The sequence below is a fragment of the Silene latifolia genome, chromosome 6 (genome assembly GCF_048544455.1).
Source record: "Silene latifolia isolate original U9 population chromosome 6, ASM4854445v1, whole genome shotgun sequence".
NCBI classification, from domain to species: domain Eukaryota; kingdom Viridiplantae; phylum Streptophyta; class Magnoliopsida; order Caryophyllales; family Caryophyllaceae; genus Silene; species Silene latifolia.
In genome coordinates, this window is record NC_133531.1 from 94,331,100 (window position 1) to 94,403,188 (window position 72,089).

Sequence of the window (72,089 nt, forward strand, 5' to 3'; positions counted from 1 at the left end):
AAGGAGTAAAGGAGAACCCTCCAGATAGTGGCAGAGATATGCGCCATGGCAAAATTATTTGTAAAAATGAAGTCTTGGATAAGTTTGGGAAAAGGGAAACGGAGGCCATATCTAAACGGGTACAGATAAAAACATACCCATCCGGGACGAAGGGCGTCAGCTTTCTGACCTGGTTCAGGGATGGCAATATCCACCCCATCACCAAGACCAAGCAAGCCCTTGATCATGGGAATGTCAGCAGGAGTCAAGACGGAGTCACGGTCATGTGGATAAGTGAAGAGTCCCCGAGAAGGGAAGATCGGGTAAGGATTACGGTCAGTGGGGGTGGAAGTTGATGAGGAGTGTCGGGTTTTGCCCATTGTGAAGAAATAGAAAATGGAAATTAAGAAGAAAAGAGGAAGGAAATACCTGGTGGAAGGGATGATGGAGGATGAAACAGCGGAGTCGGCGAGGTGAGAGAAGAGGGAGGTTAAGGGTTTTAGGAGAGAAAGGGGGAGTTTTTATGAAAAGTAATTAATGGAAGTGGGGGTGGGGGTGGAGGTTGAGGTTATAAAGGAAGAGAGAGGGAGTAGGGTGCGAGAAAAGAGGGGGAGGACGGCTAAAATGATGGGTTGCATGAAAAGGAGTGAAAATGACGGCTTAGGGTTTTAGCAGACGATTACGTAGAATTCCTTGCTCGACACCTCGAAGCGTACTTCGCAAGAAATTTGGGGCAAACTGTTTGGGCTAAAAATCACATAATAGGGAAAGGCCCACTTAAACAAATAATGGGTCATAAGGAAAGGATAAGGAGAAGGGGAGCCCATAGCTGGAGTAAAGCGCGGAAGAAGGGGAGTGAGCTGGCTTACGCGGGAAGAGACCGAAAAGCCCATTGGAGGAGATGCTTGGATTTAGGAAAGAGTGTTCAGGGAGAAGTTAGGGAGAAGTCAGGGAGATCAGGGAGAATTAAGGGAGACGGCCAAACATGGAAAGAGTTATTATGGAAATTATATTCCCTTTCCATAACCAAAGTAGGGTACGTCTAGGGTTCTTGCCCTATAAATAGCCAAGGAAGCAATCAAAGAAGGGCATTCATTCACATACGCACACATACACTCATCCGGGATCTCATCAAGCACGATACCTCGTGTTAGCAAGATTAGCATTACGAAACAGTTGTAATCATCCTCCTACTCAAAACTAGTGCAATATTTGGCAGGGTACCGTCCCTCCCGCGGTTGTTCCCACATTAGGTTTTCCGCGTCACCAAATCTCACGTGTTAATTGCTATTTCGTACTTTATTTCCTTATTTAAATACCGTCATACAAACAAACAATCACGTATCCAACGAGTAAGACCGCATTGACCTGAATCAATCAATTCGGTAAAAAATACCTAAACAACATGTTCAAACCTCAAACAAACGGCATTAAAAACCGTCAAACATTCAAACAGGATAGTGAAATTCACTACCCTTCATAAATTTCAAATCATCGGAAGGCGAAATCGAAACCGCTATCCGCAAACACACATTGAATGGCAGAATGCACATCTGCCCTTTTCTACAGATTTCCAACAAACGGCAATAAAAAAATGTTACCTCCCTTCGAAGATCAAAATCACCGCCAACCACGGGAGCCAGGCTCACTAGCCTATCCCTTTCCGGCGCCACAAACATTCAATATAAACACCGAGATTCCCCAGTAGGATATCGGAGGCCTCCTCACGGAGCCCGCTAAACTCAAACGACCTCCCGAAAGAGAACCATCCAACGCGGCTATTTCCAACAGTCAAGCATATTCGACATGGCTGGCGAGCCTCACAACGCACATTCGACATCGAGCCTCACAATGCATATTCGACAAGGCTGGCGAGCCTCGCAACGCATACCCCACGTGGCTTGCGAGCCTCAAAACGCACCATACCCAACATGGCTGGCGAGCCTCAAAATGCACCACATTCAATATGGCTGGCGAGCCTCAAAACGCACCACATTCAAAGAGGCTGGCGAGCCCCATCATATCCGCAAAGTGGCTGGCGAGCCTCACAACACACATTCAAAGCGGCTGGCGAGCCCCATCATATCCGGAAAGCGGCTGGTGAGGCCCATCATATCCGCAACACGGCTAGCGAGCCTTTGCCCGCAAACAAGAAACGACTCAAGGACATATCCCGAAGATGTCTTAGGTATGACTCCTTCTTATTGCTGGCAAGCTTTCATACGTAGTCTAACGGACTTTAAACGACCCGCACGGACAGTCGACAGACTCTAAACTATTACCGATGACAGGTCCTTGACTCGTATCCCCGAGTCGCCTTGGCGTCGCCCTTCACGACGGCAGGTCATCAGCCCGAACTTTTTCGAGCCACCTTGACGTCGATTCGGTCTCCAGGTTGTAATCTTCGATTGACCTGGGGGCTATACTTTGACTTTCGCCCTGTCCAAGCCTCAGTCAAAGTGAAGGCTTTGTAGATACCCAATATCTGTCGAGTCTCCAACAAACACCCGGTGATTATTAAACTACAACATGCTTAGGAATCGCAGCGATTGATCGACAGTTTTGTATAACTATACGTCGGAAAACTTAAAACGATTTTGAAAACAAAACATTCCAAAACTTTTCAAAAGTACCTGGAGTGTTTAATGCATGACGACGGGGTCGCAATGACACTAACTAGAGTCAAAATCGACACCGGGCCAAAAACCGACTCAAAATTCAAATCCCGACTCCAACAACGAGTCAAACACAAAAAACAAAACTTTTCAAAACTTCCATGTTAAGTATTCCCGGAATGCTTCATGGTCAAGTACAAATCATGTCATCCAAAACATAGGATAGAACAAATCATGATTACAATTACGTGATAGTGACAAGACAGCTCGAAGACCCGCGAAATGGCTCGCGTCTCTTCGAGTAGCCCATGCGTTCACGTCGCTCAAAACGCACAGAACCACCCATTTCTCTATAAATACCTCTCAAATGCCACCATTTGACGGTACGCGAGTGTCCGCCCCCTCATCTCTCCCTTAAAATTCTAGACTGACTTCTCAAGTCACAAACCAACACGTGTTTTCGACCTACCGATCGAAACACAAGCCTTACATATTGTTTGGTACCGTCAACGTGCATTAAATCACTTGACCGACCATCTCAACCAACTACACCAACACTAAACTTAAAACACTCTTTTTACATTGCTAAAACGGTTTTCAAACCGAGTTTATCGACCAAACAAGTTGATACACTTTCGTCGATTTCTCGTCTCAAGCCTAGCATGTAAGTATGAGGGTGTAAACATACTCTTCTATCATGTTTTTCACCTGTTTTATGACTATAACATGCTAAAACATGCATAACATGATTTAAACATAGGCTAAATGAGCCAAAGCCGGATTTTGGTCGGAGACAGGGGCTGCTTGTATAACAGGAAGGCTCGCGCCTAAACCCCCTCTCATGCCTTAATCCAGGCGTGTTTGGTCTCATCTTCCTCTTTAATTCATTTCTTATTTGTAATTGGATTTTACCATTTCAAATATTTCAAATCATATTTCTTGATAAACTTTTAACCATAAAACATTTTCCACCCTTGGTTCCTAATACCATGACGGTTTAATCCGTGTTTCGGTGATAATATTTGGTTAAATGCATTTTAAAAGGTATTTTAAAACCTTTTTATTTAATTTCATTTCTTTACATTTTCAAAACAAATATATTAGTCATAAATACAAAGTCATCCTTGGTTCCACATACCATGTCGGTTTTAAATCCGAGTACGATGATAAATATTGACTAATCACCAACAAATGAACTTAAAATAATTAGTTCATAATCATTTTCAAAACTATTCATGTCAAGCTTGCAAAATCGAACCCGACATAGAATATTGTCAATACAATAACAATTATTCAAGTCTCGTTCTTGATATCAACACAAAAGCGGTCTAAACGACCTTTTCAAACCAAGTCGGGTTTAAACACCCTTATTTTCAACCATTTTATAAACCTTTTCATAGCCAGAAGACGTCCCTTCAACCGTCTGCAGACTCGCGCCTAAACAGGCCAATCATTTCCAACTTTCAAACCAGGACAGGCCTGTTTGCATCGCCTGATGGCTCGCGCCTATATAGGCTGCCTGATGCAGACCCTGTTTCCTTCCAGCACTTGTCTAAGACGATCCCGACTTCGGTTAACCCGAATACAGGACGGATCAGATGACAAATCTGCTCTTTTACATTATATTTGCGAAATGCCTTACTAAGACAAATGAATCACGTTATGCAGCATAAACCTAACTCGGTAAATGGATGTTTAATTTGCGTCTTGCATGCAAATCAACATTAAATCCAAATTGACATCAAATACTTGATACTTGGATTAAACAACCGACATAAAAAGCTCACATGTTAGGTTCAAACTTGTGGATGCGCATTCATGCATTTACCCGTTTTATTAATTTTTGCATTTAACCAATCAAGATCGATCAGTAGAGGCCGCTACCGCGGGCGGGATTGGGTGTCCGATTAAAGGGCTTCCCAATACGTACCTTCACCTCTTACTCAGAAACTTTGGATAGTGAACGACCTTATCCAGGGCGTACGAGAGTCATTCTAGAGATACGATGCTAAAGAGGGACGATTCCTTATCTTTAGTACCTATGTCAAACACCGGTTTTTGCCTTGGTTGACCTAGGTATAAAGTGGATTCAAACGGGTTCCAAGCATCCCACAAATGCTTGGTGGCGACTCCGAACATCTCTTTCATCGTTTCGAGACCCTTGCCGAGACGAAACCGGCCGATCTAAAATGATCCGGTCAAAAGCACTTTTTTTACGCCGCCGAGCGTGGCTTTCAAAGAGACCGCTGCATGCCCACAGATCGTCTGGTTGTGCATGTGGCTAAGTCTACAACAAGACAATCATAAATACAAATCTAAATTCTTCCTTTTATTTCTATAAATACTCCATGTTTATGCCATTTTCTACACACAAGAATCATTCTCTCGTCTATTTCTCTCTAAATATTTCTCTTCTATTAAGCTGATATTTGGCAACGTTCTGCAAGTAGTTCTCATTCTTAGTCTATGTCGTACACCTTAGACTCGGAGGTCGTGTATCCCTGGGGGTTAGTTGCCAAGAGGCCGTGTGTATCGAGCGGGCAAAATTCAACTTTAGGGCAGTGATGGTCATCACACCACGACAATCTCTCCTACGTTCCGTAAAATTTATTGTTCATTGTTTTCGTAATAGTCATATCGCCTACAGTCTAAAGTTGAATATTAAATTTTCTTGCTCGTTAAATTTTTATTTAAGGCAATATGGCTATGTCTGTTTCTGCTGATTCGTCACCAAAGTGAAATCTAAATTGCTTACAATTAAAGTATTACGTTTGCCTTTTACTATTGATGGTTATATGTATTCAGTGGCGAGAATTAATGAAGGAGCATTTTGTGTACATCTAGATTTTAAATCTTAAGTGTGTAATATTATTAAAAATTCTAAGGGATAATTAGGTTTGTGACCCGTGAAATTCACGGGTTTATATGTTTTAGTTTTGATATTTTTATCGTATTGTTAATATTTGTTCGAGTAATTAGTTGTTGATCTATTTAAAAATATACAGTCTTGAAATACATAGAAATTAGTTAGTTAACACCTTATTTCTTTGACAACTTTGGTTTATTTTTTTAAATCGAATCCTGCAAGTGACAATGTGGTAGCTACTAATTTTGAGAAACTTGACAACAGAGCAATGACAAAGACGACTCATTATATACGTGTGTTTTACTCCGCAATATAATAAAGTGAGTTTTTAAAATATTAAAAGTTGAAACCATCCGTATATAATAAATTCCATATGAAAAAATCTTCAATGACGCCTTATAAGGTTGTAAACTCAATACCTCAGTATAGTCATCTCCAAATTATTTACAGACCTCTCAATCAACCCTACCATAGAAATATCTTTGAAGTCTTATCACCACGTGCATGCTTCAAATATTATTTACATCCTAAAAACATTTATTATATCGATAGAAAAATATTAGATACGATTCAACGGTAATGTCGGTATCTACTCCATGTATTACGAATTAAATTTTCTTTTCAATTGCTCAATAATCTAAAAAACTATTTTCCTTAAATTCGAATTCCAAAAGGTTCATAAAATTTTTTAAGTTCCTTATTACTATTTCAAGAATTTGATCCATCTCTTGTTATACTTATGTCCACGATCCTATATAAAAATAAAAATAGTATTAAAGACTATAAAATAATCTGTTCTGGTTTTGAAAAAAAAAACACATAAACGTAAAAAGATACGGATTAGAATTTAGAAACCATACTATTCAATATTTATCTAAAGGTTCACTTTCGCTTCCTTTTAGTACGCTTCTTCTTAGTACATGCCTTGATAATAGTTCATATGAAATGAAAAAGAAAAATATATGTTAGAGATGATTATACTCATGAATACAAAAATACAAATTCAAATAGGTTGATCGGGAAAGCATAATAGTAAAATTGCACAACAATATACGTTTAATAACAAATTTCAAGAAATATTATAAGATCTCCATTTTGAGATCAACGATCATCTTATAATGGTTAAAAAATCATAAACCGTTTAAAAAAGTAAAGTAAACTTTATAAAAAAATAATCAAAAGGTGGGAGTTAGAGAAAACTTAAATTGGAAGAGGAAATGACATAATTAAAATAATTAATTATTGTCATGATGGTTCAAAAAGTAAATTGTGAAATTTTAAAGATTTTTCATTCAATTATTTGTACTTATTTATTTACCATTAACTATGAGAGTAGTTTTTTTTTTAGGAAATTATGAGAGTAAGCTTTATGTATTATTCCTGTTTTGACAAAAAAAACACATAAACGTAAAAACATATGAAGGAGAATTTAGAAATCATACTATTAAATATTTACCCGAAGGTTCACTTTCGCTTCCTTTTATTACATGCCTTGATAATAGTTCATATAAAATGAAAAGGAAAAATATACTCACTCTTATTCATAATAACTCTCCCCTTTTAAAAGGGCACGCAAATTAAGGGGAGGATTATTTTATTGTAAAGTATTGGGGTGGTGTAAGGTAATTGGAGAGAGGGAAGGTATTATTGTGGGGTAAGATGATTAAAATGAGTATTGTTGTGGGTAAGGTGATTAAAATAAGATAAAGTATGAGTATTGTGGGGTATTGTTTTGGGGTGAGGTGATTAAAATAAGTATAAAACTTTACTAAATAAGGAAAGGGGGAGAGTTATATGAATAGATGAAAAAGAAAAGGGGAGAGTTATTATGAATAGGAGGGAGTATGTTAGAGATGATTATACTCGTGAATACAAAAATACAAATTCAAATAGGTTGATCTGGAAAGTATAATAGTAAAATTACAACACAATATACGTTTAATAACAAATTAAAAGAAATATTATAAGACTTCTATTTTGAGATCAACAATCATCCATTACTTATCAGTTTCTACGTTACATTTTTTTACCTTTAATTTTACCTCAGTTTCGTGCCTTTTGTATTTCTTCCCTCTTCAAATTACCCACGTGATGGTTTGCCTTATCTGCATTCAAATACGTTTCATGGCGCTTTAAAGTTATATAAAAAATACATTGACCAAAAGATAAAACATCAACCTGGCAAAAACTTGACAAACGAATCAAAACATTGTCACATGTAAGTCACTTAAATTAAACCAACTGGAAAACATGAATTCAAATATAAAGCAAACGATTCATAAAACCAACAACATAACAAATTAAAATACACTTTATTGGACACAGCAACAACAACAACAACAACAACAACAACAACAACAACAACAACAACAACAACAACAACAACAACAACAACAACAACAACAACAACAACAACAACAACAACAACAACAATACTCAAAAATAATATTCGACAATAATACTCAATATACTCAATATAATCAATATAATCAAATAAATAAATTAAACCATAAAATACAAACCACAATTTAGAAACTCATGACAAATGGGCATATTTTAAATAAATAAAGTGAATAGAAACTATTATAGGTATTGTAGGTTTTGTAGTCATTACACAACCATAAATTCCCATATTTTAATTTAATTTTTAATTTATTTTGTGGTATTATTAAACTAGATAATTGATTGCCGAGGACCTCAAGAGATGAATTAAATAGGACAAAATGTTAATGAAAGTTATGGATGTTGAGTAATTTAAGAGGTTTTAATAAAAGTATTAACATATTATATTATAAAAATAAATTAAATAGGAAAAACTTTTAATTAATTTGGTGTGTGTTAAGTATTATGAAGAGTTTTAATCAATTTATTACCATGTTTAATTTAAAAAAAAAAGGAAAATGTTAATAATGGTGGGTGTTCAATAATATGAAGAGGTTTAATTAATTTATTAACATGTTTTATTACAGAATTTTTAAAAACAATGAATTAAATAAAAAAATGTTAATAATGGTGGTGTTTAGTAATATGAAGAGGTTTAATTAATTCCTTAACATGTTTTATTACAAAAATTTCAATTAAAAATTTAATTTTAATTATAAATTATGAAATTTATTAACATGTTTTATTACAAAAATTTCAATTAAAATGTCAATATTAATTATAAATTATGAAATTTGATGTAAATTGTAAGGGTTATATAAATTTTGAAAGACAATGTATTTAATATGCAAAATTAATTTAAGAATAATGATAATATCCTTTCATATTATAGATATAAGTGAATTAAATTAATTTATAGATAAATGATTTAAATTAATGTCGTGTAATAATAAATTGATAATCCATGTCACATTAATTCGCCATGTCATATTAAAAATATGCAACATCACAATTAAATATGTCATGTCACATTAAATTTTAATCTAGGTGGCTTTTTGGATCCTATGTGACTTTGTCTAGGTGGCGTTTATTTATCATTTTAGGGTAGCCTTTTAATTATATTTTAGGGTCGTGCTTTTTCACATACAGATTTTACTCTTTCACATACGCCTTTTACAATATAACCCTTATCATTTTTTCATTCCTTCATTCAATCAATTGATTCTTTTCTACCTTCCCTCATCTCCCTTCACCACCAAGTCACCAACTCCGACCAGTCCAATCGCCGACAAACTTCACTCCGGTCGACCTCGGTCTCCCTCCCTTAATTTATTACTCCGTATTTTTTTTACAAAAGAAAAGATTAATTATGAATTAAAAAAAAATCTCTACAAACCATTTGCAGCCATCCCGTCCCCAAGCTCCCACCACCAAACCTGACCACCACCAACTGACCACTACCACCTGACCACTACCGACACTAACCAACCACTCGCACACCTCCTCCGGCCGTCCCACAAGCATTCGCACCACCCAACCCAACCGTCCATTTTCTTCACCAACACACACCGTCACGCACCACGCCACCATCGCCACACACCACCCCCCTAACCACCGCGCACACCAGAACCATCGACGATCACCTAGAACCACCGCCAACCACCAACCCATCAACCCTAAGTGATAATAATTGATTACCAAGTAAATGTATTAATTTTCCTAATTGATAAACCTAATAATTTCAATAAATCATATAAATAGTTGTTCAATAGTTGTTAAAGAACAAAATTACTTCACTAATTGAAAAATTATAATCCATTGTTCAACTTTTTAAAGTAATTAGATTTAATTTAAGGTGAAGAAATAAAGTAAGGGTTAACTTAATTGAGTCTAGGAAAAAAGGGTATATGATGGAAATTTTATGAAAAAAATGTAAGTGAAAGAGTAAATGTTCGTATGTGAAAGAGCAACACCGATATTTTATAGATTATGAGAAGCTATCTTGACATGCATAAATTGATATATAATGCACACGTTAGCTAATTACGCTAGTTTCTATGTGTGTTTCTTTTGTGCTGACAAATTTTGGAATTTTTTGGATAATGGGGGTTAGTTAGCAAAGTAATTAGGATAGGATTCGTTTCAAATTATTTTGGTCCAATGGGTCTATATCATCACTTTTATTTTATTTTTCCAGTTGTTATGTGAAGCCGCTAAGGTCCTAGCGGCTTATATCCCTAGCATTTTTGTAGTACCAACTGCAAAAAAAATTGGTGGGCAAGAAAGCCGCTGAGATTCTCAGCGTTTTTGCTTGATTTTGTACTCCAAGTTGCATGAGTTGCATGCTTAAAGCACATGTGGAAGATGACAAAATGTGGAGTCGCTAGGGACCTTAGCGGCTTCACATGTTTGGTATTTTTCTAAAACTTGCAGTAGGTACTACAAAAATAATGTAAGATAGTATTTTTACAAATACCCCTAAATATAAGGTAATTTCTGACAAAAAAAAACCATTAATGGGTTATTTAGGCTCCTAATTACTCCATATAATCTAACCTCTAGATTGACATTATCACTATTGGTCAAAAATCGTTAGGATATGACCCTTTCTCTCTCTACGTTCTAGAGAGCTGTGATCCTCTCTTTATGAGAGCTTTTCCCCGTTTCCTTTTTCTTCTTTTTAATCTTCCCAGAAATCTGCTTCTTCTTTTAATCTAATTGGGGATTAGGATTAATCATCAATATTCCCTCTGCAAAAAATCAGCTCATCTACCCATTTTAAACTAGGTTTTCTTTTAATCATTGTTGTTTGGTTTTTCCAATTGGGGCTTCAAAACCCTAGATTTTCTTTCTGCAAAAAGGGGTTTGCTTTTTGCAGGAGATCTTTCAAATTCCCCTTAATCATTAATTTGCAGCGTCATTTATTGGGGTTTTGTTGGTTTTGGGTGGCTCAAGATTTAATTCTTACACTTATTGTCAGCTACTTTCAGCTGATTGGCAAAACTTCTTGGCTTCCAGTTTCCCTACGTATTCTAACCCGATCAAGTTCCCCTATTTAAGCTGCCTCTATGGCAGTGGGGATGAAACCACAATCATCCCATTTCTTAAATCTAATTAATCCAAAAACAGGAGTACGCAGGAAAGAGTTTAATCACCACAGTAAACACTCTTTCAAGTTTTCTTCAAAGATCAATCAAGAAGATATTATGGAGTTTGAGGATCAATTTGGGGGATATGCTGCAGGCAATGGAGGGTGTGGTAATGATGTGCATCAGAACATCTATAATCATCAAAACTACCATCAACCACACCCAAATGCGGATTTTCATCCCATGGATCCCCTGCATGTCAATATGTGGCGCTACCCGAGGTCTGGTGGGGTTATTAATGTAGACCCAGCAGAGTTGGGACAATCAAGAGAGTTCTGGGGTAACTGTGTCTTAGGTTTTCTGGTGGATTACCGTGTATTTGAGGCCGAGCTGGTCAATGACGTAATAAGGAAGAAGTGGACTACAAGGGGGGCGGTTACTGCCTTTCGTATGGGTGAAATTTATGTCTTCCACTGTGAGAAAGTTGAAGATATGGAAATGCTGCTCCAGAGGACTACTGCGACTATTGATGGAGCTGTTATGGTGTTCTCTCGCTGGTATCCTGATACAGTACCTCGCACAGTGCGCTTTCCATTTGCTGAAGTTTGGGTGAGAATGTGTGGACTCCCCTTTGAGTACCTGAATAGGCATGTGGCATATGTGGCGGGTAAGTTATTGAGCCATCAGTATTATATTGAACCCTTTGCTGTAATTCCAGAAAATGATTATTTGAGACTGAAAGTGTGTATCAGGCTAAATGAACCCCTTATGCCGGGTTTTTTCTTGGCCATGGATATGGGACACCTCCTCTGGGTCCAATTTAAATATGAGGAGGTGTTTAAATATTGTATCAAATGTGGAAAGATTGGGCATAAGGGTGCTCAATGCAGGGAGTCTTTAATGACTATTTTGTCTAGTGTGAACGGTATGTTAGATAGGACGGTGGATAAAGGTTTTCAAGTTTTTCAAGCAAGATGCAACCACACAATGTTCAACTTAGACTTGAGGGCTAGTCCATCCACTACAAAATATCTGTCATCTAAAGTGCGGTTGGGTAGGGAGAGGACCTTAAATAGGAGGAGAAGGAGATGGGAATCACCTGAGAGGGTGGTTGATTTTGATTTGGGCCTAACCCCAGGGGGCCGTGTACTCCCTGGGATGACATTTGCGGCTACAGCCCAAACTTTTGTTGGACCGGTTGTATTTCAGGTGGGTACTGGTATGGGTACTCAGAATGGCAGGGGGAGTCAAAACGTAAACCAGAATGAGGATGTGATGATGAATGAAGCACAGGGTAATGAAGCTGGTGGAAATGGTTTTGAGGGGGCTCAGGAAGGGATGGAAGGACCTCAAAATGAGGTGGCTGCAGCTGAACAAGATATAGAGATTAGCCCTGTTCATAATCCGGCAGATGGGGAGAGAGTAGTGGCGTAGGGTGGGTGGTTAGATGAGGATGCTGTCAGTAATGATGTGTTTCATAGTGCTGGCGAGGAATTTGGGAATCAGGAAGTAAATCAGGAAGATATTAATCTGTTACAACAGGGGGTTCTGGCTCAAGTTCAGGCTGAGGATCCGTATCTTGTTTATGCTAATCAGGGTAGTTTGAGTGGGGTCTTGGATAGGGATCAAAGGATACAGGCTTGTATCATTAGCAGGGTAGAGGGGGACTTAGAATGGGCTCGGATGGAGGATGACTATAGGGGTTATAATCAAACCTTTGATCCCCCTGTAGGTGGATTCCCAATCAGCTATCATTATCCTGATGGTACTATTAGGCAGGTTGGGCAAAGTTCAAGGCAGGCTGATGACCATGAGGATGAATTTATTGAGGTAAGGGACCAGGGATTGATGGAAACAAATGGGGTACATGATAACACTGAGGATGAAGGTTCAGGCTCTTTTGATTCTGATCAGCCAATTAACCAGGGGGCAGCAAATCCTAGTGCAGAGATTTATGCATATGAAGACATTTCTCCTATCAGGTATGAGGATGAGGTAATTGTGATCTCCTCTGATGATACTATGGGGGTGAATACTGAGTTGCAGCTTGCAGTGGGTGGAAGCTCTGGTCACTCTGAGGCTGGTGAAAGGAGTTCTAATGGGGATTTGCTGAGACCAAATTTTTCTGCCCCTCTCATCTCAAGTGCTATTAATAGAAAAAGGGAAAGAGATTGAGGAGGGATCTTCTAACATCCCACCATTGAATAAGATCTTTAAAGATGCTGCTGAGAAAGGTGATTGCTCCCAAACAGGGATGGTTAGGGGAAAAAGAATGAATGCTGAGACCTTTGATATCCCTACGGTTGGTGCAAAGTCAAGATTAATTGCTGAAATCTCTACTGGGAACATCTCTGATGGATTTATGGGGCTGGAGATGCTTATCACTTTTCAGAATTGGGAGAAACACACAAGGAGGAGATCAGAAATGCTAAAAAACGTAAGTGCTGCACTGATGCTGGGGATTACATAATTCCTGAAGCTGCAAAGGAATCCTTGGAAAATGCTAGGGCATATCTACAACAAATGGCTAAGGAAGGATGCTGGGGGGCAGGCTTTCAGAAGGAGAAAAGGCAGAGGCAGAGCTGGGGTTTCAGGATCAATGTTGAGGATGTCATCATGATAGACTCCAGTGAATCATCCATTCCTTCTGTGAATGGAAAGGAAACTGAACCGGATATTAATGGCTTTGCGGAGGTTGGGCCTTCACAACCTCCTTTGTCGCCATGATTGGTCTGGTATGGAATTGTAGGGGCATCAATAATACGCTCTCCCCTATAATTCCAAAAGCAAGAGCGTTATTAGGTAGTAAGTTTTATGATTTTATGTTTTTAATAGAGACTAAGTGTAGTGCAAGTCAAATTTTCCCTATGTTTAGGTCATCGGGTTTTGTGAATCATTTTGGGGTGGATGCAAAGGGGGCCTCGGGTGGCCTTTGGGTAGGATGGATGAAGGAATGTAAGATGAAAGTTGTACGGGCTTGTAGTAATTTTATCATTTTGCTTGTCGAAAAATATAGTAGTGTTTTATGGTACATTGTGCTTTTTTATGGAGCACCGAGTTTAAGTATGCGCTCCTCTGTTCTACTGGATCTGGAGGCATGGTGTGGAACATGTAGATACCCTTTTCTTATCATAGGGGATTTCAATCAAGTGGAATATGGATGTGATAAGCTTAGTTCTAGTCAAAGACCTATTGGAGGAGCTCATGAGTTTAATATGTGGAAAATAAAGAACGAACTAGTAGACATCCCGTTCAAAGGGCCACGTTTTACGTGGTGTAATAACCGTAAGGGGGATAAAAGGGTTTATGAGAGGATTGATAAAGCCTTGGGTTCGAAGGAATGGTTCTATTTTTTCCCAAATACCGGGATTAAGCATTACCCAATACAAATATCGGATCACGCCCCAATTGAAATTGACCTAAACCTCATTAGGTGTGAAAGCAAAAAGCCTTACAAGATTGATGCTTGGGCACTAGAACATGAGGAATGTTTAGAACGAGTTCGTAGTGCATGGGCTATATCTGAAACTGGATCACCAGCCTATCGAATTACAAGGAAATTGTCACGTGTTAGAACTAGTGTGAAAAAGTGGACACTTGACAAAAAAGCTGAATGGAACGTAAAATAGGAGGAGTTTGATCAAGGATTAGAGGAAGGAATGAACATAGCATGCATGGGAGGAAGTGATGAGACTTATAGTAGGGCAAATGATGAGGTTAGAAATTATGCCAAGGCTGTGGCGAGTTTTTGGAAACAACGTGCAAAGATTAGATGGATGGTTGATGGTGATACCTGCACCAAGTATTTTTTCAATTGGGTAAAAGGGAGGGCAGAAAGAAACTTCATACACGAGATTAAAGGTGATGACGGACAATGGAGTTATGACGTAAATAAAATCAGCAGTGAATTTCAAAAGAATTTTATGGAGCTATATATGGCGGACAGGAATGATCTGGCAACAAGGAATGGACATGATTTTGATCATGTGTTACATAACCTTACAGTAGGGGTTCAACAGGATGACACGGACCGTCTTGCGAAGCAGTTCACGGCTAAAGAGGTACGTAGTGCGGTGTTTCAAATGGGCCCTCTAAAAGTACCGGGCCCAGACGGTATCCCAGCAATTTTTTATCATAAATGTTGGTCTATGGTTAAAGGAGACTTTACAAGAGCAGTCTTATCCATCTTGAATTCGGGGCGGGTTTTAAGGGAGGCTAATCGAACTTTTATCACTCTAATTCCTAAGATGGATAATCCTGAAGGGGTATCGGACTACCGTCCTATAAGCTTATGCAATGTGATAATGCGAGTTGTTTCTAAATGCATTGCTAATCGATTGGCTAAGGTTATGGGAGGATTGGTGAGTGAGACCCAAAACGCCTTCCTTCCTGGACGGAGTATTAGTGATAATATTCTCCTGCGCATGAAGCGATCCACTATATTTCTAAGCATAAAAAAGAGAGATTTGGGCGGTGTGCGTTCAAAGCGGATATGAGTAAGGATTATGATCGGATTAGGTGGGATTTTCTGGAGGCGGTGCTTGTTAAAGTTGGCTTCCCACAAAGATTGATTAATCTCATTATGAGTTGCGTCACTACTGTTAGTTATGAGATTCTTCTTAATGGGTCCCCGTTACCTCAGTTTAGGCCCAATTGTGGACTGAGACAGGGTGATCCTCTGTCGCCGTATCTTTTTATCCTGTGTATGGAAGCACTCTCAAGGAATATTGATCAGGCACAGGAATTGGGTATGATTCATGGGTTAAGATTGTGTAGGGGTACTCAGACAACTGACCCACCTTTTCTTTGCGGATGATTCGGTGTTCTTTTTTCATGATAAAGGAGAAACAGCTACACATATAATGAAGATCATTATGGATTACTGCGACGCTTCGGGACAAAGACTCAATTTAGAGAAGTCCGGAATTGTCTTTAGCCCGAATACTACGTTGGGCAGGATGCAGAAGGTCATGAGATCCTTGATGATACACAAGAATAAAGGTATTGGTAAATACCTTGGTATCCCGGCTGAATTTCAAGAGTCGAAACAGGACATTTTTAAATCTCTCATTGAGCATGTCACAAGGAGGATATCTTCGTGGAATGGAATTTTTCTGTCACCAGCGGGACGGCTGACCCTAATCTCATATGTCATATCCAATCTCTCCAATTACTTTCTATCGGTTTTCAAAGTACCGGTAAGTGTGGCAAAAAAGATTAACTCTCTTTTGGCACAATTTTGGTGGACAGGATGCAGACTAGGTAAAAATGTGCCTTGGTGTAGCAAAAATTTCCTAAGCTTACCAAAGAGTAGAGATGGGTTGGGAATTCGTAATATTGAATGTCTTAACCAAGCGTTATTGGCAAAGCATGGATGGAGGTTAGTGTCCGGGGATTCATCCTTGTTTAGTAAGATTTTTAGGAAGAAGCTATTTGGGAAAAGTGCTTTTATGAGTGGAATGCAACCTCTCAGGGGCTCAGGCACGTCGTGGGGAGTAAGAAGCATCCTTCATGGGCTTGAGATCGTTATGGACAACATAGGGTGGAAGCCAGGGATAGGGTCATGCCTAAATGTATGGCTGTCTAAATGGGTAGGGGGTCAAGCCCCTGAACCAAGAGACTTGTTATTGGGGCTTGAGAATGTTCAGTTAGCGAATATTCAAATCCGGCACCTAATGCAGGAAGGAAATGAATGGAATGAGCATTTAGTGCGTTCTTTGTTTAATGATGCTTCTACGGCCCGGATTCTCGCCATTCATGTCGGGGGGCAAGAGGGGAAGGATGAGGTTTTTTGGCCACTTACTAAGGATGGAATTTACAGTGTTAAGAGTGAGTATGGGTTAATATTTGGAGATTACATGGAAAAACGAGGATCTCAAAAGGATAAGAGTCGGATTGGAAATAGGGGTAGGGAATTCTGCAGGAAGAAATTGTGGCATTTACCGATTCCCAGCAACTGGAAAATTCTCTTATGGAAGATCCTTACCGACACTCTTCCCGTTGGGGCTGAGTTTGAGAAGAGGAATCTGGATGTAAGTCTCTTTTGCTGCTTGTGCGGGGAGGGTCATAAAGCTTTGGAAACTACATGACATTTATTTAGAGACTGTGAATTATCCAGACGTATTTGGGCAGGGTCTGAGCTTGGTATTAGAGTTATGAATGCTGAAACTGGTGATATAAAGGATTGGATTATAAACTGGATCCGATACTTTTATAATAGAAAGGAGGGAGAAAGGAGTGTGATTGTTTTTGTGGCAATCCTATGGGGTTTATGGACTATAAGAAATAATGTGATATTTAAGGAAGTGGCAGTTACTCGGCAGTTCCTCGTAAATGGCTTCTTCAAGTCTGTTCATGAAAATATATAGATTCTATGTGATCATCTCGAACAGAAGGATATGGAAATTAGTAATTGTAAGGGACAGGAAGGTCATTCCATGTCTTCACTTGCAGAGATTCGGGATGGTAAGCCGGTCAGAATCATAGGCACGCAGGGTACCTGTGAGGCGATTCGGGTCAAGGTGGACGCTAGTTGGCGGCGGGACTATAAGGCGGCAATAGGATGGGTGGCTTATGATTCCACAGGTACGGAGATCATACGTAGACAGCAAAAAATGAGGGCGGAATCAGCTTTGCAGGCGGAAGCGTTTGGTCTACGTGATGTCCTCTTATGGGCCCAGCAGTGTGGATGTCTTCATCTCGATATTTCAACGGACTGCTTACAACTTATTAATCAAATTGCAGGAATTGAGAAGGAGAACCATCTGATCAGACAATCTCTGGCTAGTATTCGATGTTTTTATGCGTCTTTTCATTGTTTATGTTTTAGCTTTATTCCGAGATCTCTTAATGTTGTAGCGCATGGACTGGCATATCAGGCCATGAGACTGTAAACTCTGCATTTACGATTGTCAAAAAAAAAAAAAAAAAAAAAAAAAAAAGTCTAACCTCTAAAAATCAAACCCAAACTTTGTACTTGAAAACCATGCTTACCCGTTTCTTAGGCTCTTAATTACTCCAAATAGTTTATAAGAACACCATCTCCACAAGCTCATAAACCTCCCACCTTCTCCATTTCGTTGTTTTTCCTATAATTGAGGCTACCTTTGCTTGGCTTTGATTACGTTGATTCTTTGATGTAGTTTTTCTGATCTCTTGCTTACATTTGTTGTTGAATTTTTATATTTTTTTATGTCAAACAATATACAGTAAGGGAATGAGATTTAAAACTGTGATCTATATATTATTCATTTCATTAGAGTATTGGACATTTGGTTGTGATTTCTCTTGTTCTCGTTGTATTGTGTATATTTAACTATTTCTCCGACTTTTTTGTCAAAATTAAAATATTATTTATCAAGAAAAACACAGATGAATAATTTAAGGACATACTTGGTGTTTGGAAGGTTTTCCTTAAATGGGGTTGAAATGCAAACTATTTAACAAAATGGGGTCGGTTTCAAACTATTTACCAAAAATGGGTCCACGTCATTATTTCCGGATTTTTTATTTTTATTTTGAGGAGTTATTAGTTTCTCGCTGTCCGGGACAGCGAGATATTGCTTAGCATATTACGGTAATAGACAAGCTAGTTTCATCCTCGCCGTTCTCTTTGCTCCGACCACCAAATAACGAAATATCACCACCATTCTCTTCGTCACACTTCCCTTATCATACACACATCTTAGTTTGAGTTATTAGCTCAATCTTTTTCGCAAAAGATGACCCGCAATATCACTGTCCACTAACGATTTCGGTTTCGCGGCAATCCATTTATATTGTCTCAATCATCTTTCTCTTGAATCTGTAGAAGTTGAAATGTGACAAAAACTAGCAAACGTAAAACGTACATTAAGGATTAGCCAATAAACCTGGAGTTCAACCTCACTAGAGTAGACTTTAACAAAACTCAACTCTGCCAAGGTTGTGAACTATGGGGATTTGATATAAATGGATTGTCGCGAAACCGAAATCGTTAGTGGGCGGTGATATTGCGGGTCATTTTTTTGTGTAAACCATTGAGCTAATAACTGAAACAAAGATGTGTGTATGATAAGGGAAGTGAGAAGAAGAGAATTGAGGTGGTATTTCGTTATTTGGTGGTCGGAGCAAGGAGAACGGCGAGGACGAAACTAGCTTGTCTATAGCCGTAATATGTCGAGCAATATCTCGCTGTCCAGGACAGCGAGAAACTAAGAACTCAAAAAAAAAAAAATCCAAAAATAATGACGTGGACCCATTTTTGGTAAATAGTTTGAAACCGACCCCATTTTGTTAAATAGTTTGCGTTTCAACCCCATTTAAGCAAAAACTTCTGGTGTTTGTCCTAGGCTTTTATATCTTAATGAAACAGCTTATCCACTATCTCAAAAACCTCCCTCCCACTCCATTTCCTTGTTTCCCAATTATAGGTCATCTTCATCTCTTATTCAAACACAACTCATCTTTACCTCGAACCCTAGCCAAGCTATCCGAATCATACGGCCCAATACTCTACCTCTGGTTCGGATTTCGGCCCGTACTTGTAGTTTCCTCTCCATTAGCAGTCGAGCAAAGTTTAGGCCAAAACGACCTCGTTTTTGCAGGTCGTCCTCAGCTCATAGCTGGCAAGATTATAGGGTACAACAATTCAATCCTCTTGCTTGCCTCCGACACCAACCACTGCCGGAACTTACGTCGAATCTTAACTGCCAATATCTTATCCCCAATTCGCCTAAAGTTCATCTCTGCCGTATGTCATGATGAGGCGTTGTCGGTCATCCGACAACTTTACAAGTCTGGACATCATTCTTGTGATCAATCGCAGAGAAATAAGGATTCAGAGTTAGGTGAGCTAAAACATGATTAAATTGGGGTGACTTAGTTAAGCAATGTGCTCTTTGACTAGATACTGTTCTTTCTCGACTTTACACTAAGTCTCCTAGGCCAAACTTTAAGCTCATTTTTACGTACTATTTATTATATCACGGGGTATGGAGTACATTTTTTTGTCGAATATATATATTTAATTAAAATTGTACATTTTGACGAACAGCAGCTCTTGCTGCCACTGGCTCCGTCATTGCGGTTAAAGACCAACAGATGGTGGATATGAATGCGTTGTTTTATGACTTTACGTACCAGGTTATGGTGAGGATGATTGTAGGGAAGCATGATGGGAGCCGTTGGGTTTCTAAAAATGGAAATAAGTTTAGAGAGGTTCTAGAGAAGATGTACGAGATTAGTGGGTCCATATATACAAGGGATATTCTTCCTCTCGTTAGAAATATGAGATCGGAGAAGAGATTGCGTGTGATACACGAAAAATCAGATGAGATGTTGCAGGAGTTGCTTGAAGAGGAAAGATCGAGGACAACGTCTTCATGTTGCACGATAAGTAAAGATATGAGTGTGGTTCAAGTCTTATTGACCATGCAAACAACGCATCCTACGACTTACACCGATGACATCCTCAAAGGCGTTATTCTAGTAAGTCATTTACTTTAATACAGCGTACTCCTTTCTTTAAGGTTTCTTTTTTTTTTGAAAAAAATAATGCTAAAAAATTATTCCCTTGTCCCGGTCATTTGTTGTCCTTTTCTATTTTGGGTATCTTAGTCATTTGTCATCCTTTCCATTTTAAGAATGAATTTGATGAGTAATTTGATTATTCACACTCAATTTATTCCACTTGTCATTTACTAATTAGCCCCCTCCCCCTTTTCTTGGTCTTTGTGCCAAAACCAAAGAACAATAAATGACCGGGACGGAGGGAGTATCAATTTGGACCAGTTTTAAAATATTTATTAAATTAGGGTCCACGTAGGATTGGGCTAGGAAAACCTAGGTTCAGAATGAGCCGCCATACATGCATATCGACTCTGTAGTCTGTAATAGAGTCACCATAAGGAATGACGACTTTGTTAAAAAAGAAAAAAGAAAAAAAGAAAAATACTCATCTTATTATACCTGTTGTTGCTGTCAAATTAAAAGCATTGAAATATTGTCTCAGTTGGCGGAGGTCATAAACATTTTGTCCAGGGGTCGGGAGTTTGATTCTCCTACGCACTTGTATTTTGCCAAAAGTGTTGGCTTATTATACTTTTTATTTTTTTTGGAAAAATCGGACATAATTATATTAAACCAGGGAGTTCAAGTACATCATGGCGGAGGGTCGGGGGGAAGAGACGCACATGCCGAAATGTAATCAATGTTACAAGAGTCTAAAACAAAGGGTGGGGCAAAATCCCACACAAAATAACCGTTACATGAACTAATGTCTTTGCTTGAAACCTTGGCAATTGCGTCCACCACATTGTTAGCCGACCTCTTCTCAAAAACAAGCTTCAAGCGAGGTGAGGCTTTTAATTGTTCCCTACACTCAAGTATAATATTAGTATATGGTCCGCAAGGGGGATAACGACTCAAAATAGCATTAATGGCATTAAAACAATCCGAAGCAATCAAAAAAAAATTTCGTGGACCGAATTGCAAAACGTAAACCCTCCCTAATGGCAAGGACTTCACAAATGAATTGGCTAGAGGCAGTCAACCGAGAAGACCACCCACGAATCCAAGAACATCACTAGTCCTAACAACACACCCAATACTAAGGGTGTCACAATTTACATATCAAATCCCAAGGGACGGGTATTGATGTAGGATTTTTGATTGCAAATGGTCGTGTCTAAGGGTGTCACAATTTGGGTTGAGATAAGAGATCACTAAATTAAATAACAATGTAATTAAACAAGCAAGATGATTAAAATGAGATGTAAACAATTGATTAAAAGCACTAGGGTGTCATGGGTTCATAGGGGATACATGGGAATTGATCATACAAACATATTCTCAAATTATAAGCAAGCAATTATTGTTGTGATAGGATCGAGTTGGTTTATATCTTACAATCCTAGGAAGGTTTGGATCCCGGAGCCGAATCGATTAGATTGTACAACACCTACAAGTCGACTTAATCCTCCCTACTCAACTATATGCATGGTCTAATGAGTCTCGAGTTGGTTTATATTTCTTACAAGTCTCATTGAATAGGTAAGTGATGGGTAAAAAATGTAAGGATTCATAGGCTCGCATTTCATCAAACATAACATGTGCATAAGTTGAGATCACAACAAGCAAGCAAATAAATTATGTGAACATATTAGATTAAGCATGAATCATCCCCCATGTTGGTTTCCCTTAATTACCCATTAACCCTAGTTAAGAGACTACTCACTCATTATCAAGTTTATCATGCTAACAAGGTTGTCAATCATATTAACAAGGCAAAACATGTATGATGAATGAATGGAAATGATTAACAATAATTAAAACAAGGATTAAGAGAGAATTATACCTAAAGATGATTCCAAAACAATAAGCAAAGAATAATAGAAGTACTTGATGATTGATGGAAGGTTGTCAATCTCCCAATAATACCCAAATAATCTTCAATTACCCAAAATAAATGATGAACAATAGAGAAATTAAGGAAATGAGATTTGTATTAATGCTAAATTAAGAGTTGATTACAAGATTAAGATGAGATTAGAATATAAAAAGAGCATAATAAGGATATGCTAATCTAATTAGTACCATGGGGTATTTATACTAAGGATTAGGTACATAAATTAGGGTTACTAAGGGCTTAAATGACGATTAAGACCCATAAGAAAAGTTGAGGAAGTGCTCCTCTCGAAGGAGATGCTCATCTCCGGTTCGCTAGTCTTCATAGAATATGCTCATCTCGAGCGGCTTGAGGGAGGGACGGCCTGCACTGGAGGGGAATCCGAGCGGATTGCTGAGGGCGACGCTCGGATTGAGAGGGGCCAGGACGAGCGGATTGGCCACGGGACGCTCGGATTGTAGCAGGCCAAGACGCTCGTCCCATGTACTGCGATGCCCGGATTGTTAGCCAGTCAGCTTCTCTTCTTTTCTTTCTCCAACAATCCTCAAGGATTTTCTTGGAGATGCAAGGATCTTCTCATCATTGCCCATTTACTTCATTATTTACATAGGCCTTCTAGTCTTGTCTACACTTTGATGTTTGGTCATTAGATTCGATCAATTTAGCTCCATTTTGCCATGAAAATGCAAGGTTCTTACTCCTTTCCTACCATGGGATCAAAACCTCAAAGAATATGCAAAACGAAAGACTAAAGATAGTAAATTACCCAATTATGCACTAAAAAGCATAGGAACGAGGCTAATCCGGGGACTAAATATGCTCTAATATGAGTCACATCACTCGTATTATTATATTTTGTGGCACTTATAAAGATGATCATTCATTTTTAACTACCGATGTGGGACATGGGTTTACACCCTAACAATATATATAAGGACTTTCGTCATATATGTTTATTAGCCGCAATACATTAGTTTGACACTTTGATATTATGTTTAAGTAATACCACCTTCCATAGGTTGTACTAGTGGCCCATTATAATATGTTGGTTCTTTTTCTCGTTTGGGAAAATGCACGCGGTGTCCTTGAAGTTTTGAATTTTGCCCAAAATACCCAATTTTTTGTTCCGGAAAACTTTAAGAGGTGATAACTCGTGTCTACGAGTTCAGAAAGTGATAATTTTTTTTCAAATCGATTATCTTTCCGAGAACTACGATTTGAAAAGAAAAATTTGTCGTATTTGGATCCCGTGGCTAGGAGTTTTTGTACGTCAAAGTTTTTTTTACTGAACAAACTTTAAGTGATCATATCTCTTGGTCACGAATTCCAAACTCGACAATTTTTTTTTTCAAATCATAGTTCTCGACAGGGGCGGCCAATGAATTATTGAGGCCCTGTTCGAAGTATTCATTGGAGGCCCTAAATTACGACCACTAAATACTAATCCCTCCACGCACTAGACCCTTCTTCATTTTCATGAATCAAAACTTAATTAAGTCCGAGAAAAGATATCGAAATTCTAACACATAACACTGTATATTTAAGGTACATTTTCAAGTGTTAGATTTGAGTAGCGACCCTAATACTAAGTTAATCGGAGTAATTTATCAATTATATTACTTAAAAAATTGAGAGAGAAAACAATGAAATTATGCATCTCCTAACAAATGCCGAAGCAACAAAGAAATCAAAATAAAAAAAATTAACGAATTATTGATAACGTAAACCAAAAACAAATAAAATATTAAGGATAAACAAAAGTAAATAATAACTTACTGGAATGGAGGAGGTAACTTCAATAAATTGGAATAAGTTTATATATGTATTCTTTTAACAACTAGTCTTGCTTAAGACGGTTTTATACGTCTTAAGCTTATCACGGCTTAAATACTACCCACATGGGTGTATATAAGACAATTTTTTTACCTTTTTCAATACATTCTGCTTTTGTCATATTCAACCACATAGGTATATTTTGACTCATTTTAAGCAATATCGTCATAAATGAAAATTTATGTTCTTTTAATATACTCCCTCCAATCCTCTATTTTCTTCCTCTTTACTTTGGGCACAAGAATTAAGAAATAGAGTATTATATTGATAAAAAGTTGGGTGGGGTTTGTGTGGGGAAATATCCGTATAAAACCCCTTAAAATTAAGGACTATAACGTAAATTATCATGTGATTAATTGTCATAAACGAAAAACAAGAGAAACGATAAAAGAATAAGAATCAACCTCGGGTCCTATGATTTTCGGCCTAAGAACAGAAATCAACGCAGATTTCCTCCTAATCGTTGCACCCAAGATCGTCTGAGACTATGCCCCTTGTGCTAGAAATTGCTCTCTGATTGCCTTGCAATATTGAGAGAGCTTTTGTGAGTTTTGATGTGAGATCTAGAATTTCAGAGAAAAAAAACTCCAAAACCCTAATTTTTCTACAAAATGAGAATGATTAGGTCAAAAGGAGAGAAGGACTCTCCTTTTGTTTCACTCGGCCAACCGTGTGCTAAGGGAGGGAGTGGGCTTTCCACTTTATCCTTATTTAACTCGTGGTCCGACTCGTTTTGCTAAATGTATATGACGGGTTTTAATTATAAATCGTCATCCTATATCGGATATTAAAATCTCGACTAGTAACATGAATCAGTCGACATATTAATACTTGCCCGACAATAACAATATTGTATAATTAATTAATTCAATATACATTAATTAAATATAACCGTTTATATTCAATTTATGAATTAACCACTTAATTCACCTTAGCCAGTATTATTTAATCCGTATTAAATAAATATCTCAACATCGCGTTTGACTAATTATTAGTCAATAACTCCGACTAACCGCTTAGTCATATTAGGCATCAATATGACTGTATTTTCATACCGTCACATCTCTCAAACGTATCCTATAGGTGTGACTTTTAGGGACCAGTTGATCACCGCCATCTGTATGACAATAACGTCAAACATATCTAGCAAGCCAACCGTTATTGATAAACGTGGACCAACTGATAATAATACAAAAGTATACCCTTTGATCCTTTTAGAGATTTATATGTCATTGCACTAACTGTGGAGGACACCAGACCCAACAAGCTCCCACTTGTCCGTACAAGTGTGCGTGCAATAACGTTATCCGCACTAACTGGAGGACACTGGCTCCAACAAACTCCCACTTGTCCGTACAAGTGTATGTGCGATAACCGATTCTCATATCCATTTAAAATTTCTCCCACTCAATGTAAAACAATTTGCAGATCCGTATCCGCAAAGGTCGTATTTTGCAATCGATCTGTATTAAGAGTGGTTTCCCCGACTAGAGAGTAACTTAACTGATAAAACGAATTCGTATTCGAGCATGGCCATGCATTTCGATTCTGACTCCTCGAGTGGCCCTGAAAAAAATCGAGTACCTGATAAAGGCTGAATATTTCCTTCAATTCGACTCCTGCCGATCTAAGCACAACATGAAATGACCCAGAAAAAATCTACTTGGCCCCCTATTACGGATGACCGTGAGAAAGAAACCAAAGTCACCCAAAATCTGCCTTAATCTCAAGAGACAGTCGATAGTCAAAAGAATCGACTCTTAGGATCACCATGGAGGTCCTATCCACGACCTGGCACCGAATGTTATAAAACATTTAGGACTCCACGTCGTTGTCACAATTGTGTCCTACGAGATATCCGTATAACTCGCCTCTGTGATTGGTCAGTCAACCGTTTGACTTATGGCTCGTTGAACCCACCATCAACCAACGTCACAAAATAATTGCCAGAGTTATCAGCTCACGTGGGCAATTAAGGACCAAAATATAATGTTTGTTCAGTTCACTTTGTGGTGTTCAAAATTGTCGTACAACTCCACATGAAAAAACAAAATATATAAATATCAAAACGATGATGTCGTATAGAGTACACGAGAAAATGAATCTAATCCATAAAAGAGTACTACAACTCAGGAACACGTTTAATTCCCACGGAATTAACATGCCCTTCATGCTTATCTTGTCGTAATGGTTTAGTGAGAGGATCTGCTATATTATCATCTGTAGCAATCTTTTCTATCACTACCTCCTTTTGCCCCACGTAATCTCGGATTAGATGAGCTTTCCGTTGTACATGTCTAAACTTGTTGCTAGACTTGGGCTCCTTAGCCTGGAAGATGGCACCTCTATTGTCGCAATAGATGGTGATCGGGTCATTCGAACTAGGCACTACAGATAGTCCTTGTAAGAATTGACGCATCCATATCGCTTCCTTTGCGCCTTCGGACGCGGCATAGTACTCGGACTCGTCGTAGAATCTCTTTGTAACACTTTGTTTGGAACTCTTCCGGTGATGCAGCGCCATTAAGAGTAAAAACGAATCCGCATCGAGATTTCGAGTCATCTCGATCCGTTTGGAAGCTAGCATCTGCAGAACCGGTTGTTGCGCATAGCTTTTGATCGCCTCCATAAGTCAATGCGCAATCTTTAGTCCTCCGTAGGTACTTAAGAATGTTCTTGTCAGCCATCCAATGTGATTCACCCGGATCTTTGTTGGAATCGACTTGTCATACTCAATGCATATGCCACGTCCGGACGTGTGCATATCATGGCATACATGATTGATCCTATAGCCGAAGCATAAGAAATCCGGGTCATGCGCTCTATCTCTTCCGGTGTCCCTGGTGCACGAGATTTGCTCAAATGCACCCCCGGAGCCATAGGAAGAAACCCCTTTTTGGAGTTAGTCATCTTTGAATCTCTCTAGAATCTTGTCTATATAAGACTCTGACCGAGAGATAACATCCGACGTGATCTATCTCGATAGATACGGATGCCCAAAATTCTTTGTGCCTCACCCAGATCTTTCATCCGGAAATGGTTCTTCAACCATACTTTTACCGAAGTTAAGAGAGGTATGTCATTCCCAATCTGGAGTATGTCATCAACATACAATATTAGGAAGACAATCTTGCTCCCACTCGACTTGATATATAGACATGGTTCCTCGACCGATCGAGTAAATCCATTCTCTTTTATCACTTGGTCGAAACGATGATTCCAACTCCGAGAAGCTTGCTTAAGTCCATAAATGGAACGCTTAAGCTTGCACACTTTCTTAGGATGTTGTGGATCGATGAAACCTTCAGGTTGTACCATGTACAACTCTTCCTCCAAATAACCGTTTAAGAAGGCGGTTTTCACATCCATCTGCCAAATTTCATAGTCATGAAAAGCGGCAATCGCTAAGATAATCCGAATGGAACGCAACATGACTACGGGTGCAAAAATTTCATCGTAGTGCAAACCTGGCACTTGGGTGAAACCTTTAGCAACTAGTCGTGCTTTATAGATATCTTGTTGACCTTCCACAGAATGCTTTATCTTGTAAAGCCATTTGCATTGAAGGGGACGAACCTTAGCAGGCAAGTCAACAAGATCCCATACGTTGTTCTCATACATGGAGTCCATCTCGGATTGCATGGCCTCAAGCCATAGCTTTGAGTCGGAACTACTCATGGCACCTTTATAGGTTGCGGGTTCACTACTCGTTAAGAGCAGAATGTCATCTATGTCATGTTCCTCGACCATACCAATGTATCTGTCCGGAGGAATAGAGACTCTTCCCGACCTCCTAGGTTCCTCAGGAATATTAACATGGAACGGGATTGAAGGAACTGGTTCCTCCAATGGTTGCTCGGCATTTGGTTTGGAATCTCCGACGAGTTCGAAGGTTCTATTACTCTTCGCGTTCTCGAGAAACTCCTTCTCTAAGAATGTCGCACTAGCCGCAACAAATACACGTTGTTCGGTTGGCGAATAGAAGTAATGACCAAATGTTCCTTTAGGATAACCTATAAAGTATGTCTTGACCGATCGCGGGCCGAGCTTATCCTCGTGTCTCCACTTGACATAAGCCTCGCAGCCCCAAACCCGTATAAAGGACAAGTTAGGGACCGTTCCCTTCCATAGTTCATATGGAGTCTTGTCAACAGATTTAGACGGACTTCGGTTAAGTATTAGAGCGGTGATGACGAGAAGAGCATAACCCCACAATGAATCGTGCAATACGGTGTGACTCATCATGGATCGAACCATATCAAGTAGTGTTCGATTTCTCCGTTCGGACACACCATTCAACCGAGGTGTTCAGGTGGAGTTAAGCGTAAGACAATCTCACAAAGTCCTTAAGGTGTTGATCAAACTCGTGTGAAAGATACTCGCCACCACGGTCTGATCGTAGTGTTTTAATCTTTCTACCAGTTGGTTCTCAGATCCGATTCTCGGTATTCTTTGAATTTCTCAAAGGACTTACTTTTATGCTTCATTAAGTAGACATAGCCATATCTACTTAAATCGTCCGTGAAAGTGATGAAATACCTATAGCCTTCTCGTGCGGTGATTGATATAGGTCCACACACATCCGTGTGTATGAGTCCTAATAGGTCAGCAGCGCGCATTCCAACACCTTTGAAGGAAATTCGAGTCATATTGCCAATGAGACATGATTCACACGTGCCAAATGATTCAAAATCAAAGGCCGAGATAGCTCCATTCTGTATGAGCTGTTTAACGCGTTTCTCATTAATGTGTCCCATACGGCAGTGCCATAGATAAGTTTGATCTTTGTCATCAACCTTTAAGTCCTTATTCATTACGTGCAATATTTCGGTGGTCTGATCTAAAACATAAATTCCATTCATGGAGACTGCCTTGCCATAAATCATATCGTGTAACGAGAAAACACAGCTATTATTCTCTATTACAAATGAAAAACCAAGTTTGTCAAGTGCAGAAACTGAAATAATGTTTTTAGATAAACTGGGTACATAATAGCAGTTATATAAAAATAACTCAAATCCGCTAGGAAGCTGGATCACATATGTTCCCCTCGAGACGGCAGCCACTCGTGCTCCATTCCCGACACGCAGGTCCACCTCACCCTTTACGAGGGGTTCGATGTTTCGGAGCCCCTGCACATGATTGTACAGATGAGAACCACAACCAGTATCTAGTACCCAAGTTCTGTAACTTGCGTGGTTAATCTCAATCATATGAATAAAAGAAGAAAAAATAGACATACCAACAGGAGTAACGCGACCTGCTTTTATGTCCTCATGGTATACAGGACATGTACGCCTCCAATGCCCAGTATTGTGGCAATGGTGGCATTCCATGTTACCGGTCTTGCTCTTTGTCGCGCCCAGTGAGGTGCTCGACTCACCAGGCCCACTCTTACCTGATCCCGACTTCTTAAACTTCGGCTTACCCTCGCTAGGTCCGCCCGAGCTTTGCCCTTACCCTTGCCCTTGTTTGACACAACGAGAACATCCTGTTTCAGGCTCCCACTAAACTTTATGTCCTTCTCGGTCTGTACGAGAAGGGAGTGTAGTGCATGAGGACGTTTCTTCAAATCATTCATATAGTAATTGGCTCTAAAGAGCGCAAAACCATCGTGGAGTGAATGAAGCATGCGGTCAATCACGATGTTCTCGCTGATCTTACAATCAAGTGCCTCCAGTTTCTCGACATTCTCAATCATGCTGAGAATATGTGGGCTAACCGGTTGGCCCTTCTGGAGTTTCGCCTCAAAGAAGCGACAGGTATGCTCATAGGTCACGATTCTCGGTGCTTTCGAGAATTCCTTAGTGAGCGTGGTGAAAATCTTGTTTGCACCTTGGGCTATGAAGCGTTTCTGCAAATTGGATTCCATTGCAAAAATGAGTACGTTCCTGATCGCACCCGCTTCCATGACGAAATCGCTATACTTGGCGATCTCGTTAGCTCCAGCCGTGGGGCCTGGGTTTGGCGGGATGGGCTCTATCAGATGTTTGAGCTTCCCGTCATCAATGGCAGCATTCCGTAATGCCGCCTCCCATTCCGCGAAGTTTGATCCATCATTCTTCAGTCGAGTAGACTGATTCATCTGATTCATGAAGATCCGAAGCCAGGACTCACGGTCCAATGTGGCACTTGGCATTGGGTCGTCCATACGGCCAGCCAATTTGTTATTAGCAGTTCAAATGATCGTGTTCTACACTGGAAAAAGAAAAACAAAATGTAATAAGCAACTCATCGAGGTGATTTAAGTCTATTTAAAATTCATTTTAACGTGTAGACTCATTGCACTTGTATAATCGATATGCCTCAAGAATTATACAAATGATCCCAAGACTCAATTTCCGTAAATTGATAAGCCAACTGTTTGGCTAGTTCTACCGTTAGAACTCTTGGTCGATAGATTTCCGTAAATCCTATCTTTAGTCCACCATAATCACAGGATCGTACGAGTGACCATAGTGTTGAGATAAAATAGATCAATCAGTTCCAACTTACCCGACGTAGAAGGGGTCATATTATGCCTACCGACGAAGAAGGGATTCATTGGAGTTTGACCTATAAAGACTATTCTCAATTTTTGGTTATACGAGGAAGATCCCATCAACTTAGTTTTAATTCATTTTAAGTGAACGAAAAACTAGCATTACGTGTATGAATTAACTTAGGTGATGGCTTATTAATGATCGTGTGACATATGTATGTCATAGAAAACTAACGCGTAACCTCTATATGAGTCAGTTTTCATGCAAATATTAGGTGGTTTGGTTTTAGGCGGAATATGATGCAAACTATCGTTACGATGAAAAACATAAAACAAATGCAAAACGTAAATAAAAGTCCTAGTGTGGCCTATCCTAGCAAAAAAAAAACATAAAACAAATGCAAAACGTAAATAAAAGTCCTAGTGTGGCCTATCCTAGCAAAAAAAAAAACATAATACAACTTTGGAATCCACCGTTGGACCCGAGAAGCTTGTCTTGATGTTCCATCTTGGTCCATGCAGCGGGAGTGAGCATCCGATTCTCCATCTTTGGTCTTCTCAAAATTACAATTTAGAATTTACAAAATATAAACCTATTTACATTCTAAATTAAAACTGTAATTACAAAGAAAAATCCAAAACGGAGATGCGAGATCTCAAAATACAACCAAGACCGTGTTCCATCATTACGGTAACACGTTCTACTAAGGCCACACTAAGTTACAACCGATTGTAAAATTAAATACGTAATAAAAACATTCATGACATTCAAAAGTAACGATAAATAAAAAATGCATCAACTAAAACAAAATTTATTCGTGACATAATTCCGTAATTATGTTAAATTTATCCAAACCACCTTTTAACGATTAAAATTATGTGACAAAACAGCTTTTATCATCTAAATTTTTAATCCATTACAATTCGTTACTTTAAATCGCTTTAAAATAACTAAATGGTACGTGTGTGAACCGTTTCACAATCAAGCGAGTGTACAAAATCCGTATTATGTACAAATTTGGCCGAAAAAAAAAATAAAACACGATTTTTTTTTTTTTTTTTTTTTTTTTTTCAGCGCGGCCAGAACAAAAAAGGATCGATCGACTGATGCAGCCAGTCGATCGAGTGGTCTCGCCAAACAGAATAGCTTTCGTGAAATCGATTTGACAAAACTAAACCAATTGCAATTTCGACGTAATTCGTATAAAATTAAATCTACAATTGACAAAACCTTAAACATATTGCTATAATAATCGTTTATAATAACAATATGCAAAAACAAATCGAAAACAAAACCAATCGATCGAGACACAAAAGTCCTCGATCGACTGATCAGCCGTGAGCAAGCAAGTCACGGTTTTCAAGGCAAAAAAATCGATTCAAATCGTTTTATGAAAATCACGATGAAAAATTTACGTGGCCTCGCTCTGATACCACTTGTGGGGAAATATCCGTATAAAACCCCTTAAAATTAAGGACTATAACGTAAATTATCATGTGATTAATTGTCATAAACGGAAAACAAGAGAAACGATAAAAGAATAAGAATCAACCTCGGGTCCTATGATTTTCGGCCTAAGAACAGAAATCAACGCAGATTTCCTCCTAATCGTTGCACCCAAGATCGTCTGAGACTATGCCCCTTGTGCTAGAAATTGATCTCTGATTGCCTTGCAATATTGAGAGAGCTTTTGTGAGTTTTGATGTGAGATCTAGAATTTCAGAGAAAAAAAACTCCAAAACCCTAATTTTTCTACAAAATGAGAATGATTAGGTCAAAAGGAGAGAAGGACTCTCCTTTTGTTTCACTCGGCCAACCGTGTGCTAAGGGAGGGAGTGGGCTTTCCACTTTCTCCGTATTTAACTCGTGGTCCGACTCGTTTTGCTAAATGTATATGACGGGTTTTAATTATAAATCGTCATCCTATATCAGATATTAAAATCTCGACTAGTAACATGAATCAGTCGACATATTAATACTTGCCCGACAATAACAATATTGTATAATTAATTAATTCAATATACATTAATTAAATATAACCGTTTATATTCAATTTATGAATTAACCACTTAATTCACCTTAGCCAGTATTATTTAATCCGTATTAAATAAATATCTCAACATCGCGTTTGACTAATTATTAGTCAATAACTCCGACTAACCGCTTAGTCATATTAGGCATCAATATGACTGTATTTTCATACCGTCACATCTCTCAAACGTATCCTATAGGTGTGAATTTTAGGGACCAGTTCATCACCGCCATCTGTATGACAATAACGTCAAACTTATCTAGCAAGCCAACCGTTATTGATAAACGTGGACCAACTGATAATAATACAAAAGTATACCCTTTGATCCTTTTAGAGATTTATATGTCATTGCACTAACTGTGGAGGACACCAGACCTAACAAGCTGCCACTTGTCCGTACAAGTGTGCGTGCAATAACGTTATCCGCACTAACTGGAGGACACTGGCTCCAACAGTTTGGTGATAGGAGAGAGGGATGAATAATTAAGAGTTAAATAATGAATTGTGGGCCACAAATATTAAAGTAAGGAATAAAATAGGATTAAAAGAATTGGGTCGGTGGGGTAATAGGAGAGAGGTATGAATAAAATAAGAGTAAAAAGTTACCAAAAATAGAAAGGGGAAGAAAACCTGAATAACCGCTTTAGGAAATAGGGAAGAATATGGTGAATTGGAGGGAGTATAAGAAAAGGTGTCAAAGACTCAAAAGGCAGAAAAAAAACAAAAGAAAGATGACGAATATAGGCTGGAACAAAGGTTCCACATATTTTGGACCGCATATTTGCGGAATGAAGATAAGATTGGCCACATGTTTTGGGCCTTTGTTAAATAATTAGATGGGCCACATGTTTGCACCGTATATTTGCGGAAGGAAGATAAGATTATAAGTGTATATTTTGGGCCTGATTAGATATGTGGAACAAAGGCTGGACTTAAATTTTGAGACCCTTTTTTCTTTTAGGCCCCGGTGCGGCGAACTGAACTGCTCGGCCTATGGGTCGTTCCTGGTTCTCGAAAAGATAATCAATTTGAAAAAAAAAATCGTCATTTTTTGAGCTCGTAAACATGAGTTATAGCCTCTTAAAGTTTTCCCGATCAAAAAAATTGGGTATTTCGGGCAAAACATCAAAGTTCAAGGGCACCGCGTGCATTTTCCGTTCTCGTTTTATTGCGTGTAGCCGTGTACATAGTAGTATAACTGGAGTTTACTGTATGCTTTAAACCGACTCAAGATACTAAAGTATAATCGTCCCTAAAAACTAAATCTGATACTTTCATTTTAGAAAGTGAATCCCGGGCATCGCCGAGCCATAAAACTAGTATATACAGTATATGTGAAGAATCTCATATTATCCCACATGTGAGTGTCCCACATTGAAGGAGAAAGAGAGATTGTACCACTTTATAACCAAGAGGGCTACTCCTCCTATTGGCAATTGGTTTTAGGATGGAGTCCGTCTCTCCTCCATTCGGGTAAGGCCCAGGCCCATTTGCATGAATTAACAATATATATATATATTTTTTTAAAAAAAGACAAGGAATGTATCTGCATTCTTGTACGTTTGTGCTACTCCCATCATTTCTACGATGTATCATCCGCGCAGTTCTTGCTTTGTTCCTTGTTCATAGGCTTGGCTGGTACTGTTTTGACACTTATTGAGCACAAATAAGTTTATTAGCTTTTTTTTTTCAGGTTCTATTCTTAGCAGGAGTGGATACTTCAGCGTCAACAATGGAGTGGATAATGACGCTTTTATTAAATAATCCATTCGCGCTTATGAAAGCTCAGGCTGAAATACATGAGCAAGTAGGGCATGATCGAATAGTGGAAGAAGCCGATCTACGCAACCTTAATTACCTTCGCTGTATCATAAATGAGACTTTAAGGATGTATCCTACAGTACCAATGCTACTACCTCATGAATCTTCCAAGGATTGTCTTGTGGGAAGGTATTCTTCAAATTTATGGTTCTCATGTGATGACAAAATAAATAAATAAATAAATAACGTAATTTATTTTCGCAGTACATCTTTTACTCATTTTAGTACTTTTTGCCTAATATTTTCCATTTGATACCCTTGACTAAAAAAAATACAAACCTAATTCTCTCTATTGCTCATCCAACGTCGTCATGTTGATATAACAATTTTTTTCAATTAATTGATGATTTGAATATAAATTAGATATTTAATTTGTTAATGCTTACTTATGAATCAAATTAATAACTTTACTTAGTTATTTTAGATTTTCTTTTAAAATTTAGGGTTTGTATTTGTGGTTGATTGGTGATGCCGTGGTGGTAGGATGGTGGCTTTGGTGAATGGCGGCAAAGGAAGGGTGATTAAGGCATAGGGTGGCGTCGTAGAGTAGTGCCGTGGCTAGGGCGGCTCATGGGTTACGGGAAAAGGGTGGGTGGGTGGAGAGGGAGCGGGGCAGCTTGAACGTCGGAGAGGAAGAGGGAGTTAGCCGGTGAGGAGAGGCGGATGGTCGTCGGCCGTCGGATATCTGACGCCGAAACCAGGGGTGGGGGTGTATGGTGGTGGTTAACTTAACGGAGGGGACGGGTGGTGTGCACAGTGTACTGTAATTAATTTTTCTTTTAGAGTATTTTTTTTCTTTTTTCTTTTTTCTTTCTCCTTTTACTAGATGTAGTACATTGTTAGGGGAAATGAGAGGGGCACAGTTGTCAAAAGTGTACTACGATAAGTAAAATACGTACTGCGAAAATCAATACCCATAAATAAATACTTCATAAATAAATAAAATGACTTAATGAATTACAGATGGTAGAGATCATAAGGTTTATTTATGGACTTTTGAACAAAATATTTTGTATTTAAAAGTTTTACAAATATCACTAATAAAGTATTTTTGGATTAAAATTGATATTGTCGAGATGTTGAGATCCATAGCATCCTTATAAAATGATTACTCAATTGGATTTGTTTTTAACTTATAAATCCTAGTTACACAACACACGTTATCTTTTAATCGAATGTTTAATCATTTTTCTTTCTTAAACAAAGAGATTAAGATAATGTTGTTGTCTAGAACCGAGTTTGGATATCATCCTCTTACATATAACATGTAGGATTCATTAAAATGAGGCCCTACATAAAGTCGAATCTCATTACCACTGATCAACGTCTTATCATTGTTTCTTTAATACCGTTTTACTAATAGAGTTTTCTATCAGATATCATATCCCTCGTGGCACTATGTTACTTGTAAACGTGTGGGGTATTCATAATAACCCTCAACTATGGGATAATCCCAAAAAGTTTATGCCAGAGAGGTTCGAGGGTATTAAAGAAAATCAAGCTGGATACAAGTTTATGCCGTTTGGGTCAGGGAGAAGAAGGTGTCCTGGAGAAAACCTGGCTATGCGAGTTATTGGACAACTTATTGGTTTGCTTATACAATGTTTTGAATGGGAAAGAACTAGTGAAGAATTAATAAATATGGAAGAGCGAGTTCGTCTAACCATGCTTAAGGTTAAGCCTTTAAGAGCAAAATTTGGGCCACGTTTGTCTATGTTGAATCAAATTTCTCAAATTTAATGGCCGCTCACGTAATAACTGAAATATTAAAATAGTTATGTATTATTAAAAATTTATGTCACCTAATTATTGTCCCAGGTGGATTGTTCTGTGTATTAAATGTATATAAACTTGAAAAAATTGGGTACAGTTTTATCTGAAAATGAAGTGCTTAGGATTCTAAGTACCTAAGAAGGGGAGGGGGAAATGGTGAATTAGGTACTATTTTAAAAATACAACTTTAATCTTTATTGTTTAAAGATAAGTTGATTAACAATGTGAAGAGCAAGTGAATACATCAATTAAATTGAATGATTAAATGTGTATAATGAAAGCTCAAGGAGACGAATGAAGTTTGGAAGTGACAGTTGTTCTGACAGTTACTCGCTGATCTTAGCTTATGAAGGAAAGACTGAAGATCAGAAGTGACAAGATTCAGGACTGTTACCAGCAAAACCGTAAAAGAAGAACAATAAGAAAATTACAGCGGAATTAAAAGCGAAAGTAGATCAACACAGCGGTTTTGAATTGGTTCGGCCGACACTCTAAAGGCCTACGTCCAATCTCCTTTTATTAATAAGTGAAGTTATCTAGTTCGACTACTTAAGACACTTACAATAAAAGGACCAACAACCTACTCCGGTAGCGACACGAGTTCTAAGACTACTCCGTCTCTTGAACTCTACACTCTAACTAGAATGTTTACGAAACCAAGTTTCCTTAGACTGATTCTTACAAAGAATTGAAAAGGACAACTTATTGGTACAAACGATTCTAGATGAGAGAGTAAAATACTATGAAGTAACAGAGTTAATGACTGACACACTTGAAGACTTAGAAGATTTTTGTAAATTTAAAGCTTTGAGTTCTTAAAACTGATTTTGCAAAATGTTTTGATTTCTCAGGTAAAAGTCTTGTTATGAAAGTGAAGGGCGGTACTCCATTTATAGAGGGAAAAACGAATGGATGCATGCTAGGGTTTTTAGTCAAAATTTTTGGTCATGAGACAAAAGTGTTGACCTTCCCAAACTAGCACCAAAAAGGACTTCTTTCTAAGAAACATAAAGGAGAAAAGAGAGTTTGTAAGTATCCTTAAAGAGCCTTTGTGTTTTCAGAAACAAAGTGGAGAGGACATTAACAAGAAGACAACTCTTGTTAATAGAAGGAAAGAACCAAATAAAGTTTCATAAAAGACAAACAAAGGTTGTAGAATAAAAGAGGAAATCTTTTGAAGTACTATTTACAAACTCTTTTTAAAGACCACTCTTCCAATATTTCAAGTTTAAAATCTGATGCACGAAAGCCCATTTGATAAAAGTTGAAATATTCAAAATGAAAGATTTGCTTCAAGTGTGACAGGTCAAACGTGACAATCAAACACACTACTACTCGTGATAAGTAACGGTATGCTTGTCTGTTACCATTACGTGTATTACCCTTTCATCTTTACATAGGTTGACAAAACGATTCTAAATCTTGGGTAGCAAGCGATTGACGATCCTTGATTGATTAAGACTTGCAAATTGGTCGATTAATCCTAAAATAGTAAACTAAGAAGGCACAAGTTAAATGGGTATATCATCATCAATTAAGAGAACCCAACAAATTCCCCCTTTGATGATGACAAGCCCAAACCAAACAAAACGAATGTCTATCAAAGCTAATATTCCCTCTTTCGTGTTTAGTCAAGAATCACCAACAACATGTAAATAAAAGTATGTTAACCAAATAAAGCAAAAGACCTAAAGCAAGATAGACTAAACATAGATAATAAACCACATTAATCAAGTAGTTTAGGGCATAGGCAAGGGTTAATCAAATCACTTAGAAGACAAGAGCATGCGTTTTACCTTTTCCCCCTCTTGACATCATCAAAAGGGCAACGATGCTATCGTTTGATCAAGGGAGAACACACATTAGAAAACACATAAAGATAACCATAATCGTGAAAAGATAACAAAGTCAACACAAATCAAAGTTTAAACATGGTTCAAACGATGTTCACCACGGTTAATTCAAGTTTAAGATTACACCACCAAATTAAAATGAGATTGAAGGGTACGAAGTGTAAACAAAACGGCAAAAGAGTTTGATCATGAAAATGGGTTGGGTCTAAGATGAGGAAACTTGGTCACCATCGGAATTTCCCTCGGAATTGCCATCATCCTTAGCTTGAAGGAGAGTAGAGATGATATCTACTTCCCCTTTGAGCCCATCCACCGCCTTCTCAAGGCGACTTATAGCAACATCCTTCTTTTCCAAATCAGCTTTAATCCAATCATTTAAGTCTTGTATGGCCTTAAGAACGACTGCCATGTTGGGACCCGAGCCCTTACGAGAAGAAGCCGACTCATGACCTTTCCCACGAGACTTTACCGGGTGCAATTTATCATCACCAATTCGAATCAGCATTTTCCTAAACTGCCCATCACTCATTGTGTCAAAACAGTTGATAAACCCCACACTAGTCGAGAGTAACAAACCCTTAGCCTTCAAAATCATTGACACCCACATACAATATGGTAAACGGATAATGCTAGTATCTTTGGGGTCATAGAGTTTGGCCGTCATCGCAGCAAAGCGACAAAACATGAGGCCGGGTAGGTTAACTTTTCGGTGAGTGGCTAGGTGGTAGATGAGATATTGTTGGCCAATGGATAATTTGGTACGCTCACCGGAGGGGTACAAGGTTCGACACAACATGTTAAAAATTAAGCGAAGTGGGGGAGGAATTTTTATATTTCCAACAGAGCCACATGTGACGGCTTTTGGGTAAACGGTCTTAGCGACCGACATAGGGGATGCATATTCAAGGGCTGGCCAAGTTTCGGTTGGAAGGTTGTCATAACCTTCATTTGGGATTTGAAGAATTTCAGAAAAATCATTTTGAGTTAATGATAAGGGCATACCATTAACTTTTGCAGTAAGAGAGGTTCCGGACATATCGACCCGTAAAGACGCATGAAATTGAACTACCTCACTGACGAACACAGGCTCCCTGACTTCCATTAAGTTTTCCCATTTCTGAATGGCCAATATTTCCCGGACCTTGTCAAATGCGGACAGGGATGGCAATGGGTAGGGTCTGGGTCGGGTCCACCCAGACCCGGACCTGGACCCGAGTTTTTCCCTTTGGACCCGTACCCGACCCAGACCCGCATGGGTCTAACATTTGAGGACCCATACCCGGACACTATGGGTAAGGGTTGGGCCTGGGTCTACCCGTGAGTCCGAGTTTTAGCCACTTTAATAGCAGGATTAACAGCTATGGGGTCTATAATATTTTAAAAAAAAATGCATACTACTTAACATTATGAGTTTATTAATCTCTATTGTACACTACCAAATCCAATATACATACCAAAGAGATTAAGAAAGATAAAGAAGACCTAAATTAATTTTACCTCCAAATACATGTAAAATAATCAAACTCGGAACCCTAAAATCAATACGTACTTAATAGCCGTCTCCATCTGACCGTCGCTGGCTGCTGTTAATGGTGGTTGTCGTTCGCCGCCGATTAGAGAGGTGGTTGCCAGTCGCGTATCTGTGTTGTGGTGGTGGTTTCCTTGTGTCAGTGGTGGAGTGGTGGTATTGTCAGAAGAGTTTGGTCGGGTTTTATCACTTTATGGGATGAGGGAAGAAAAAGAGACTTTAGTTGCTTTGGTTTCTACGGTCTACCAATATGAATTCAGAAAAGTTGTGATTTTGATATTTCTTTTCTTTTTTTTAATAAAGGGTGTAAGGGTCGGGTATGGGTCTCATAACTTAGACCCGGACCCGGACACGGACACGAAATATTTTCTTAAGACCCATACCCGACCCATACCCATTGGGTCTGAAAAAATGAAACCCATACCCGACCCATTAGGGTCCGAGCCTCAGGGTCTAGGTCGGGTCCCCGACCCACTGCCATCCCTAAATGCGGGTCGTTCATACCATGATTTCTCATAGATCCGAGTTGAGTGAACCACATCCTTGGAAATAAATCTTTCACAGTGACGAAAGATCGAAGGGGGACGATCCAATGCTTCGATTTGCGCCCAGAGAGTGTCCACATCCCATTTGGAGACAAGTGGGACCGAGTCGTTGGAATCGAGAAATACGACTTTGCCGTTACCTAACACAACCGAAACCTTTGCTTTATTTTGTGGTGGCCCCCTTTGTAACTTTCTTCTTTTGGTTTTCTTTGTCACAGAAACTGTTTCCTCAACCCCAATACTTTCATCTTTGTCAGATACCTTTCCCTTTCCCTTATCGATTTTTATTGGTGACTCAGATCTATCACATGCAGGAGTATTATCATTTAGATCAGTCACATCCGTGTCAACATTCGTATCCTCACCCTCAGCTTCTTTACTTATGTCCGGGAGAGAGGAAGTAACTGCTCCCTTTCGTTTTACCCCTCGTTTCAGTTTTCCCGGTACATTAACCGCTTGACCCCCTTGATCCACTTCTTCCTCTAATTGAAGGGAGTGATCAAGGTGATATTCTTCATCATTATCGCCGTCGAGTATGGTGACGGTTCCCGATGACGACCCTGCCGAGGGAATGGTTTTCCGTTTGGCTCATCGGGTTCGCTTCCCGATCATGGAGAAGATCGAGGGTTCGGGGGTATGGGTTTTTCAGGAGAGAGTGTGGCTAGAGGTTCGGGTTCGAGAGGGGTTTCAGGTGTGGGGTTAATCGGAAAGGCATAGGATCCTCTTCGTTTGTTGGTCATGTCGATTTGAGAGGAGGAAGGATTGGATACTGGGTTTGATTGTGAGGTTGGGGGTGACATGGAAGTTGGTTTAAGGTTAGTATTGAAAGAGGTTTTTACAATAGTAAAATGGTAAAGGTAGGTTTGTGGGTAGGTTAGAGAGGGAGATGGACGGTTGGTAGGTGGGAGTTGATAAGTTTCGTATTTTGGAGAGTTTATTTGAGGTTTGGACGGTTTTAGAAGAATTGGCCAAATTAAGATGTGATGGTAAGGTTGTTGGGCCAATTAAATGAAATGTATACAATTCATTTCTCAAATCAAGTGGTGATGTGAATATAAACAGATAATTAGGCATGAGGTTGAGTGATTACCGACTCACAAATACGATATCAGTTTACGGTCAACAAACAATATGAAAACACGAGAAAGAACAATATCATACTAACATCTCCCTAATTAGTCAATCATTTAGGAGAAAAAATATAGTCATGAACATGAATTAAGAGCAATTAATTAAACCTATATCTAGCCTAAGTTTCTCAAATTGTTTTCTTTCAAGTGGCTTAGTAAAAATGTCGGCTATTTGATCTTCGGTTTTTGCAAAAAAATAAGTTTAACATGCCCTTTCTCAACATGGTCTCGAATGAAATGATGACGAATTTCAGTATGCTTAGTCTTAGAATGTTGAATTGTATTTTTGGAAATCTTTATTGCACTTGTATTATCACACATGATGGGAACGGAGTCATAAATAATTCCAAAGTCAAGAAGTTGTTGTTTTACCCAAAAAAGTTGTGAGCAACAATGAGCGGCGCTAACGTACTCACTTTCGGCCGTTGAAAGAGCAACCATGTTTTGTTTCTTTTAGCCCCACGAGATCAAGAAAGGACCCAAGAACATTGCAATCCTGGAAGTGCTCTTTCTATCAACACTACACCTCGCATAGTCCGCATCGGAATATCCTATAAGATCAAAAGGACAATGTAAGGGGTACCACAAATAAAGTTCTTTTGTTCCAATCAAATATCGAAGAATACGTTTAACCGCTTTAAAATGAGATTCTTTCGGATTTGATTGGAATCTAGCACATAAACAAACGCTAAAAAGAATGTTAGGACGACTTGCGGTTAAATAGAGAAGTGATCCAATCATACCTAGATACACCTTATCACTAATGCTCTTACCGTTCTCATCCTTTTCCAATTTGGACTTAGATATCAGAGGTGTAGGAAATGAGTTCCCATTAGTCATCCCAAACTTCTTAAGCATTTCTTTGATATACTTTTGTTGATGGATCATGATTCCGTCTTTGGATTGTTTAATTTGGAGCCGAAGAAAAAATCCTAGCTCACCCATCATGCTCATTTCAAATTCCGATTTCATTAGTTCCGAAAAATAAGCATAGAGTACTTCATTGGTTGCCCCAAGTATAATATCATCAACATATACTTGGACAACCAACAGTTCGTCTGACTGTTGCTTCAAAAATAATGTTTTGTCAATGGAACCTCTTCTAAAACCATTTTCAATGAGAAATTTAGACAATCTATCATACCAACACCTAGGTGCTTATTTTAAACCATAAAGAGCTTTGTCTAATTTGAAAACATGTTTCGGAAAATCATTGTTTAAAAAGCCCAGAGGTTGCTCTACAAAGACATCCTCTTCCAAATATCCATTTAAGAAAGCGGTTTTGACATCCATTTGGAAGAGCTTAATGCCTTTGTGAGCCGCAAAAGCTATTAGTAATCGAATGGCTTCAAGCCTAGCTACCGGTGCATAGGTTTCGTCATAATAGATTCCTTCTTGTTGATTGTAACCTTGCACCAATAGTCTAGCTTTATTCCTTATGATTTCTCCGGAATCATCAAGCTTATTGCGAAAGACCCACCTAGTAACAATGACGGTACAATTAGGTGGTCTAGGGACCAAGTACCATACCTCGTTTCTCTTGAATTGGTTGAGTTCTTCTTGCATTGCAATCAACCAGTCTGCATCAGTCAGAGCGACTGTCACATTAGCGAGTTCGATTTGAGAGAGGAAGGCATTGTGGGCACAATATTCGTTGAGGTAGGCTAGGTTGTTGAGGGAAGATTTAGTCTTGATTCCAGAGCTCAATTCACTTGTGAGATTTGAGAGTGGGTGTGAGCTTTGATGTTTCCACCTTCTTGGAATGATGATGGTTTATTCCCCCTCAGATGTAACAGTCTCGGTGACTGTTGCTTGCTGGTCAGAACTAGGGACTTCATTAGGGTCCGAATGATCGCCTGTGGTGACAGTGTTTTGCACTGTTGCTGTTCTGGAAGTGGATGCAACAGGGTTGAGTCTGTTACTGCTTGGGAGGAAGAATATGTAGTATAAGTGTTACTGACTGTTCCCCCTGAGTTGTTGTTTACATTGGCAGGGAACAATCCTTCTGTCTGTTGCAGGGCATCATCGTTTGGAACTTCCTCTTCCGCAAACACAAAGTATTTTCTCACAAGACCAATCTCAAATTCATCATCTTCATCATCTTCATCCTCATTTTGTACCTGCCCAAGAATGGTAGCTTCATCAAATATAACGTGGATACTTTCCTCAATCAACATGGTTCGTTTATTGTAAACTTTATAGGCCTTGCTATGGTCGGAGTAGCCAATAAATACCCCTTCATCACTACGTGGATCAAACATTCCCAAGTTGTGTTTACCATTGTTATGAAAAAAATATTTGCTCCCAAAGCATCTAAAATATGAAATATTGGGCTTTCTTCCACGTAGTATTTCATAGGGTGTTTTATTGATTATGCTCCTTTCTTATCATAACTCGATTATGAATATAGCAAGCGGTGTTTACAGCTTCGGCCCAAAAGTTCTTAGGCAACTTACTACATAATAACATGGTTCTAGCATACTTTAAGGGTCCTATTCCTCCGTTCAACCACTCCGTTTTGTTGTGGTGTTCTAGGATCCGAGAAATTATGGTCTACACCATTGTCATTACAATAAGCACTAAATGATGAAATTTCAAATTCGGTTTCATGATCGGTTCTTATGGAAACAAGTTTTAAAACAAGTGTGTTTTGAATCTTTTTCAACCAAATTAAAAACTCATCAAATGCCTCACTCTTGGAACTTAAGAAGAGTGCCCAAACGAACCTAGAGTAATCATCAACAATGACGCACACATAACGACTACCACCTATACTTCTAGTTCTAGTTCTCAGAGGTCCACATAAGTCGATATGAAAGAGTTGTAATGGACGAAGAGTACCCATAATTCTTTTATGTTTAAAAGAACTTCTAACATGTTTACATCTAGTACATTCATCACATACTTTGTCAAAATCAAATTTCATGTTAGGAAAACCTTCAACCAAGTCAAGTCTTCTAAGAGTGTTAAGAGTTTTAGCGCTAACATGTCCAAACCTTTTGTGCCACAACCAAGGATCGTTTTTTATTACACTCATACATGACATGGTATGACCGGACAACATGTTTAAGTCGGTTAAGTAAACGTCATTGACACGTCTCCCTTCGAGAATGATTTCGTGAGTCGTGGCATCAATTATTCGACACAAGTTAGCACTAAATTCCACAATGTTACCTTTATCACATAGTTGAGAAATGCTAAGAAGATTATGTTTCAAACCTTTGACAAGCCGCACATTGTCAACACAAAGTAACGATGACTTACTGACCTTCCCTATGCCTATTATCTTACCTTTCTTGTCATCACCAAATGTTACCTTGCCACCATCATAAACTTCTAGTGAGAGGAATTGGCTTCTATCTCCCGTAATGTGACGAGAACATCCACTATCCAAGTACCAATTGCGGCCGCCTCTCACCAAGCCCTACACAAGATTAGACTTTGAATTTAGGAACCCAAATGAATTTGAGTCCCTTATTATCCTTCACATTTCGTAGCATATCTTTTCTAACCCATATTTGTTTTACAACTTTGATGTTCTTGTTAATATCATTATGTCTCTTTTTGCAAGCATTAAAGACATGACCGGTTTTACCACAATAGTTGCAAATGATATACTCGGGAAGACCAACATATTTCCTTCTTCTAAAGTCGGTTTTGGTTGGATCCGGTTTTTGGATGTAACAGTCGGACTGACTGTTCCATTTAAATCCGAGACGGGCAACCCTATCGCATCTTTTGGACTGATTAGTGAGAATGTTTAAGACATTTTGACTTCCTTCCCAATTTTTTAAAACATTCTTAGCATCAACAAGTTCTTTGTTTAGTTCTTCGACTTTAAAAGTGAGATACCTGTTTCTCTCTTTAAAGTTTTCAAGCTCTTTCTTCATTATGACATACTCAGACTTTAGCTCCATGCAAGTTTCAGATTTTTTTTAACATTAAGCTTAAGACTCGAGATGCATCTATCTAGGTGATCAATTTTGGATCTAGATGAACTACATTCGGGAGATTCATGTTGATATTTAACAAATTTTTCGTGAAGCATTCTAATCTCCTCTTGTAGGCATCTATGTTAACCTTAAGACATTTATTCTCCTTGGATAGATTAGTGACAAGTTCATTCGATGTTTCTTTGCTACTGTAAGAGGTGACAGTCTGAGACACTGTTACTTTGAGTTCTTCTACTTCATCCACTAGGTCATCGATTACTCTTTTGAAAACAGATTTTTCTTTTAACAACTAATCACGTTCCTTAGTTATCATAGACATTTGCATAACTAGAGTGGTGTTGACATTCTCAAGGTCGGAGACATCGTTGGGGGTAGACCTAAGACACTCTAGTTTTTTAGACAATTGCTTGTTCAATTTATTCACTCTTTTAACTTCATCATATGCCTCAGAGATGACAGTGACGCTATCTGTTGCTTTCAGTTCATTTTTAAGGTTAAAATTTTCTTGAGCAATTTCTCCAATCTCATCTTGCATGACCTCTAACTTTTCACTTTGTGAACGTGTGGACACGGGGCACTTGGGAACAAGCGTTTGCATTTGTGGAGTCGCCACTAATTTTTGTGGAAAATTGGAACCGTTCGAATACCTCGTGTCATGTCAAGACACAAAGTAGTGATATGAACACTAAGAACTCGTTACCCTTAGCATTCTATGTCTAAAATGACTCTCATGGATGCCAATGAACACGGATGTTCACAGAGATCTGGAGTAAGGGGTGAGGGTCCGTATTAGGAAGTCCTTTTACTGAACACCTAATCCCGCCCGCCTCGATAGCGGCCTCTACTAATGATTAGGGAAATCGTTTGTACTCGATATGTTGTCGATTATATGCATGCAATGCAACAAACAACGTTTTGATCCTAACATGTGAGAATTAACTAAGTCGGTGAACAAATAATTAGCACTCAATTATATCGAAGTAGGGTTTAGAATTAATTACATGTGGAAACAAGTAAAGAAATCATACAAAATAATATACAATAAATAACGATAATTAAAATTACAATAATTTACAACGGTTTAATGATTTACATCAAAAATATATTTAAGACGGATAATTTGAGAAAACAAAATGGAAAATAAATTAGAAAATATGGACAGATTAGAGGCGATATTAGGATTAATAGTCGATTAATACGTAAATTAACGAATTAGGTCAAAGCAAGAACGGAAGTTCAGAGACAGGGCTCAACCCGGAACAGGCGCAACAATGCTGCGTCTCTTGGAAGAGACGCAGTGGTTACTGCGTCTGTTCCTGAGGTGAGTTATGTCTGTGAAGTAAGAACTGCAGTTTTTTTATGTTCGTTGGTGTGTTTAATGGTTGATTATTAATATTTGACTCGGATGAAAGTGATTTAGCATATTATTAACATGTGAAATCATCATAAAAGCGATAAAAACGAATTAAAGCAGATTAAAATGGATTAAAGACGGGTTATAAACGAACTACAAATTAATTAGGTTAAACTTATTATGACGGAAACGAATAAAAGACGTGATAAACTGATGGAAGCATGTACAAAGGTCGAATTCCAGAGACTTGATATGAACAAATCGAATCTCCAAAATCCGGGTTTGATTTAATGACGAAAACCCGCAAATATTGATTATTAGGGATTTAAGTCGGAGTTAAAGCGTGATATTTATCGAGAGTATGTATTAAAATTATCATATGTACGAATGAAGAAAGAAAATAAGCAAACAAAGAAAGAAAGATGAATTAACAGAGAGGCGAGGAAGAAGAAGAAAAGCAGGAACTGCGGCAACCTCTGGAAGAGGCGCAACAACTCTTAGAAGAGGCGCAGCAGTTGCTGCGTTTCTTCTTGACGTCTGCCGAAAGTTAATCTTTAAAAACAGTTTGATAAAAGGGTTTTTAGAAATCGTTCTTAAGCTTACTTTTGACGTAAACCTTACATTAATTGGTACCAACTCTTTCTACATTATGACATACTTTTGAAACATTCTTAGCCTCAACAAGTTCCTTGTTTAGTTCCTCGATTTTAAAGGTGAGATACTTCTTTATGACTTTCAAAGTCTTTCTTCATTATGACATATTCAAATTTTAGCTCCATGAAAGTTTCAGAATTTTGGTGAACATTAAGCTTAAGACTCGAGATGCATCTATCTAGGTGAACAATCTTGGATCTAGAAGAACTACATTCGGGAGATTCTTGTTGAAATTTGACAAAAATTTCGTGAAGCATTCTACTCTCCCTTTTGTAGGCATCTATGTTCACCTTAAGACACTCATTCTCCTTTGATAGGCTGGTGACTAGTTCATTTGAAGTTTCTTTGGTACTGTCAGAGGTAGCAGTCTGAGACACTGTTACTTTAAGTTTTTCTACTTCATCAACTAGGTCATCAATTACACCTTTAAACATGGATTTTTCTTTTAGAAGCTCATCACGTTCCCTTGTTATCATGGACATTTGTATAACTAGAGTAGTGTTGACATTCTCAATATCAGAAACATCGACGTGAGTCGCCCTAAGACACTCTAGTTCCATGGACAATTCTTTGTTCAACTTGTCTACTCTTTTTACCTCATTATATGCCTCAGAGGTAACAGTGATACTGTCTGTTGCTTTCAGTTCATTTTTAAGGTTAAAGTTTCTTTATCATAACTCGATTATGAATATAGCAAGCGGTGTTTACCGCTTCGGCCTAAAAGTTCTTAGGCAACTTACTACATAATAACATGGTTCTAGCATACTTTAAGGGTCCTATTCCTCCGTTTTGTTGTGGTGTTCTAGGATCCGAGAAATTATGGTCTACACCATTGTCATTACAATAAGCACTAAATGACGAAATTTCAAATTCGTTTTCATGATCGGTTCTTATGGAAACAAGTTTTAAAACAAGTGTGTTTTGAATCTTTTTCAACCAAATTAAAAACTTATCAAATGCCTCACTCTTGGAACTTAAGAAGAGTGCCCAAACGAACCTAGAGTAATCATCAACAATGACGCACACATAACGACTACCACCTCTACTTCTAGTTCTCATAGGTCCACATAAGTCGATATGAAAGAGTTGTAATGGACGAAGAGTACCCACAATTCTTTTATGTTTAAAAGAACTTCTAACATGTTTACATCTAGCACATTCATCACATACTTTGTCAAAATAAAATTTCATGTTAGGAAAACCTTCAACCAAGTCACGTCTTCTAAGAGTGTTAAGAGTTTTAGCGCTAACATGTCCAAACCTTTTGTGCCACAACCAAGGATCGTTTTTTATTACACTCATACATGACATGGTATGACCGGACAACATGTTTAAGTCGGTTAAGTAAACGTCTTTGACACGTCTCCTTTCGAGAATGATTTCGTGAGTCATGGCATCAATTATTCGACACAAGTTAGCACTAAATTCCACAATGTTACCTTTATCACATAGTTGAGAAATGCTAAGAAGATTATGTTTCAAACCTTTGACAAGCCGCACATTGTCAACACAAAGTAACGATGACTTACCAACCTTCCCTATGCCTATTATCTTACCTTTCTTGTCATCACCAAATGTTACCTTGCCACCATCATAAACTTCTAGTGAGAGAAATTGGCTTCTATCTCCCGTAATGTGACGAGAACATCCACTATCCAAGTACCAATTGCGGCCGCCTCTCACCAAGCCCTACACAAGATTAGACTTTGAATTTAGGAACCCAAATGAATTTGAGTCCCTTATTATCCTTCACATTTCGTAGCATATCTTTTCTAACCCATATTTGTTTTACAACTTTGATGTTCTTGTTAATATCATTATGTCTCTTTTTGCAAGCATTAAAGACATGACCGGTTTTACCACAATAGTTGCAAATGATATACTCGGGAAGACCAACATATTTCCTTCTTCTAAAGTCGGTTTTGGTTGGATCCGGTTTTTGGATGTAACAGTCGGACTGACTGTTCCATTTAAATCCGAGACGGGCAACCCTATCGCATCTTTTGGACTGATTAGTGAGAATGTTTAAGACATTTTGACTTCCTTCCCAATTTTTTAAAACATTCTTAGCATCAACAAGTTATTTGTTTAGTTCTTCGACTTTAAAAGTGAGATACCTGTTTCTCTCTTTAAAGTTTTCAAGCTCTTTCTTCATTATGACATACTCAGACTTTAGCTCCATGAAAGTTTCAGATTTTTTTTTTAACATTAAGCTTAAGACTCGAGATGCATCTATCTAGGTGATCAATTTTGGATCTAGATGAACTACATTCGGAAGATTCATGTTGAAATTTAACAAATTTTTCGTGAAGCATTCTAATCTCCTCTTGTAGGCATCTATGTTAACCTTAAGACATTCATTCTCCTTGGATAGATTAGAGACAAGTTCATTCGAAGTTTCTTTGCTACTGTAAGAGGTGACAGTCTGAGACACTGTTACTTTGAGTTCTTCTACTTCATCCACTAGGTCATCGATTACTCTTTTGAAAACAGATTTTTTTTTAACAACTCATCACGTTCCTTAGTTATCATAGACATTTGCATAACTAGAGTGGTGTTGACATTCTCAAGGTCGGAGACATCGTTGGGGGTAGACTTAAGACACTCTAGTTTTTTAGACAATTGCTTGTTCAATTTATTCACTCTTTTAACTACATCATATGCCTCAGAGATGACAGTGACGCTATCTGTTGCTTTCAGTTCATTTTTAAGGTTAAAATTTTCTTGAGCAATTTCTTCAATCTCATCTTGCATGACCTCTAACTTTTCACTTTGTGAACGCGTGGACACGAAGCACTTGGGAACAAGCGTTTGCATTTGTGGAGTCGCCACCAATTTTTGTGGAAAATTGGAACCGTTCGAATACCTCGTGTCATGTCAAGACACAAAGTAGTGATATGAACACTAAGAACTCGTTACCCTTAGCATTCTATGTCTAAAATGACTCTCCTGGATGCCAATGAACACGGATGTTCACAGAGATCTGGAGTAAGGGGTGAGGGTCCGTATTAGGAAGTCCTTTTACTGAACACCTAATCCCGCCCGCCTCGATAGCGGCCTCTACTAATGATTAGGGAAATCGTTTGTACTCGATATGTTGTCGATTATATGCATGCAATGCAACAAACAACGTTTTGAACCTAACATGTGAGAATTAACTAAGTCGGTGAACAAATAATTAGCACTCAATTATATCGAAGTAGGGTTTAGAATTAATTACATGTGGAAACAAGTAAAGAAATCATACAAAATAATATACAATAAATAACGATAATTAAAATTACAATAATTTACAACGGTTTAATGATTTACATCAAAAATATATTTAAGACGGATAATTTGAGAAAACAAAATGGAAAATAAATTAGAAAATATGGACAGATTAGAGGCGATATTAGGATTAATAGTCGATTAATACGTAAATTAACGAATTAGGTCAAAGCAAGAACGGAAGTTCAGAGACAGGGCTCAACCCGGAACAGGCGCAACAATGCTGCGTCTCTTGGAAGAGACGCAGTGGTTACTGCGTCTGTTCCTGAGGTGAGTTATGTCTGTGAAGTCAGAACTGCAGTTTTTTTATGTTCGATGGTGTGTTTAATGGTTGATTATTAATATTTGACTCGGATGAAAGTGATTTAGCATATTATTAACATGTGAAATCATCATAAAAGCGATAAAAACGAATTAAAGCAGATTAAAATGAATTAAAGACGGGTTATAAACGAACTACAAATTAATTAGGTTAAACTTATTATGACGAAAATGAATAAAAGACGTGATAAACTGATGGAAGCATGTATGACACGTCTGTCGCGTACCTGTCAAAAATAAAACCTAACGGTCTCAACTAGTATGTAGTAGAGGCAGTCGAGTATCGAATCCACAGGGAGGAATGTAACTACAGCTATCTATTTCTAATTCTAAGGTAACAATTGGGTTGATTAAAATTTGGTTTCTAACTACGGAGTTGAAGGAAGAGAAATAAGGAAAGAGCAGCAAAGCAGGAAATGAATTAAACTATCAATGAGAGAGGGACATGTCGGGAATTCGGTTCACTACGGTAAATCAACAACTTAGCAGTAAATGACTCAGACGAACTAATGCGAGACGGATATTAGAAGGTCCTTTCGGTCCACTTCCCACCCTAAAATACCACTAACTTAACTTTCGTCCTCATTAGGGTAGTCTACTGTTTATAGCAGGCCTATTTAATCCAATCTTTCGATCCAGGATTAATTGTAGCCAGGTTAAAGGTGACATAGAAGCGTGCACTCAACTAGGTCGATAATTACAGTTATATTGCTATAGTGACAGAGTCTCTTAGATAATTCGTCTAATTCATTCACTACGTCGTCATTATTCTACCGTAGATCCCCTAATCCCAACATGAAGGGAGATTAGCTACTCATGACTATCGATAAACTAACAGCATACAAATTCCCAGCAGAAGACATAACGATATGATGATAAAAAGCAATGATAATAATTAGGGCAAGAAGAATAAAAAGCATAAAAACAAGTAATAAACAACAAATGAAGGTTAATTAATATTAAAGAGGGAAAGAGAATTACAATCCGAGAAATTCCGGCGTAAAGAACGAAATCCCAGTGAAAACGATCCAACGTCGAAAGTAACAGTAGTCTAATGTCTATGAATAGAGAGTAAAAGTTCGTTCCAAAAGATTCAGAGATTAAAACTAGATAAAAGGTGAAAAGAAGATGACTAATAACCTAGTTAAACATAGGTTATATAGCCGAAAAGCCTAAGTGTTTTTGCGTACTTAATAAAACACGGACTAATTAAAGCCCACAGACGAAATCCTCTCGATCGAGTGGATTAGACCACTCGATCGACCAGTGTCTCAGCAGGAACTCCTCGATCGAACAGCAGGGTTCTCGATCGAGGACTTGATCAAAGGCGGATTACTCGATCGAGGAAGGAACCTCTCGATCGAGCTCAGGGAGCTTCAGGGACCATTCGATCGTCCTCCAAACAGCTCGATAGACCACCTATCAACTCGATAGACCACTTGGGTCTTCAATTCAGCTCACGTCTTCACCCAAATGCATCGTAATGCGTGCAACGACACTTCAAGTGCAACATCTCACTCTGGGATGGTCCCGTCTCCTCTAAATGCATGCAAAAGGGCAGAAAAGAGCATGGTTCCGCTACTTTCGCGATCATTCCTACAAAAAGGACAAAATACACCAAAGTAGCCAATTCGGGGCAAAATACCATAAAAACAGTATATAAATGCATAGAAATACGTGCTGAAATAGGCCAAAAAGACTATACATTAGGCACGTATCAATGTACAAAGGTCGAATTCCAGAGACTTGATATGAACAAATCGAATATCCAAAATCCGGGTTTGATTTAATGACGAAAACCCGCAAATATTGATTATTAGGGATTTAAGTCGGATTTAAAGCGTGATATTTATCGAGAGTATGTATTAAAATTATCATATGTACGAATGAAGAAAGAAAATAAGCAAACAAAGAAAGAAAGACGAATTAACAGAGAGGCGAGGAAGAAGAAGAAAAGCAGGAACTGCGGCAACCTCTGGAAGAGGCGCAGCAACTCTTAGAAGAGGCGCAGCAGTTGCTGCGTTTCTTCTCGACGTCTGCCGAAAGTTAATCCTTAAAAACAGTTTGATAAAAGGGTTTTTAGAAATCGTTCTTAAGCTTACTTTTGACGTAAACCTTACATTAATTGGTACCAACTCTTTCTTCATTATGACATACTTTTGAAACATTCTTATCCTCAACAAGTTCCTTGTTTAGTTCCTCGATTTTAAAGGTGAGATACTTGTTCTTTTCTTTATGACTTTCAAAGTCTTTCTTCATTATGACATATTCAGATTTTAGCTCCATGAAAGTTTCAGAATTTTGGTGAACATTAAGCTTAAGACTCGAGATGCATCTATCTAGGTGAACAATCTTGGATCTAGAAGAACTACATTCGGGAGATTCTTGTTGAAATTTGACAAAAATTTCGTGAAGCATTCTACTCTCCCTTTTGTAGGCATCTATGTTCACCTTAAGACACTCATTCTCCTTTGATAGGCTGGTGACTAGTTCATTTGAAGTTTCTTTGGTACTGTCAGAGGTAGCAGTCTGAGAGACTGTTACTTTAAGTTTTTCTACTTCATCAACTAGGTCATCAATTACACCTTTAAACATGGATTTTTCTTTTAGAAGCTCATCACGTTCCCTTGTTATCATGGACATTTGTATAACTAGAGTAGTGTTGACATTCTCAATATCAGAAACATCGTTGTGAGTCGACCTAAGACACTTTAGTTCCTTGGACAATTCTTTGTTCAACTTGTATACTCTTTTTACCTCATCATATGCCTCAGAGGTAACAGTGACACTGTCTGTTGCTTTCAGTTCATTTTTAAGGTTAAAGTTTTCTTGAGCAATTTCTTCTATTTCATCTTGCATGACCTCTAACTTTTCACTTAAAGAACGACATTTGTCAAAGAGTTTGTCAAGAATCTTACATACTTTTTCTTTGGAGTAAGACCTAACCATGGCTTTTAGATGTTTTACCTCATTGTCGAAATCCGAGTAAGAATCATCGCGATGCGCCATAAGAAATCTAAGATGTTCAATTTTAGAGGATTTAGAGACTTTGTTTTTGAGATGATGTGTAAGACACATTTTTGCCTCTAGTTCCTCCTCCATGGGTTCATCGTCGTCGGTGTCGGACATTCCCCAAATGGCGGACATGACCTTGTGCTTGTATTCCTTTTTAGCCTTATCTCGCTTATCCTTAGACTTAATCTCATCCCACTTTTGACATTCTTTAATTTGATGTGATTTGTCATCACACTTAAAGTATCCAATGGTGGTAGTAGGTCTTTTCTTAGGAAAGCGTTTTTTCGTGTAATTGTTGTTGTTGAACCTTTTATGTCCTTGGCCATTTACCATTCCTACTAAGTTCTTAGAGAACAAAGCAAACTCATATACCTCTTTATCCTCATCATCAATTGAAGAGAATGTTAGAGCAAGACTCTTTCCCTTTGAAGATTCACTTGAGTGCTTGTCGAGATTAAACTCGTAAGCCATTAGTGATCCCATTAGTTCATGAAGAGATACAGTGGATAAATCTGTGGCCTCCTCTATGGCGGTTACCTTGGGTTGTCATTTAGTGGTAAGACTACGAAAAAAAAATTGAATGATGTCCTCGGACTCAAAATCTCTTCCTAGACTTTGTAGTTCATAGATAATACACGAAAAGCGAGATGAAAAACTAATTATGGACTCATCCTTTGACATACGAAACATCTCATATTTTTGCATGAGAAGGTTAATACGGTGTTTTCTACTTGAGACGTCCCTTCATAGGCAAGAACAAGGGAATCCCAAATTAGTTTAGCAGTAGGACATCCGGAAATCCGACTCACTTCGGCCAAACCTACACACCGTTGAAGAATCGACATTGCTTTTGAGTCTTTCCCGGCCAATTTGAAATCATTTTCATTGTAATCCTTCTTGGCCTTGACCTTAGTAGAACCCGTAAGAATGTCGGTTTTCTCAATAGCAAGAGGTCCGTCCTCAATGATTTTCCAACATTGATAATCAATACTTTTGATATAGTGCTCCATTTTGAGCTTCCACCATCCAAAATTCTCACCGGTAAAGACCGGGATCTTGGAGTGTTTTGAGGAATCCATATCCCAAGAATAAAACTCTAAGGCGATTAGCCTCGATCAAGAGCATGCGGACTCTTGTGTTAAACTATAAGACAGACTGTTACTTGTTAGCTTTGCAAATGTTGTAAGCAACAGACCAAACCGACAGTATCACAGACTGTTGTGTTAAAACACGATGAATGAGTTTAACTAAAAAATTCAACTTAATCTTTATTGTTTTAAAGTAAGTTGATTGACAATATGAAGAGCAAATGGATACATCAAATAAATTGAATGATTAATTGTGTATCACGAAAGTTTAAGGAGATTATTGAAGTTTGGGAGCGACAGTTGTTCTGACTGCTACTTGATTGTCTTAGCTAGTGAAGTAAGAGCTACAGACCAGAAGTAACAGTATTCATGACTGTTGCTAGCACAACCGTAAATGAAGAACAATTAAATAAATTGCAGCGAAATTAAAAGCGAAGAGAGATCAACACAACGATTTTTGAATTGGTTCGGTCATCACTCTAAAGGCCTGCGTCCAATCTTATTTTATTAATAAGGGAAGTGATCTACTCCGACTACTTAAGACACTTACAATAAAAGGATCAACAACCTACTCCGATTGCGACACGAGTTCTAAGTCTACTCCGTCTAGGAACTCGACATTCTAACTAGAATGTTAATAAGACCAAGTTTCCTCAAGCTGATTCTTTGACAGAATTGAGAAGGACAACCTATTATTCAAATGATTCTAGATGAGAGAGTACAATACTATAAAGCAACAGTGGTGATGACTGTGACTCTTGAAGACTTAGAAGATTTTTGCAAAGAGAAAAGTTTTAAGTTCTTAAAACTGATTTTCCAAAATACTTTGATTTCTCAGGTAAAATTCTTACCTCTTAAATGAATATGTGTTCTCCTTTTATAGAGGATGCAAGTACTTTGAAAATTAGGGTTTTAGAGGTCGAACTTTTAAGTATGTGACAAAAAGGTTTGACCACCCAAAGTTTGCACAAAATGGGTAATCCTTTAAAAGGTGAAATAATAAAAAAAGGGTTTGTAAGGCTCCCAAAAAGGGTTTATTTTCAGAAATATAACATGTGAACCAGGAAAAAGAGGATAAACCTTGAAAGACCATTTTGGAAAGAAACAAGTTTTACTTTCATAAAGCAAGGGAAAGTCTTTTTACTATTTTGGTGAAAGCTTTTTAGGATATTCAGATGGCATATTCTTTTCCAAAGACCACCCTTCAATATTTCAAGTTTAAAACTTCTTTTTAAGCTGGTGCATGAAAAGCCATTTTGAATAAAAAAGAAATATCAAAATTGAAAGACTTGCTTCAAGTGTAACAGACCAAAAGTGACAGTCAAGCATACTGTTACCAGAGAGAGTAACGCTGGGCTTGACTGTTACTAATGCAAGTATTCTACTCTTTCATCTTTACAATAGTTGACACAAATGACTCTAAATCTTGGGTAGCAAATTATCAACCAATCTTGACTTTGACATTGATTAATTCTTACTTGAGGAGGTTGCATTATTCCTGAAATGGTAAACTTAGAAACACGATTAAATTGGGTATGTTATCATCAACAAATAGGTCCTAACATTGTTTATGTGTTAATTAAGGACTCTTAGGCTAACGTTCACTGTGAAAATGTCTTAACTACCATGATTAGATATTTGACTTAGGCCAAGCATGTTGACCCCATTCACCTTGATCATAGTTATTTGATGTCCTTTACTATTTAGTTCAAAGACCGACTCACCATGGGCTTAGGGGGAACTAAACACATATTTAAAACACGCCATCACTAAAGGGGGAATTTGTTAGAACATACTTGGTTGATGATGCCAAATTTCATTGTCATTTAACTGTTTACTTCTTATTTAAATTGTTTAGCAAATTAACCATCCAATGATTGATTAAAGAAGCTCAAAGATGATCAAGATGAAAGACAAGTCAAGAAAGCCCATTGCCTAGAATGAATGTTGTAAACGAGGTAGTTAAACATATCCTCTTTTAAGCATAAGTGACTGCAAAAGCATGCAAAAGTTCTTGTGATTGTTGCACCACGGTTTCTGGTACTAACGTATGGAGAATTTTCGGAAAATTCATAAGTGTTCAATACCTTTCAAAAGCTTTACTGTTTTAAAAAAGGGATATCATTTTTCAAATCTAAAGAACAAAAAGAATATGCTTGCAAGTTGAATTAAAAGATACCAATCTTATTAATGCAAGTGGTTTTACATACTGAAAATGGGTCTTTTACTTTTTCTATTTTGGGAGAAAATGTGAGTTCCAATAAAATTTATGGGAAACACTCATTGCCTTGGAAAAACGCAGCTGCTTTGAGCCTCACAAACCTGATTGTTCCTCTATATTTTTAAATGAGAATACATCTTATAAACCTATGGACATTCGAGTGAAGAAGTATTAAAATCCTTCTCTTACACACTTCTTTCCTCTATAAATAACCCTCTCATTTATCATTTATTGCTAAGACTTTGAAGAGCATTCATTGTAAAACACTTTTCAAATCTTTTCAGCATTTAAAACTTTTTTCTTCAATCATTTGCAAAACCGTTTTTCTGTTTTCAAAAGTCTTCACTTGTTTTTAAAAGCTCTAAAATCTCCAGGTATCAGTTCACTTCATTGTTTGATAAAGAGTATGTTCAATGATTCTCGTGTTTAGGTCTTAATTGTAATCTCCATGTTCTTAAGTGAACCATTGAGATTCTGACTCTGTAAACCGATGAGATAGAACTTAAGTCTTGAAGCGGAGTAGCTTTGAGGAAGGGAAAGTCTTGAAGCGGAGTAGCTTCAAGCAATTGCAACCGGAGTAGGTTGGTGAGTTATTTTTATTGTAATGGTTTAGTTAAGTTTGAGTAAATTTATAAACAAGCAATAAAATAACGGTTGGACGTAGGCTCCGGAGCAGGAGCTGAACTAATTTTTTAAACATCGTCTTGTTTGTTTATTTACTTTTATGTTCTCTTATTAAGTTTCTCAAGTTTGTACTTAATAGATCTTACTTGTGTTAGCCTCTAACCAAGTAAAGGAGATTTTTTTTAAAAGGTGCACCTAATTCACCCCCTCCCCCTCTTAGGTGTTTATCTTTCTTCACTTTTCAGGACGCTCACAGCTTACCCGTCTAGACAAGGGGTCGATTTAGACTTGATCGATGCAGTATTGGTGTTGTTGTCAGGGATGAAGTAGCAGTTTGATAGACTTCTACACCCGGATGCTTGAACTTTGTTATGGGGTCGTAGATCTGCTTAGGAAAGCCGATGTGAAGTTCATACTCTCATTTGAGGACGAAATATCCATTGAGGGTCAAGTGATTTAGGCGGAGGGTGACTCCTTGCTTTTTGCCCTTCTTCACGAGGAGACCCATCTTCCAGATGTCTTCATCAGTCAGCTTGTAGTCTTAGTCCAAAAGGGATGTTGGGGTCCTTAGCTAGTTTCAGGGGAGGCAAAGCGCTTTTCACTGGGTTAAAAGGCATGCTCAGGAAATACCTTTGGCGCATCTAGATGCGGTTGATTGTGAGGTTTGAGACAAGATCACAATTAAAAGGTGTCTGTTCATCGATTAGGGCATTCACGGCTCGAAATCCCAGCATTTGAATGTCGATCTCCTCAGTGACTTGAGAGGCTATCCCCTTTTTCATGATAACTTTGATTGGGGATGCAGGAATTGTGTTTGTTTTGCCGTTGACGAGGACCCTAATTTTCTGGTGAAGGGTAGATGTGACGGCTTTGGCAACATGGATCCAAGGGCGCCCTAGAAGCATCTTGAATGATGCGCCGATGTCGACTAATTGGAAACTAGCTTATCTCTCCAAGGGTCCTGTTGCGATGGTTAGGGATATAAGACCTGTGACCTTACGATGAGTACCTTTATAGGTGCAACTACTTGATGGGTTGGGACTAGGTCAACTTCCTTGATCCCTACTTTATGAGCTGTTTTGAGAGGAATGACGTTGACTGCAAATCCGCCATCAACCAAAACCATGGGAATACTCTTTTTCAAGCATTGCACGGTGATGTATAGGGCCAAGTTGTGGTTGGCTCCAAAGGGAGTTATATCCTCGTCGGAGAAGATTATTGGGTTATTTAGTTCAGGGACGTCCCTTGTCATATGGGCTACCACTTATTCGGGTGAGGAGGTGAAAGGCACTGTCAGCTTCTCCAAGGCTTGAAGAAAAGCCTGTCGGTGCTCAAAGGATGTGGCGATTAGTTGCCAGATGGATATCTCGGCCTTGGCATTCTGGCGGATTGTTTGTTGTGATGTTTTTGTTCTGGTAAGGGCGTCCAGATCGAGTAAGGTGATCAATCTCTTTGGTTTGCTTGCCCTTTCCCGAGACAATGTAGACGTCATCTACATCATCTCTCTAAATGTCGTTGATTTCAGGGTCGCGAGTGTACCTGAAGGGGTATTCCTCGGAGGATAGTTTTTGTGAGGGAAGTTTTTGTGCATGTAGTTTTTGTGAAGGTGATTATTGTGAGGTTGATTATTGTGGTTTATGTTGTAAGGTGTATGCTAGAATGGTCGCGGAAGTAGTCCATTTTGGAATTGGGAATTTTTGGTGTTTGGGGGACCCTCCCTTGGACGCGGTGCATATGTTCGTGGGTTGAATATTAGTCGATGGTAAGCATCCTCGAGTCGGGTGATCCTCTCCGTGAGACTAGCTGTGGTTTTCTCGATTTGCTGAAACATAGCGAGCATGGACGCGGCGCTAAAGATGAACATCCCGTCTGGGGTATCCTTTCCCAAGACATTAATCTCGTCCTCAATAGGTAAGATGAGATGCGAGAAATCCAGAGTTGGTTCATCATTTGAAATGGCGTGAATCCCCAAAGGGTTTTTTTTGTTGTTTGGTTTTGCTGGTGGAGGTAGGGGTAGTTCTCCTTTCTCGATCATGTCCTGGATAGTGTGCTTCAGCTTGTAGCAAGTTTCTGTGTCGTGGCCCTTGCCCTGGTGATATTGGCAATAGGTGTTAGGGTTCCAAAAGCGGGTTTTCTTTGCTTCAGGCGGGCCCGGATTAGGCCCGATTGGTTGCAGTTTCCCTTGTTCCATGACCCTCTTTAGGGCGCTAGCGTAGGTCGATCTTAAGTTGGTGAATATCCTCTCGGGACGTTCGGCTTTCTTTGTAGTTGGCTCGAGGAGGTTGACCTTGTCAATTTTGTTTGCTTTACAGTAGGGGCGGGATCCGGTTTACGTAGAACCCTGATAGCCTCTACCAGTGGTTTTGGCCAAGACGCCCTTGGGCAGGTCATCCTCGATACGGGTCCCGAGGATTTGCAGATCCTGGAAGGTTTTGATGTTTTGGTATCTTAACAGGTTGGCATAAACCTGACGGAGATTGTTGACGAATTTCTCAACCAAGGTTGATTCGCTTGGTTTGCTGACCAATTGGGTGCTTACCCTTCTCCAGCGGGTTAGGAATTCGTTGAATCCCTCTTTGTCATTTTTTGTTAGGACCTCAGGGGTGCGGGTGTTGGCATGAATTTTGACATTGTCGGCGTATTGCATCGCGAATTCAACGGCGATTTCGTCCCAAGTGGTAATGCTCTTTGGGTCAAGGGAATAATACCATTGACAGGGAATCAGTTCAAAGGACGATTGAAAGATCCGGGTAAAGAGCTCTTGTTTGACCCCTTTGATGGCCATGTAATCTTTGAAGGCTCAGATGTGATTGAGTGGGTCCTCCACTCCTTTGAACTTAGGCACATCAGTCAAGGTGAAGTTGTCAGGTATTTGATACCCAAGAGGCTCGAACCATCGATTGTTTTCGAGGTGAATTTTTTTCCCACGGGCTAAGAGTTGCTCTTCCAAGAGTTTAAGTCTTTTCTCAGTTTCGGTTAATGGCGGAGTTTTATGTTCCCCGATTTCCTTGTTTTCCAGAGTATCGATACGGAGCTCGACACGGTCTAAAGCGACCTTAAGGGCTGTGAGTGAGTTGGCTAGCTGAGCAGTTGTGAGATCTCTGTTGTTGTCATCGTTGTTGTTGTTGGACAAAGCTGAAGATGGGGCCATGATTTTGAGGCATAAAAAGGCTCACGTTACATCCCAATTAGACACGGTTTAACGACTAAACACCGACATCACAAAGGATGGAAAGACACTTTGGACTCAATGAGACGAGGGCAATAGTGTGTGGTGCCTCGGTGCTAACTCGATTGATGGTGTAACGGTGTTGACTAGACTTTGATTCGCGTTCAACGTGATGGCGTGACGCCGTTGAACAAGTATGGAGGTGAGATTACTCATATGTAAAGACCCATATGTACGTTTGCTTTGACTTGGTAGAGACAAGGTGTAATTGGGGTGATGCACTGAAATTTTTGAAAATTGAATTTTCAAAAAGATACATTTGTTGCTTTATGGACGGCTTTCGAAGAGTGGGGATCTTCAAAGAGTCGGCTAGTTGAAAAGGGTCCTCTTAGGTTTGCTTTCATAAGACGGTTTGAGTTAAACTTGCGGTGGCTTTGAAAACGATGCGTTGTTTCCGAAGACGGGTTTTTTGAAATTTAGAATCATGTGTTTTGTAAATCGAGATTTGAAAAGGGTTTAAATTTTTGTGGTATCGAAAACGGTGTGTTATCCTAGAGATTTGGAAAGTCCTCGAAAATGGTGTGTCAATTTCGGGTTTTGAAAGAGCGATTATGTCAGCACCAAAGTCTATTATTTTAGTGTGTCAATTTTGGGTTTTGAAAGGGCCATTGTGTCAAAATCGTCATTACGCCGGCATGAAAAGGTGTTTTTGAAACGGTTGTAAGGAACCGCGTTTGAAAATCGCCATTACGATGGCATGAAAATGTGTTTTTGAAACGGTTGTAAGGAACCGGGTTTGAAAATCGTCATTACGACGGTGTAAAAAGGTGTTTTTGAAACGGGTGTAAGGAACCGGGTTTGAAAATCGTCTTTATGACGGCATGAAAAAGGTTTGCAACGATCAGCGAAAGACCGAGGTTTGAAACAGGCATTATGACGGCGCATAAACTCGTTTTTATGGTTTGGAAATGACATGGAAGGACATATGATCACATAACACATAAGCACTCACAGTTCATTATATTATGCATAATGATGACACGGATTTTGGCTTAATAAGGGTTGTTACACACCAAGCGATCAATCCCCGATTTTTGAGAGGGATGCCAATCCAAACAAAATGTCTAAGGTTGGTGCCCTAGCCTCGTGCACATAGGAAGTGAATGCGCTTTGGCGCCAATGGTATGCTTGACGCAATAAGGATTCGAAACGCGGAGATGAGAAAACTCACGCCGACGGGACAAGCCAATTGGTCGATAAAGGTTAGGTTGTAGGCCCGGACAAGGAACCCGACTTATGACCGTAATATTAAGTACTTCACTTCAACCAAGACCTTGTTCTAGTTTCACCATCTAGGGATCGCAAAGACACAAGTGTCCTAATTTTCTCCAGCGGATCGCCAATTTGTGAATGTGGGCCACCTGCACGCCGATCTGCGGACGTGCATCGGTCAGAAAGCCACGCTCGGTGGCGTAGAAATTATTTCCGCCGGGTCGCTTTAGATCGGTCAGTTTTTTCTCGGTGAAGGTCTCGAAACGATTGTTAGAGATGTTCTAAGTCGCCACCAAGCAATTGTGGGATGCCTGGAAACCGTTCGAATCCACTTTGTACCTCAGTCAAACGAAGCAAAAAGCGGTGCTTGACATAGGTACTAAAGATAAGGAATCGTCCCTCTTTAGCTCCTATAGTTAGAATGACTCTCGTTCGCCCTGGATAAGGTCGTCCAGTATCCAAAGTTTATGAGTAAGAGGTGAGGGTACGTATTGGGAAGCTCTTTAATCGAACACCCAATCCCACCCGCGGTAGCGGCCTCTACTGATCGATTTTGGCTGGTTATGTGAAGAAGTTGATAAAACGTGTGAAATGCATGAATGTGCATCCTCAAGTTTAAACCTAACATGAAAGATTTGGTATGTCGGTTGTTTATCCAAGTATCAAGTAATTGATGTCAAGTTGGATTTAATGTTGATTTGCATGCAAGACGGAAATTAAACATCTATTTAGCAAGTTAGGTTTATGGTGCTTAACATGATCCATTTGACTTAAAAAAAGTGTTTAAGAATGCAAAGTGTAAAATGCAAACTCATCAATCTGATTCGTCCTGTGTTCGGGTTAACCGAAGTCGGGATCGTCCTGGATGAGTTTTGAAAATGGGATAGGAGCAGTGCTAGGCGGCCATTGAGGCACGAGCCTGTTGGCGATGCAAATGTGTGACACCCTCATTTATTGCGGAAAAGTAAACACGTAATTCTAGAATAAAACTGCATGGATATGTTTGTAATAGGTTCAATTGGGTAAAAACCTGTAATTTTTAAAACCTGAACCTGTTATAAAGATATCCAAAAGGGAAGGTGTCAAACATGCAAGGTCCAAAATAAATCTCATGAATGAAACATCGCTAAAGTCGCGAAACAAAGTTATACAAACCAAATATGAGAAAGGGAGACATATGTCCCTAAAATGTATGTGACATAAAAAGGGTTTAAGGGTCACAATAAAATAAAACCAGTCTAGGTCCCAAGGTTACTTTGCTCGCTAGCTCGTCCATGTACCCCATATATGCATCACCTACCTGTCATTCGCATTTTATACAAATACGAAAGCCACAGTCAGTGGGGAGTAACTCCGAGTTCTCCCAGCCACGAAATGTCATAATTAATATAACATGTAAACATAAGAATATGAATATGAATAACACATAGCCTTAGCATATAGATGCTAGACAATCGTGCTTATCATGTGAACAACAATATAACAACACATAGTCCTAGCATGTGAATACTAGACCGACTCATAATACACTATCATGTGAATCACATAACATCCAGGAATCCAAACTCTATCAACCATAGCCGGCTTGCATCTCACCTTCTATGATTCATAGAATCACCATACAAGAAAGGGCAATATATCAAAGACAGGCATAAGTTCTTAGCACGGTCAATAGTCACTCTGTAACTCGAGTCTATACCACGAGGTAGGGAAGGTAATCGAACCGGTATCTTGGCTCAGAGGTTCTATCAAAACATGGCCAAGACACAACACAACCCTAGCCTAAAATCTGCTTGAGACCTAGACATGCGGATACACACCACCGCACCCAAGACCCACAATTTTTCTAAAACAAAGTGAGTACCCTAAGTAGTCCACCAAAGGGTTGGCTAGTACTTAAGCTGACCACTTACTCTCAAAATAAGTAACGAGGTCATGCCCCAACTTGGATATAAACCCACCAAGTCAGGAACACAAAGGCTATTAAGCAGTGAACATATACTCGTCAAAGACTATAAAGACCTATCTATGATGAAGGCCGAAATACTCACCTAGGACCTAGTCCCAGCTAGTCCCAGCTTGAATACTTTAGCCCACACCACACAAGACAAGTAAGACACCCACTTAACCATAAGAGGGCAAAGAGTCCAACTTACCAACATAAATGCTAACATTCTATCATGTGAAAGGCTATATAAATGTCTATTCAAAGCAGACAATCCAACAATATCCTCAATATCAATCATAATCCAAATTCCAGCTAACCGTTAATCTCATCATTCATGAGAACAAGCTAAAATGGCAACAAGGCAAGAAGACTCAAGTATAATGCATCCAAAGCATCCAACAACCAACATGTGAAATGATAATTACAAATATCAAGGCATAACATAAAACATCCAATCTCACCTCAAAGACAAACCCTCGACCCGAGTCCCGCGACGGGTCATCGGTCAAATCGAGGCTGACCGGTTTAAACCTAGTTTGACCAAACTCGTTCGGTCAACTGCCCACTCGTAGTCTTGGCCTACTTTGGCCCAAATCACAAATTTTATCGCAATACTATTCTCATGCTATTTCCAATTTCTATCATGTGAAAAACGAAAGTAATACATTATCAATCACCTAAACACTTATCAAACAACAAACACAACATCAACTACTAATGTGACATTAGTTCGTCGAGTAACTCGGAATAGTTACCTTAAGCTAGCAAAGAGACAAGCAATAAACTTGAGAAAGCTTCTAAAACCCAAAATTACTCTTCATCTTCAACCACATATGAGCCACCTAAAATAGTTATGTGAAGGGACGATATTAACGAATTATCGTTATATAAAATATGAGACGGAAATTAATTTAATTATATTTTAAATAAACCAAACTAGCGTCAAACAATTTATAGACACGGCCCAAAAGTTATTATGACAACCTCAAACTCAGCCTAACCACCAACTACACATGGCCTCAAACTCGTGACTTAGCTAGGCCACTGCCTAGGCCACGGCCAAGCTACAGCCAGGCCACAGCTAGGCCACAGCCACAACGAGTAACCATGAGACGGAAACATGAGCATTTTTGAGACGGTCATTTAAATAATTAAATGGTGGGATTTTATAAGTATAAACCATAAAAGAAAGATATTAAAATGAACAAATTTAACGAATTGCGTTTTATAAAAAAAACACGAGACGGAAATATAATTTAATTAAACCTGAACAAAATATTTCACGGATAAAAGTTAACTCAACCGAGGCTACGGCCTAGCCATGACCAGCCCAACCCGGCCACGGCCTGGCCGCACACCCGACATGGTTCAGCTACGGCCTGCAAGGCCTGACCCCTGTACAGACCATAGTGGTGACCAAACAGAAGCAATACGATACACACAACACAACAAACGCAGCAATTCCTCCTCTGTCCAGCCGCCTTAAGACGACTTTCTAGATCAAACAAAGACGGATTTCACCCGTACAAAAGATCCAATTCAAACATGTAATTTTACTTGAGACATAAGCAAGAAAGTTGGTTCAATTTAGCATAAAGAAACCCGTTGAAACAGCCCGCGAGAGCTGCCCGACAAAACCCATTTTCACTATTAAAGAAGCTCATTTGTGACCGTCTTAAGACGAAATTTTAAGCATTAAAATGATAGTATTCACCCAATTAAATTACCCAACATAATCACCCACTTCACCATGAACCCAAAGGTACCAACTTTTCTCAAAATGGATAAATAAAACTTGTATAAAACCGTCTCAAACCAACACCACATGAAAGAGATTCCAGCAGGTCTCTTCCTAAGAGTTAAACTACGTACACAAAAATTGATTTGGAGCAAAGTGCGTTTCAATGTCATTATCATTCATCAGCAAAATTTCCTTGAACAAAATAACTATATCCTAAACCCCCTAGCACTAATGATGACTATTAACACGACCCACAATTCTACTAAGTAAACACGGTCCAAAGCTAGCACAAATTGTGACGGAATTTCACATATAAAACCCAGGCACTAAAACAATTATTCCGACACATTCAACCATTAATAAGAGAAAAGCATAGAGGACCCAACTTTATCACACAAGAGTATATAAAACGACCCATAAGACGGAATTTCGACATTTTTGTCGAGTAACCTATCACCGTTACCTTATAACTTCCTCAATGAGCACGATTTCCGACTCAAACTGCTCCGGGTCTTCAAATCCTTCATAAAAGGGCAAGAAAACGAAATAAAGAAGCTAAAAGACGACACTTTTATAAGACGGCGAAAGACGAAACCACTACAAAAAGGAGACTTTCTTACCTTAAAAGGAGGAGGAAGGAAAGGGGAAGAGAATGGTACAAAAATTATCGAATTTGGTTGAGAATGGAGGCGGGATCTGAGGTTGGAGGTGACGAAAATGGTGACTATGGCTCTGCTTGAGGTTTCTTTGGGGTTTGTTTTCTTTTTTGTTGTTGTTGTCAGCTCTCTCGACAGGAACAAAGGAAATGAAGGGGGGTGGTGGGGACGAGGGATTATAATAATAATAATAATAATAATGAGACACCAGCTAGCTTGCTAGCTACTAATTATACGTACGTTTCTTCATCGTTAAGTAATTTCGCTCGTTTTTAAAACCGCCTCGAGTTAATAAAATCGTTTTTTAGTACAAGTTTCAGTAATAAAACGGAATTAATAATAAATAAATTTAATGAGTGAAAATAAAATAAACTCAGCTAGTTAACGTAAATAATACAATATCAGCTTGAATCGTAATTATTAGCGATTTTTACAAAACTAACGGATATTAATAAAAATTGCTAATTTAGTGAAATAAGCTCAAAATAGCTAATTGGACGGTTTTGTTCCCAAAATCCATCTCGGGTTCACTTAAAACAACTTTCATAAGGACTCGTAAAGAAACGGAAATTATTAAATAAATAAACTCGAACTAACTTTAAATAAACTTATTAATGATTATTAAAATTAACGTATCGAATTATGATGAAATTAATTAATTAGCTAAGCATATATATATAAATCGTTAAATGATGTAATTAAATTCAAAATAGCAATTAAAAGAATTTTATCCAACTTAATAAAATACGGGGTGTTACAAAATGGGTTTGCCTAGGTTTGAAAACTGAAATTCAGAGAGCCTATTTAGGCGCGAGCTAGATGATAACCCAAAGTGGTGTCTCCTGGTTGTTGAAAATGTTTGTGAAATCATTTGTAAAAGGGTGTTAAAACCCGCTTTTGTTGAAAAGGTCGTTAAGACCGTTTTTTTGCTAATATGAAGACCGTGACTCGAAATAATTATCACTGTCTATATTCGATGTCGGGTTCAGTTTTGCAAGCTTGACATGAAAAGTTTTGTAAATGAAGGGTTTAAAAAATGCTTGATATGAACTAATTATATCAAGTTCATTGCTTTGTAATTAATCAAAGTTTATCATCATACTCGGGTTAAACCGACATGGTACGTAGAACCAAGGATGATTATCCATGTATGACTAATATGGTTTTTGCAAATGTAAACAAATGAATAAAAAGGCTTTAAAATACCCTTTAAAATTGTAATTAACCAAATATTATCACCGAGTCACGGGTTAAACCGTCATGACATGAAGAGCCAGAGGTGAATATAATTCATGGTTAAAAATGCTCATCATAAAAATGATTTAAAATGGTAAAAACCGATTGCAAATAAGAAATAAAATGGAGGAAAGACGAACTCAAACACGTTTGAGTTCTGACTGGGGATGCCTAAAGATGGCGAGGATAGTAGTGGTGACTACCAGCCTCTGTCTCCACTCAAAACTCGGTTTTGGCTCGTCAATCTGTATTTTCGATCATGTTATGCATGTTTTTTCATGTTAAAGTCATGAAAACAGATAAAAAGAACATGAAAGAAGAGGATTAATTACACCCTCATACTTACATGATAGGTTGCTTAACGAGAAATCGACAAAGTGTAAAAACTCGTGAGTCGAAAAACTCGATTTAAAACCGTTTTTTTTAAATACGGAGTGTTGCTTTGCTTTAGTGTTGGTGTAGTTGGTCGAAGTGGTAAGTAAAGTTATTTAATGCATGATGACGGTACCAAACAATATGTAAGGCTCATATTTTCAATCGGTAGGTCAAAAATACATGTTGGTTGTTGACTCGAGAAGTCGAGGTCTAGAATGTTAAGAGAGAAAAGAAGGGGCGGACTCTCGCGTACCTTCAAATGGTGGCATTTGAGGGGTATTTGATACGTGCCTAATGTATAGTCTTTTTAGCCTATTTCAGCACGTATTTCCATGCATTTTTATACTGTTTATATAGTATTTTGCCCCGAATTGGCTACTTTGGTTCGTTTTGTCCATTTTGTAGAAATGAACGCGAAAGTAGTGGAATCGTACCATTTTTCGTCCTTTTTGCATGCATTTAGAGGAGATGGGATTTTTCCAGAGTGAGATACTGCGTTGGGAAGCGTCAAGGCACGGTTTACGAGGCAGTCGGTGATGAGTCTAAGCTGAACTGAAGATAGAAGACTCGATCGAGTGGTTTTGTTGCTCGATCGAGTGATTTCTACATCCATGGTTGGTCGATCGAGTGCTTTTCTACTCGATCCAGAAGTGTTATAAAGAGGGGTTGCTCGATCGAGTGATTATTCTACTCGATCGAGTAGATTATGCTGCGTTTTGCTCGATCGAGTGGTTTTATTCCACTCGATCGAGAGGTTTCTGTTTTCGTGGGCTTTAATTAGCCCGTGAGTTGTTTTATTTCGATAAACTTAGTTATTTTCTTATTTAAGCACGCTTTAGCTAGGTCATTAGTACCTATTCTTTACTGAGCTTTTATCTCAAAAACATTACTGCGTTACTTTCTCCTTCACTGTAACTTTGCTTTGGGATTTATTTCGCTCGGATTTGATTGTTCTTTATGCCGGATTCGCACGATTGTAATTCTTTTCTCTTCTCTTAATAATAATTAATCGTTTGTTTGCTTTAATTCCTTGTTTACTTCATTTATTCCTTTGCCCTAATTTACTCTTTATGCGATTTAATTATAGTTTTAATATGTTGAATGCTGGTAATTTATCTGCTGTTAGTTTTAATAGTAAAATTAGGAATATGAGTAGCTAAACCCCTTTCATGTTAGGATTAGGGGATCTACGGTAGAAATGTGACGATGTAGTAAACAGGTTAGATGAATTAATCGCGAGATTCTGTCACCATAGCAATTTAATTGTATTTTAACGACTTAGTTGAGTGCACGCTTCTGAGTCATCCCTCTAATCTGGCTAAAATTAATCCTAGATCGAAAGATTGGACTAAATAGGCCTGCTATGAACAGTAGACTACCCTGACGAGGATGCAAGTTAAGTTAGTGGTATTTTAGGATAGAAAGTGGACCGAAAGGACCTTTCCATTTCCGTCTCGCATTAATTCATCTGAGTTGTTTACAGTTGAGTCACTGGACTACCGTAGTGAACCGAAATCCTGACATGTCCCTTCTCTATCTGATAGTTTAAATCATTTTCTTTGCTTTACTGCTCTTGCCTCTACTTCTCTTCCTTTAAACTTTTAGTTTAGAAAACAATTCAAACAACCCCCCATTTGTGACCAAATAGACGGACTTCTACAGATATCTTGCCTCCCTGAGGAGATCGACCTGACTTCCCTAGCTATATAGTTAGTTTAGTTAGTTTATTTTTGATAGGTCTATCAAATTTTGGCGCCGTTGCCGGGGAGGCAATTGCCCTATCTGTCTTTGTTTCGTTTATTTTATCCGTCTCATGGAATTTTTATTCCTTGAGGCAATTCTTACTTATTTTCTTTCAGTGTTGTTTATGCCCAGGTCAGACAGGTTTGAATTAGTTTCAGCTGATTCAGAGCCAGAGAGACTATTCAGGCATAGACTCCGTCTGCAGAGAAAATCAAGTAAGGAAGACTTAAGTACTTTCGAGCCAGAGCTACATCATTCTCTTTTCGCAGAAGACATTCCTATCTTTGCTGATCAACAAGTAAAGATGCCGAAACTTTCTAGTCATTCGGTTCCTAAAGCATCCTCAATTCCAAAAGGTTTCAATCTCCAGACTGAGGATGGGAATACATTCGACATCCGTCCTTCCTATATCAATCTGGTAGAGAGAAATCTCTATAGAGGTGTGGCTGGTGAAGACCCGAGGAAGCACATGGAGGTCTTTACATACTATTGTTCTACTATCCCCGCCACTAAGGGGGCAACTCAAGACAAGATCAAGGAAGTTCTATTTCCTTTCTCTTTAACTGACTCAGCCAGGGAGTGGCTGACTGATCTGGACCGCACTGCCGCAGGGGTTACCGACTGGGAAACCCTTGCTTTAGCTTTTTACAAGAGATATTTCCCTCCTCAGCGCACCAATCAGCTGAGGGCGAAGATTACAAGCTTCCGGCAGGCACCTGATGAGAGTCTATATGAGGCGTGGTCCCGATTCAAGAAGCTAGTGAGGTCTATTCCTCATCATGGTTTTGACCCGTGGTTTCTGTCTAACCAGTTCTACAATAGACTGTATGACGATCACAGAGCCATACTTGATGCGTCGTCTAGTGGAAGATTCCAGGAGAATACGGATGATGATAAGGAATGGGCCCTTATTGAAGAGATGGCGAATCATAGTGCTGAATATGGAAACCCGAGGGATGGGATTAGAACAGTTTATGCAGTGGATAAGCAAGTTGTGGCTCAGCTAGAAGCCATGAATGCTAGATTTGACAAGTTGGAGTTACATTCAGCTGGGGAGCCTCAGACGGTCCATGTCCTTACTAGAGAGGAGACCGTCACATGTGAGAGGTGTGGGAGTAATGACGGTCACACTGCTATTGGCTGTCTTGTGGAGAAGGAACAAGTCCTTGCCTTTCAACAATATAGGCAAGGAGGGGGTTCCTATTACAACAACCACGGGGCAGTCCATCCCAATTTGAGGTGGACTAGTCAAAATGTGCTCAATCCTACTCCTCCTCCGCACCAGCAGCAACCATATGTTCCTCCACACAAGAATCAACAAGGCTTTCAGAAGCCTCCATCCTTTGCTCCTCCCAATCACGGTGCATCATCTTCCGGTGGGGTGAGTGAAATAGGTGAGCTAAAGTCTATGTTGCAGTCTTTTACAAAGCAATGGCAGCTGAGTGATCAAGAGAAAGATGCGTCAATCAAGGCACTTGAAACTCAAGTTGCCCAATTAGCCACGAATAAATCCACAAGGAAGCAGGGTCATTTACCGTCCCAAACTGAGAAAAATCCACATGAGACGGTAAATTTGGTAAATTTGAGAAGCAGTCGTTCATATGAGGGACCGGAAGTGTTGAAATCAGACCCGAGGAATGTTATAACTGTCGATGAACAGTGTTCTGGTGAATAAAATGAGCTGACGGCTAAGAAAATACTCGATCGACTGGTTTCAGGTGGTCGATAGAGTACATTTGATGAAGAAAATGCTCGATCGAGTGAAAATTCCACTCGATCGAGTGAACAGGAAAATAGAACTGCTCGATCGAGTGAAATTTCTACTCGATCGAGTGAATCTGCTGAAGAAACTACTCGATCGAATGGGAATTTTGGTCGATCGAGTAGTACGGATAATGGGTAGCTTGATCGAGAGCCTGCTAGTGCTCGGTTGAGTGAGAAATCGCCCGAAAGACCTCGTTCGAGAGGTAAGAAGCGTCCAAAGAGTTCGGAACTTGATCCGGCTGACACATTGGAGGAGAGAAACAAGGGACTGGAGATACCCATCACGGTTCCCTTCTCGAGGCGTCTACAGAATACTAAAGCTAACCAATAATTCGGCAAATTTGCCGAAATCTTGAGGAGCTTGCATGTCA

The 72,089-nt window shown here is 38.7% G+C and overlaps 1 protein-coding gene and 1 long non-coding RNA gene across 2 annotated transcripts; one reads left to right on the forward strand and one right to left on the reverse strand.

The window, feature by feature from the left end:
- Nucleotides 1-17,329: 17,329 nt before the first annotated feature.
- On the forward strand, nucleotides 17,330-36,225 carry LOC141588368 (cytochrome P450 81Q32-like). The gene is made up of 4 exons (XM_074409814.1): nucleotides 17,330-17,717; nucleotides 19,966-20,399; nucleotides 34,358-34,614; nucleotides 35,862-36,225. The coding sequence occupies exons 1-4, from the start codon at nucleotides 17,330-17,332 to the stop codon at nucleotides 36,223-36,225; spliced, it is 1,443 nt and encodes a 480-aa protein (XP_074265915.1).
- A 27,133-nt stretch (nucleotides 36,226-63,358) lies between these two features.
- Nucleotides 63,359-66,676, reverse strand: LOC141658857 (uncharacterized). Its single transcript, XR_012549480.1, has 4 exons — nucleotides 66,565-66,676; nucleotides 66,408-66,465; nucleotides 64,959-65,045; nucleotides 63,359-63,555 (listed from the first exon to the last, which is right to left on the reverse strand). It is a non-coding gene; the product is annotated as an uncharacterized LOC141658857 (long non-coding RNA).
- Nucleotides 66,677-72,089: the final 5,413 nt, after the last annotated feature.

What these genes read in the sequence shown, in the direction of transcription:
- LOC141588368 (XM_074409814.1), top strand. Translation starts at nt 17,330, where the DNA reads ATGGAAATTAGTAATTGTAAGGGACAGGAAGGTCATTCCATGTCTTCA. An exon ending in TCCTCAAAGGCGTTATTCTA is followed by an intron (nt 20,400 to 34,357) that starts GTAAGTCATTTA and finishes TTTTTTTTTCAG; the next exon opens with GTTCTATTCTTAGCAGGAGT. An exon ending in AAGGATTGTCTTGTGGGAAG is followed by an intron (nt 34,615 to 35,861) that starts GTATTCTTCAAA and finishes GTTTTCTATCAG; the next exon opens with ATATCATATCCCTCGTGGCA.